Source organism: Camelus dromedarius, chromosome 11 (assembly GCF_036321535.1).
Source record: "Camelus dromedarius isolate mCamDro1 chromosome 11, mCamDro1.pat, whole genome shotgun sequence".
Classification (NCBI taxonomy): Eukaryota; Metazoa; Chordata; class Mammalia; order Artiodactyla; family Camelidae; genus Camelus; species Camelus dromedarius.
Genome location: NC_087446.1, coordinates 72,369,165 through 72,441,253, shown reverse-complemented (window position 1 = coordinate 72,441,253; position 72,089 = coordinate 72,369,165). Strand labels below are relative to the sequence as shown.

Here is a 72,089-nt window from a genome sequence, read left to right as displayed (position 1 = left end):
CCAGATGTGACCATGCTTCTTATTTTCTTCCATCGATTGATTGATCTTTGTGTAATCGTTTTGGCAGGAAGGCCAGTACCGCCCTCTTGAGGCCTCCCCAAGCCGCCTATGTCTATAACTGTCCTAGCACCCCAGGGGATTGGGTCTGAAGCCTGTCACTCAGACCTGATGGCACCTGGAGTGAAAGGAATCCACTCCTGCTGTGGCTCGATGTGGCCATACAAACGGATCCCACAGGCCCTGACGTCACTTGACTCGCTGCAGGGATGCTCCCACACTGCCCCGTTACCCCCAGAGACAGAGGGCTTTCTGCTTGTTCCCGAAGGCCCCAGCTCCGTGGGCGCTCCGGGTCCAGTGGAGCGTCCAGCCTGGTTCCCCGCCAGCCCTTAGGGCCTTGGTGGGGCCTGGAACATCAACTGCCCTCCCCTTAGGGGCCCGTTTGTCCTTTCCAGCCAACAGACCTAGGTCATAAGCACTTTAACTCACCTGAGGGTGTTTTCCTCACTTCAGGGGCAGTGAGGACGGGGCTTCTTCACACTCCAAGTGCCCCAGGTCTGGGTGCAGACAGCCTGGCTCTCCCCCCAGTACTGCAGTTCCCGGCCACACCGGCTGCTGGTCACAGTCTGTGCTGTGTTCTCTTCTAGGACAAGGGGTGCACTCTGCCCCCCACCCCACCCCCACCAGCGGTGGCAGGGGTGGCAGACAGGCAGGTGAGCTGGGGCCTGAGACCATCCCCGGAAATCAGTGCCCCAGAGGCCGCTGGTGACTAGAGGGACCACAGGGCAGAAGGCAGCATCGGATGGGAGGAGGAGGAAGGTTCAGGACAAGGAGATGAAAGGGGGAACAGATAGCACTGTGAGGACCTCGGCAATGAAAGGGAAGAGAAAAGACAGTGACAGCTGAAGCGGTGTTGGTGTTAAAAGCTGCGGGCTTTTTCATTTAATTTTATTAAATACCATTTCATATAGTGGCATATTTTTATTTGATTAAAGATTAGGTGCCATGTCATATAACAGGATATAGTATGTTATTATTTATTAAATAATACATAATAGTATATATACTAGCATATTCTGTTCTGTTTATTTATTATCAGATAGTATATAATACATATGTAGGTATTTATATACATTATATATAATTCATGCATCTATATAATATATAACACATAACAATGTAGGATTATGATTAATATAATTTATAACAAGATTACATAACAATAATGATGTAATATTGCCCATTGTATGTCTTGGTTCATGACATATTCTCACCTTAGGTGCGTGTCAGAAATATTAATGTATTAAACTTAATATTATAAGAAACAGTTGTGAACCTATCACCCAACATCATAACAGGACTATTGACAGTGACATACTGTGTCCTATCCTGCTCTTGGCCTCTTCTCACAGGAAGTAACCAGCATCCCGATTCCTGGCTTCCCCTTGCCTTGTGTTACTTTCACATACACAACATTTAAGATCAGTTAAAACAAGTGAACTGCAGGTACATGCAACGAAGTGGATGAATCACACACTCCATGTTAAATTGAAAAAGTAAGCCCTAGAATGTAGCCAATAGTGTGCTATGCTTTTAACTGTGTATATATGTCAACTAAACTCACTGAATTAAGAACAACTACAGCTAGAGTCCAGGTGGGAGAGGGACAGATAAAACGTGAGGTGAGCAGTTTTGCTGCAGGTGAGAGAGTTCCTTTTCAGTGACATGTCATTCTCTCTGAAGCAGGAGGGAAGACCATCTGCTGGGAGTCAGGGAAGAGACAGAGGGAAGGTTAGAGGTGTGCAGAGAGCAGAGAATGTTGACACCACTGAGTGGTAAGTGAGGAAATGTGCTCACTAGGGAAATCCTGGAGGATTGCCTGGCAGCGGCAACATGGTGGGCATTGATTTGTAGTCTTGGAAATCTGTGCTGGGAGAGCCTGCTGCCTGCAGTCTCAGAAAAAGTAGAGCTGGGTGAACCGAGATGGAAGTCGGCCTGGTGAGGAACTGAAAAGGTCAAGGCTCAAGGGGGTTTTGTCTGTCATAAAGAGAGTGCTGACTGTGGATGCAGAGCTGGAAGGTGGGGAAGTGGAAGTAAGAGGAACGTGGACAGGCAGGAAAGCAGAGGAGTCAGAGCATGATGCCCCAGTGAGGGTGAAGGAGGGCCAAGGAGGCTTGTGGAGAAGCAGCTGGATGGCTAGAGTTGGGCACTTAAAGGAGAGAGGCTGGACCTGGGGTGGAGACAAGCCCGGGTATGAGCCCGGGGGTAGGGTGAATGGGGGATGGCTGGCTCAGGCTGACGTTGAAGAAGACCCTAAAATGAACATGCTGGTGGAGGGAGAATGAACTTTGACGTCTTGATGGTAGGAGGCGAGGCAATACAGAGCTGGTGGTCCAGGTGCTCCTGACTGAGGCAGATGAGCAGGGAGGCCAGGGGGGCAGGCACTGCTAGGAATGGATCTGGGTTTTCCAGGTGCTCCCACGAGGGTAGGAGCAATCATCTGAAGGGGGAAAGTGAGCACAAGGAGGCCAACCCAGGCTCCTGATCAAACGGGGGTTGTGAGGGGGAAAAGTGTAAACTACAGAGATGGTGGCCCAGGAAACAAGGACCACAGGTGAAGTGAGGGGACACTCAGAGAATAGAGGGAGAAGAGTCTTCTGGGTGTAGGGGGAAGAGAGGCCCCAGGACAAAGGAGCACAGGTACACAGTGATGAGGATGGACCGGCTCTATGGTGACACTGCAGGGATGGCTGGATCTTTGTCCTGAGGGCTTAGTTTTGGGGGGCTACTGGCCTCATGAGGACCCCCCTTTCAGCAGCCTTGACAGACGCTCCTGTTCCTGAGAGCTGTGTGGCCAACCCTGTTCTCGGAGGGGCTCTGCCTCCATCTTCTATCATACTTCCCTGCCCAGCCCCCGACCGCCAGCGAGGGAGCCTGGGCCTCGCAGCTGCTTCCCGTGGAGGGAGAAAGGCTCCTTGGAGAAGCAGGCTGATCTTACTTTTCTCCATAACCCAGGTCCTAGCAAAGCGCCAGCGTGGCCCATTCAGAGGCTCAGATACTTACTAAATTAACTTAAAACAGTAGAATAGCAGAGCTGGAGGAAGTGACCACTGAGCTCACAGAGTTCACTGCCCAAACCCCCATTCTACAGATGAGGAAACAGAGACCAAGCAGTGAAGCAGCCTTGGCCAAGGTCACGCTGCTCCTTAATGCTGGCCTGTGTCGGGCATGCCAAGTGATGAGCTGCAGTGAAGGGCCTGAGAGGGGGCTCTGGGGCCAGACAGCTTGGGTTCAAGTCCCAGCTCTGCCACTTACTAGCTGTGTGATTAATGACTGTCCTTCCTGTAAAGTGCCACCTCATTGGGTTGTCGTGAACACAGAGTTCCTGGAACAGCACGAAAGAGTTCTGTAAGGGTTTGCTTTTGCTTTGGTTACTATTATTATCACCAAGTGAACCCTGAAATGAAGAACAAAGACAGCAAGAATTTTTATTTTAAAGGATTTTAAAATCCGATGATGAATGTTTGATTTAGTCTATTCAAGTCTGCATTTGACCCTTATTAACAACTACACAATGGATGACTTTTGAGGAAATGTTGCTTCATGACTTTAATTCTCACTAACGACACAGGCTATTCAAAAGGAAGCAGCTTTTTTCCAGGAAGAGGGACAAAAAGTTAACAATATCTCGGTACCTCTCAGTCCCCAGTGAATTGGTTGTGACCTGTCAACCCAACTCTGGGGAACTGCCCACTCCTTCTGGGCTTGCTGCACTGCCCCGCGGCCTCCAGGGGGCGCTGTACCCCCACACGAATCCAGTCTCTTGGTTCATATCTTTGCTTCAGATCCCTCAAGGACTGCCCATGTCCCAGGGCCCCATCTGCCCCGCCAGCCTCGCCTGCTGGACTCCAGGACACCATCCTGGGTCTCAACCATCCTCTCCTCCTATGCCCGCCCCACTACTCTTCACTTTGTCCTTCAAATGTGGGCTCCTGTGGCTCTCCACCCAGCAGGGGTCTCCCCGTCCTCCACCTCGGGTAACTGCATCATCCTGCACCGTGCCTAGCAAACCCATGTGGAGTCAGGAAGAATACAGAACAACAGGTGCTCAGAGGGGCTGCCTTTCCCACTGCAGGGGCCCTGGAGAACTTTCTCCCGGCTGGTTATTCACAGGCGCTGAAGCTGTAGAATCTCGATCTCACCAATTTAAAGGGCATCATCACTAATTACAAAAGCAATCATTTTTTCAGTAGCAAAAGGACAAAAGACATTGTGCCCTGCATCTCCAACTTTCTTCCTCCGCCTTCAGAGGTGATTCTCACTCTCTGGGCAAGGGTAGAAAGCAACACATAGAATATTATTTTTCAAAGTTTTCTTTCCCACTCTGAAGTTTGCTTTCCCAGAACCAATGAAGGCAAGGATGGTTTGGCTTCCCTGGACTGAGGATTCAGAGACGCAGGGGGGGAGGGGGGTGGGGAGATAATTCAGCATTATTGAACCAAACAGAGACATTAAAAGGTTCTACTCTAAACAGAAAGGAAGCAGGATGCTATACAAACGGGAAACCATAGTTGGAAATGCAATAACGAGTTACAAGACAATAAACATGAAGATGTAAAAAAGAAAAAGTACATCAAAGTACAAAAAGGTGGTAATGGGAGACGGTAGCATGAAAAGATAGATTTTTTTCTCTTTCTTTCTTTTTTTTTCTCATTATTCTTAGGATGTGTTGGAGCCTACGTGATTATCAGTCTAAAGGAAATAGATATAGTAATGGGTTGATATACCTGAAAAAAAAGGTAACCACAAATCGAAAGCATACAATAGAGTCGCAAAAAAAAAAAAAAGAAACAAACTCAAAATGGCTTAAAGACTTAAACATTAGACAAGAGGCTATAAACCTCTCAGAAGAAAACATAGGCAAAATATTATTTGATATATATCTCAGCAATGTTTTCCTAGGGCAATCCACCCAAGCAACAGAAATAAAATACAAAATAAACAAATGGTACCTGATTACACTTATCAGCTTTTTCACAGCAACAGAAACCATAAGCAAAACAAAAAGACAACTTATGGAATGGAAGAAAACTTTTGCAAAAGATGAGACTGAACATGGCTTAAATTCTAGACTATATAAATAGTTTATACAACTTAATAAGAAAAAAAAACTAAACAACCCAATCCAAAAATGGGCAGAACAACTAAACAAGCAATTCTCCAATGAAGATATACAAATGACCAATAGGAATATGAAAAAAAGGTTCAATATTGCTAATTATCAGAGAAATGCAAATCAAAACTACAATAAGTTATCATCTCACACTAGTCAGAATGGCCACCATTCAAACATCCACAAACCACAAATGCTGGAGAGGCTGTGGAGAAAAGGGAACCCTCCTACATTGTTGGTGGGAATGTAGTTTGGTGCAGCCACTGTGGAAAACAGTATGGAGAGTCCTCAAAAGACTAAAAAAAGACTTATCATTTGATCCAGCAATCCCATTCCTGGGAATATATCCAGAGGGAACCTTAATTCCAAAAGATACCTGCACCCCAATGTTCACAGCAGCAATGTTTACAATGGCCAAGACATAGAAGCAAACTAAACACCCACTGACAATGACTGGATAAAGATGTAGTATTTAGATATAGAAGAATATTACTCAGTCATAACAAAGAAGGAAATAATGCCATTTACATCAACATGGATGGACCTGGAGATTATCACACTAAAGTGAAATAACTCAGACAGAGAAAGACAAGTATCATATGATATCACTTGTATGTGGAATTTTTAAAAATGATACAAATGAACTTATTTACAAAACAAAAACACACTCACAGACTTAGCTAACTTAGGAGTTTGGGATTAACAATTACAAACTACTATATGTAAAATAGATAAACAACAAAGATTCACTGCAGAACACAGGGGAATATATTCAGTATCTTGCAACCTATAATGGAAAAGAACCTGAAAAAGAATAGACTATGTATATGTACAACTGAATCACTATGCTGTATACCTGAAACTAACAAAACAGCTGTATATCTGAAACTAACAAAACATTGTAAATCAACCACATTTCAATTAAAAAAAAGATAAGCTCTAAATACCTTTATTCAAAGAAAATCTTCAACTCTTACCTCTTACAGAAAGTAAAATGGGAAGCTTGAGCAGGACCAAATTTTACTGAATGAGAGGTTACATACCTTCTCCAGCACGTGGCCCATGCTACACACTCACATAGTGTTTTCCTTCAGGTAAGAATGGCCCTTACTGCCCAGGGAGCGAGTCCTCCTGGGACAAGGCCTGTGTGGCAGTGGCCTTCTTGTCACCGCTTCATCTCACCAGGAGGCCAGGATTTTCAGAGGGGAGGGAACACAGAGCTCATACACTTCAGATCTATTTCCTGAGAAAAACTATGGAAAGACCAAATTCACCTGCAGTGTGGGAAACATGAGCAGGACCCCTTAGCAGACTGACAAGCCTGAAGCAAGACGGCCCGATGTTCACATCGGAACCAGAACAACAACCGTCTGGCCCCAGTTAAATGATCACCATCTCACCTGCAATGAACTGTTCGTACTCAGTGTCAGGGATGTTTCTGTTGAGACTTGAGAGATCAAAAATGTCAGACCAGGGGATCCGGACCTGGTGGATGTCCAGGCTCTGCCAATGGTAGAGGGGGCCCCAAGGGGTTATCACCAGCACCGACTCCTCCATTTTCAGCAGGGTCTTCAGGAGGAAGGCGATGTGGATACAGACGCTCCTACAGAGGCTGAAGCCCTCTGGAGGGTTGACGTCACACAGAAGGTAACTGGCAGGGAGCAAAGGAGAGCGGGTCTTCAGGGCCAGGCCTCTGCACATGAATCCCGGCTTAGATAGAACAGATACAATGGGAATCCCTGCACAGCACATGGCCTAGACTCAAGACACGTTCACCAACTTCTGGTTTGTATAGTGGAGGCACTGCCCACCCGTCTCCATGTGGCCAATTACTTCGAGTCCGGAAGCACATGCAGAAGACATCTTGGCATCTGTCTAACAACGCTAAGCACCTGACTAGTACCTGAGCACCTGTTCTCCAGGGGCTCTCAAGCTTCTTGGCCTACAGACCCCGGTACCCTCTTAATTACTGAGGACTCCCAAAGGCTTCTGTTTATGTGGGTTAAATCTATCAATAGTTCCTGTGTTAGAACTTAAATAAGAACTTTAAAAAATGCTTATGAGTTCACTTAAAAATAATAACAACCTACTACATGTTACCATTAATACTCTTAAGCAAAAAATAAGTATATTTTTCTAAACAAAAATCATTAATGAGAAGAATAGCAGTGATTTTAATTTCTGCAAATCTCTTTTGGACTGGTGAGAGCTGAATTCTATCTGCCTCTACATTCCCTGTTTTGTGATATCACAGACCAGGTTTTCCCTGGAAATCCCCACAGGAAACTCGGGAGTGCAAGAGTGTGCAAAAGGCAGGTGACATACCGGCGTTTCTACGAAAATAGTCTTGCATCTCAGGGGCCTCAGACACACTTTGATAACTGCTGCCCTACCCTAGGCGAGACTCTCCTACACAAGAGCCAGGCAAGGGTCCTGGCTTCTTTAATGAGTTACCGCAGCCACACTCCTCCCTTTTCTGTGTTAATGTTTCCCACAACCTCCATTACCGCAGATGAGGATGTAATCCTCAACTGGGGCCTCTAATCCCAGAAGACTGCCAACTTTGAGAGGGAAGGCCCATCTACCATCCCTACACCCCGCACAGTCTATTTTGAGTCAAGCCCTAGATAACTGCTAATCGGCACTGACCCTTGTCTTATTCCTTAGGTTTACTGAAGGAGCCAACATCTGGATGGAACTGAAATTTCCCTGCAGATAAACAAGGCTGATAAACCACCGCATTCCAACATCTGATTCTGGGGCTCTTCAAAACCCGGATAAGGCCCCGCTTCATAAAAGACAGGTCCTCCGCCTGCCCTTCCTTGGGGTTCATGGAGGCCGCGGCCAAGCAGGGCTACCCGGACTCGCGGTCCCAGCCCCAGTGCCCGAGGGGGAGGAAAGCCCTAGGCTGTACCCCAGCCCTGTCCTCCCCGCCCCAACCCGCTCCCCGGCACCACAGCTCCTCCCCGGCAGCCACACCAACCCGGATCCCACCCCGGTCCATGTCCACTGGCCCCGCCAACGGCGCGGCCGTACGTTTACCGTCTGTGGGACGCCGCCCCAGACAGGATGTCGGCCGCCGACTGACCAGGCCAGAACTAGTCGCCCAGGCGAGCAAGCCGCCAGCCCCAGCAGCAAGCACCGCCATGGTCCTGGGTAGCTGCACACTTCCGGAGCCCGCTGCCCGCCCCAGAAGCGCACACCGGCCCGCGCAGAGCGCGGCGCATGTAGCCATGGCAACGCTGCGGGGCCCTCCCCTAGCGCTTGCGTCTGTGTCCTCCCGAGGCTAGACGCGAGAGGGCAGAATTTGCGGAGCCAATGGGAGCCAGGGCTCGGCCAGGACACAGGTGGGGGGAGGCTTATGGGGCAGCTGGGCGGGGCCGGGGCGGGCGGTGCCGAGCAGACGTCCTCACCTGCAGATGGCGCCGAACGGAGGCTGGGGCGTTGCTGCCACCAGTGGGCGGGGCGGCGGGGCGGCGGGGCAGCGGGGCGGGGGCACCCTCACCTGTCCGTGTGTGGCTCAGCCTGGGATCCGCGGCCTCCCCTTGCACCGGACGTGGACCCAGGCTGCCGTTGGGCAAGATAGAGGACTGAGCCAAGGCACAAACGGCTGGCCAGTTACGGCACCTGAAGTGCAGATCCGCCAGGCCCGCTGCTGGCCTTGAATTCGAGCTGCTGGGCAGTTTCCAAGGAGACGGGATCTGTCCCAAGAAGGGAGCTAGGGCAGGGGTGCCAGATGCCGGGTTAGGTGCGGTCTTACAGATGAGCCACGGTGAGAGGGTTCAGAGAAGCCCCTGTGTTGGCGGGGCTAGGAATTTGGCGTATGGGGTGGGGATGGTGTGTGCCATGCTCTGTGGCCTCCCCAAGAACTCTCACCCCCAAGCAAGGGACCCTGCTCCCTCCACCATTCACTGCATCCCCTGCCTTCCCCAGCACCACTGCCCCTGCCCCCGGAGTGTCCCATGACCTCTCTCCACACAGGGCACTGTCCCTGTTACAGGTACTGAGGTCCTGGTGGTTCCAGCCATAGGGTGGGGGCTGTATCTGACCAGTTAGGATGCCTGGAGCCTTGTATGAAACCTCAGAGCATAATGTAGACATGCACAGAGGCCCCTCAAACAGGATTCCCTGCATGGCCCTCCCACCACGGACCCACAGCGCAGCTGCCACACTAGGCCAAGCCTGCTGGAAGACCGCTGGTCCCTCTCATCCTGTTCCTGATCAAGAGTGCACCGCCCACACTGCTGGGTATTTAGGGGGCCTTAGAAGAGCAGCTGGTATTTTCATGGGCAAGTATTTGCTCTTTTGGGAAGATTTCAGTGCAAAGGGACGTAGGATATGCTTTTTCTGTTGCCCTGAAACTGGTGACTAGGATGCAAACTTAAGTCAAAACAGGTTTTAGAGAGAGCTGCAAAATATATAACCCAAAGATCACTGTTCCCCAGCAAAGGCAACACCACCTGGCCGGTGGGGTCCTGGTCCCTCTTTCTGGAGGTTGGGGTTTGCACCCTCCAGCTGGGACAGAGCCCAAAACAGCTCTGAACACGCTCCAACAGGCTTTCCCAGCACAAAATGCCTTTATTTTTAATCTGGGTGAAGGAACCAGCTGAGAAATCTGAGTAAATCTTCCTGGGTGTAACCATGCCTTTTATGCTGAATGAAAGAGCGGCTCTCCACATGCTAACATCTTAGAACTGAATGTTTGTCGAAGCCTTCATGCATGTAGCATGTTGGGAACAGCGTTTCATGGTGAGGGGGACTATATAACTTACATGTGTATGGGGAAGCCCTCACTCCAACAGGCTTTTCCCATGCAAACTGCCTTTATTTCGAAATTGGCTGTTGCTGAGAAATCTTGGTAAGCGTTCCTAGGTATAACCATGCCCATTATGCTGAATGAAAGAGCGGCTCTACACTTGTTCACATCTCAGAAATGAATGTGTGTTGAAGCCGTCATTCACGTAGCGTGTTGAGAACACAGAGTTTTGTGATGAGAAGAACTATGTAAATTACATATCTGTGATGAAGCAATTGCTCGAAATGGGTATTCCAGTGCATACTGCCTTTATTTTGAAACTGGCTTCTCAGAAGACCTGTGGTCTCCACTGCAGGTCTGTCTCCAAGCCCTGGGCCAGCATGGTGACTCTGCTCCCCCTGTCTATTCTGGGAGGTCTAGGTGTCCTCCATGGCCCTTCCACCATTGTTTCTTTTGGAAACACCCCGCAGATGAAATGGGCCTGAGAACAGGAGAGCTGGATGCCAGCAGCCACTGCCCAGTTTGTGGCTCCTGGGAGGGGCATCTCCTCTCTGTGGGCTCTGATCTCCCCTACCCTCTCCCCTACCCCCACCCCTCTCCTCCTGCATTTCCCGATTGATCCCTGGATAATGGTCCATACCAGGAATGACCTGGGAGAGGTTTTATGAGTCTTTAAGGGAAAAAAAAAAAAGAAATCTTTAAACAAATTACTGAAAGTAACTTCCAGCTTTCCCGGGAAAGCCCTCTTTCCAATGTTTAAGGCTAGTTGACAAGGTGTCAAATTGCCTAACCACTCACATCTGAGCAACTGCTAACTCTCTCCAGTTCCCCGCAGCATCCACCTCTGGCAACTTGGCCACAAAAGGGCAAGAAAGCTCTTTCCCCACGCCAGCGCCAGCGTGGCTTTGGAGGCAGTGGAGGCTGAGAGAAAGGGCCCCGCCCTGAAGTTTGGGGGGCCTCCAGCCACAGCCAGAGGAGCGGGCGTTTTCAGAGTGCCCCAGCAGGGAAACCAGGCAAGGCTGCCTGGCCCAAGTCTTCCCTGCCCAGAGAGCCCCATGAACTGCTTTGGGCCCCACTCCCCATTTGGGCCCCCTGCAAAAAGGTACCACGGGATCCACACCTGAGAAGGCAGAAGGACGGCCATTTGGCCTGGGGTCCCAGCAGGTGTGTCCTGTGAGACCTGTGGTCACATATCTTCCTTGTCTCTACAGGTCAGTGAAGGGTCTGTGCTGGGCACCTTGGTGCTCAGGAACATGGGAACAACTCTAAACTCAGAAGAAGGACAGAGAGACTCTGCCTGGAAGCAAGGATTCCAGGGAGACGCCTTGCCCAGAACTGGGGGACTGTGTGCTGAGTAGACCCCTGGGAGGCAATGTGGGGCTGTGGGGTCCTCTTCAGAGAAGGGAGCAGGTGTGCTTTCCGGGGGTGGGGCCCTGCTTTGTCCAGTCATGTCCTTGTGTAAGACTCATTTACAAACACCTTCCAGTCCACCTAGGGGTGGCCTCAGGGTTGGGGGTAGAGGAGGAGAGTGAAGGGTGCAGACTTAGGGCCCCCTGACCCACCCAGGGAGCCAAGGGTCAGTGGGAACATCATGGGAGTCTAGTGCAGGGGTGGAGGACGAGCACTAAGAACATGCCAAGTCATGCAATAAAGTGACCCGTGATCACGAGACACAGGTGGCTGTACACCAAAGGAGGGAGATAAAAATTTAGACCCAATCTCTGAGAACCTTGAGAGGGGCTGGAGGGTCCCAGGAGCCCTGAGGAACAGCTCTTCTAGGGGCACAGATATCCCAATACACACATATCTCATGGATGCTTTTTGGGGTGCAGAGTGAGTTACCAGGATCCTGAACTTAGTATGCAATCCCACCCCCTTGTTCATCACAATTCCTGGCAATAAATTGCTGTCATTTGTCCCTGGACATGCACAGGGGAGGTGACTGCTGTGGGGGTCACTGCAGGACTAGAATCTTCTGGTGTGGGCTCTGTGACCACAGAAACCCAGGGGGATTTCTTAATGGGAGCACATGGAGACCATGCCTGCAAGGACCACCCTCATGGGATGGCCAATGAGCCCGTGGTACCCAGGTCACTAGGTGACGAATTTGTGAGGTTGCCTGGGGTAACCTGGGGGCATGTAGGTTTCTGTGGTCAGCATGTGGGCCCAGCACTGCGGGATGGTCTGCACAAAGAGGGGCCTGCCATCCTGATGATGGCTTCTAACACCTGCAGGGAAACTGCTCCCTGGGCTCCTGGAGGTCCCTATTGAGAACGTCCTGCCAGTCATGTGGGATCACCTTCCCCTGATGCAGAGGCAGACCTCTCCCCCTTGAGGCCCAGGGGACACCTGGTTCAGGTCCCAACTGTGTGCCCTGGACACGCAGAGCCCCAGATCTCTGGCACAGCCTGGGGTGTGGTTGTGTCAGGGCAGGAAAGGCCCAGGGAAGGGGCTCATTCAGGGACAGAGGCCACTCTGAAGGGATGCTGGACCAGGCAGCGAAACACTGCTTCAGAACTTACCTTGGCTGGGTTTTCAAACTGTGGGATGGAAGGGCCTCTCTTTCCTGCGGTGCAGTGGGGGGAACTAGATCCATCGTCAATGTCAGCCCTGAAAATGGAGGCTATGCTACATCCATTCCTGGAAAGAAAAATCAGGCCCCTCCAGCCCAGGTGACTCAGAAATTCATTCAGCAATGTTCGGGGCCCCCAGTTTAGGTTTTGAATTAGAGCTGAGCGGCTCAGGAGGCCAGATCCCTGTCCGTGGCTCCAGGAGTAGGCTTTCTGCTGGGGGCAGGATTCTCACAAACACCTGTCTTTGTGGGACAATCCTCTCTGACCAGCTGGGAGGCAGGCTGCAGTTGTGGGAAATCGTGTTTCCATGAGCAGAGGGCCACCAAGTGGTGGGGGCATAGGAGACTGTGAGAATGAGTCCCGCAAAATTTCTGGAATCAAAAAACTGGCAAATGTGAAGAAGTGCATAATTTGTTTTATTGAACAGGCTGCTTATGTACGTTTGGAGGGCCAGGTTCAAGGACTCTGCATCCATCCAGGACAATAGCATCAAGAGAAGAACAGACAGAGCAGGAGGAGATCTGGGGTTTACCCCAGGAATGAGGTGGAACAGGGATTTCTGCAGATTTGCAAGGAGTCCCCTACCACTGAGCATGGGTTTACAAACCCACGTGACCACCGTCGTGTTTGGCTTGGGCTCTGGGTCTGGGCTGCTCATGTATTCTTCCAGCTGAGATCCAGAAACTCAGAGGGTAGAGTTAGAGGGACTGTGTTTGGAACCTGGTGAGGAACTGGATGGTCCTTTATATTGAGTCCCTTCAGCCTAATCACCGTAGCTGAATCCCAAAACCCCCAGGCACCCAGGGTGGCTGTGGAGGGAGAGAAAGCCTGGCAGGCGACCTAGGGGTCCCACTGCTGTGTCCCTCCCTTGTCTTCATTCCCTTTCACCACAGAAGGTGTGATTGTCTCGTGTCATGGTGGCCACCGTAGTGTCCCTCCCAGCAATCTCTCTTCTCCATCAGGTGGGGTTCCCACCCCCGCTCAGCCTTCTCTCTGCATGGATGCTGAAGGACCAGGCCTACCTGAATTTCTGAGCTTGAGCAGTAAGGTGGAAACAAGAAACCAATGGAAACAAAGAAGCAAGTCATTGTGGCAAAACTGCCCACCACAGAGAAGCTGCCCTGAGTGGAAGGGAGGGTGTGGGCATGCCCATTTGTTTCCTGTCTCCCAGTGCTCTTAGCTTTCTTATTGCAGACCTGCAGGGTTACAACAAAATGATCTGCAAAACTGAAAATATTTACTCTCTCGCTTTTACAGAAAAGGCTGGCCAGCCTCTGGTCCAATACCAGGCAAGTGATTGGAGTCCCTTTCCAGTTTGGAAACATCTGGGCAGGCCCAGGTTTGCAAAAGTCTTTAAGAGTAGTTACGGAGTTTTGCTTCTAAAATTCTTTGCGGCTGTATATACTTCTGAGATGCGGTTGTGCTGTGTAATTCTGAGCCGGGATTTTCTCAAACTGTTTCTCACTTCTTATACCAGACATTCCTAAATTCCAAGGGGAACTGCATATTAAGGAAGCCATGGAATTTAGGAAAAGGATACCGATCTCATTTCCTTTTAAGCATCAGTGTACCTCCATCATGGCAGTATTGGTTATGAGTTATTGATAGAGGAATTAAATAGTAACCAGGTTAATAGAAAATAGTGGATTTTAGGTACACAGGTTCATCTTTTCAACATTTTTTTCTAATACTTGCAGTTTAAGATGGCCATTCCTGAGAAACAGGTAGCCTCTTAGAATGAAATAGCATTTCCACTGAACCATACTTAGTTTTTATTTTGTAGACAGCAGGATTTTTTGTAGACGTCCCCACATCACACATTTGGGGACGTCAAAGAGAAAATGTAACTTTCTGGGAGCACACTGCCCCGTCTCCCCCTGCTCTGTTCACTGTCCCATTCTCCTTGGAAGGCTCTTTCTTATCTTCTTCTCATGGCTCCAGTAACTCTTTCTTCCTCCTCGTCCCTCAGCTGGTAAGGTTACTTTTCTACTTTGAACAAGCAAACAAGCCAACAGAAGAGAAGTTTCACAAGCAACTCCTAGCACATCCGCTCACCTACTGTTGTCTGTGACCTCACTCTCGGTGCCCCACCTCTTATTACAGGTGACATCGAAAGCCAATTCCTCGAAAAGTCCCCAGGGCCCCATCCCTCCCATCTTCTCTGGGTTGTCACTCCCAAAACCATCCTCTCTTTCACTACCTCATCTATTTTGTTCTCCTGCTAGTTGGCTCCCATCAGTATATAAACGTCCATCTTCTTAAAAGAAACAAACAGCACTCCTTGACCCTAATTCGCCCCCACCAATTGCCACCCTGTGTCTTTGCAGCAAATCTTTAAGGAGTTGTTTAAACTCACTGTCTGCATCTTCTCTTGAGCCATCCCCTTTTACACCCACTCTGGCTCTTCCCCTGATCCCTCGCTCTATGGAAACTGCCCTGTCAAGGCCATCAGTGACCACACATTGCTAAATATAGCGGTCAATTTTCAGTCCTCATCATGCGTAGCCCCTCATCAGCATTTGACCCAGCTCTTCCATCCCTCCTCCCCCGTGTTCCTGCTTCACTCAAACTCCAGCCCATCACTCTGTCTGCTTTCTGCTTTTCGTCTACTGGCTGGTCCTTTGCCAATGTCTCCTCTTTTTCCCAAACATACACTGTGGGTGTGCCCCAGGGTTGGCTCCTGGGCCTCTCAACTCTCTCTCTGCTATTCCTTTGGTGGAAGCAACCCAGCCTTGGAAATTGGCATGCCATCAATTTCTCGATTTCTCCAAAACTCCCTGATTTGCCCTTTCCATCTAGACCTTTATCCCTGAGACTCACATTCTTTTTCTTTCATTAATCTTGCTTTCACATTCATACATATGTTCTACTATGTAATTACTTTTCCAAATTTTGTATCAGTAAATATATATATCATGTAAAATGCTCAAATCTGTATTATTTCCACTAAGATGCTTATTCTACCTTAGAACCTTTCTGCATTTCTGTATTTATGTGAAAAAAGCGAATAGTATTTCTACAAGCCTCATAGTTACACAGTGTGTTTGGGGCTATTATGTAACATGAAATAATGATACATCAACATAATCCTTTTTCATTTATTTTTATGTAACACCAAGATGAGGTTTTTGCACTGAAGATTGGTTTTATTGAAATTTTACCTACGTTATGGACAGTCAGTTTATGTGAAAGCCCTCGTTTCTCCCCTTTTCTGATATATTTTCCATTTGGCTATATATAACATATACCTTGGCATGAAACAAACTTCCCAAATCATTCACATAATACAATTAATACACTTAAATTATATTTTTTAAATGTTAAAAAGAAAAAGAAAACAGACTCCTCTACCTATTAGGCATTTCTGTCGCAATATGTAATACACCCCTTAACCATGACATTGAAGAACTGAGCTGATACTAGCCCCTTTCCACCTGCTCAGCCCCACCTTGTCCCATCCCTTGTGGATGGAGAGGACATCCCTCCCATTGTCCAGGTCCAGATGTTGGAACAATGTTCTTTCTCTCTTTCTCTTACACACACAGACAGCAAATCCAGCTTGTTAGAAAATTCTGGTTACTCTGTCTTCATTAACCACCTGCTCCCTGCTCCCCGCCCTCCTAAGAGCCACTTTCAGCCCTTCCTGGACACCAATAGCCTCCTGTTTCCATCTTTGCTTTCCTACAATCTCTCATCCACACAGGGTCAGAGGGAGCCTGCAAAAGCATACATTGAGGGGGTGGGTGTAGTTCAGTGGTAAGGTGCATGCTTAGCATGCAAGAGATCCTGGGTTCAAAAATGATTATAAATCAATAAAAAATGTTAAAAAAAAAAAGAGATCCTGGGTTCAATCCCCAGCACCTTCATTAAAATAAATAAATTACCTCCCACAAAAAAACACAAACACAAAAGCTTAAGTTGGACTATATCACCCCTCCCCTCAAAACTCACTAAACGGGTCATCATTTCATTAGGAGCCAAAGTCCTCACAAAGGCCTCAGGACCCAGCATGCTCTGCCTCTCCGCCCACACTCTCCCCCTCACTCTGGGGGTCTCTGGCTCCAGCTCTTCCTTCTTCCTCCGGATCTATTCTGCTTCAAGTTCATTACTCCGTGAGATCTGCCAAGATTGCCTTATTCCCTCCTGCCTGCCTCCCACCCCACCGCCATCACCAGAGTTTGCTCATATCACTCTTTTTTTTTTAATTTTTCCAAGCTCTTACTACCCCCAACATGCTGCCTGTTTCCTCTACTAAAACTCTGAGCCCCCAGTGATGGGGAGTCATGTCTATTTTGTTGACTGATAAAGCCCGAGAACTTTGTGAATGGGTCTAGTTAGGAGATTCCTGTACATAGTAGGAGCTTATACACATTTGCTGAATGACTGTAGATGCCCTGGTCCAATCTGATGGAGCATTTCTGTGTCCTGCTCAAAGAATAACTGTCCTTTCCACCTGAGAGGGGGTGACAACTTCCTTGGTGATCAAAGGCAAGATCTTTTTGCTTTATGCTGTTAACCTTAGGCGGGGAGACTGGGGGATCTTCATATATATTTTTAAATTTGGTTCACTCTGCAGTTTGTCTTTGGTCTCTGTATAATTTTGAGAAACTCTTTATGAGTGATCATTCTTCCATCAGATTGAACAGGGTACAGGGGGAAGGACCAATCCTGTGCCATTGGCCATCCTATGTGTCATGTCCTGGGACCCAGTGGATGCTCAGCACGTAAGTGAACAGACAGGAGTGAGTGAAGAGATGGGAGCATCTCCTTATTGTGATGGCTGCTCTCTGTCCGATGCCTTGAGATTTGAGGAGGGGTTTACAAGTGCGGAGAGGGGAGATCAGGTACTCTGTGCTCTTCCTGAGTGCCCTGGCTTTACCCATTCCCCCAGCCCACTCTGGGCAGCCAAGCCGAGGAGCTGGGCCACCGGGGGTTGTGTTGATCAATAATCCACCTTCACCCCAAGTCCGGGGGGTAGGTACCCTTGGTTGTAGTCTCTGGAGTCAGGTCCTTGGAGGAATTCCTCACCTAACTATGTTTTGGACCTTTTATTTTTCTCTATAACCTCCAGCTGAAGAAGAAGTTTGTCTTAGACACATGGAAGCTGAGGACGCCTACTGTCCCTTCGGAACCCAGGTGGGGCTGGGAGTCTGCTGTTTGTATAGCCGGTGGGCTAGTGTTTCTTTGGGCATCCCTGTGCCTGAATTCCTGCAGTACACTCGGTGGTAAGGAAGGGGTGTCTGGCAGGGAGGGAAGTGGGTCGGGAGACTGCACAGCTGGGAAGATGTTAACCTGGGGTGTGCAGGAGCCTGCTGATGCATGGCATCTCGGTTCAGGGAACTCTTCACGCTCAGAGGGGTTCCCACTCCCGCAGGGGCCATTTGACCAGGGTGCTGGGCTGTCAGGGGACCGCAGGGGTCCCAGTGAGGATTACAGTGCCTTCAGGCAATGGGAAATGAGGGGTCCAGCGGCACTTGAATTAACTGTGCACCCAAACCCAGCCCCCACCTCTTTCAGCCTGTTTCCTAATCTGCGAAACTGGAATGATATTAACCATCCCGCGGGGTCGTTGATGGGCTGGGACAGACTAGACAGTCAGGAGCTGTAATTCCTCTGTCCCCTGATTGTTTTCCTTCTTTCTGACTATTTGCTCTCACAAGCTCAGTCTCTCTGTCTCTCTTTCTTTCACTTCTAACTTTCTCTCATGCTCTGGTTTCATTTGATTTCCAACCACCGACCCTTACCCTCGCCAATCCCCAGATGAGTGAACTTGATTTCTGTGTGTCAGTTCCAAATTCCCAGGAAAGATGCTCTGTCTCTCTCTGGATCTGTTGTCCAACCCATCAGTTGTGGCCAGAGGAGCGAGTCCCTCTGGGACCAGCAGAGGGTCTCCGCCCAGCCCCCCAGCCACCACTTTGGGAGCACATAACTCTTCAAGGAGGAGGTAGTGGCTGTGACCTTGTGTCAGTCAGTATGGATTTATGTCTCCTCTTGCCCATCCTTCATCCTCCTAAACAAAGATGAAAATTAAACACTCCCGGGATTTGTGTCATGGAACACTCAGAGTGGGGGCTAAGGGGTCTGGAATCTCTGCTGCATTTAAGGGGCTACAGTGAATCCCCAACGAGAGCCTGCAAAGTGAACACCACCAGCCCCACCCGGCACTTAGGGTGCTGAATCTGCGTGATGTTGAGCTAGGCTTCTGACCACAGCTCAGGGGTCTGGTCTGACCAGTTAGCCTTTGAAACCAACCAGCTTTGGATTCCTCAATCCCTCCCTGAGGTTTTACCTGAACCACCAGCATCTGTATCTCTGAAGACAGATGATGAGGACCCTTCACGTAAGCCGTTCGCACAGACCTGTGCAGGCCTTTGTGCTGCACGGTCTGCCCGGCGAGAAAACTGAGGTTGGTATTTTACTGATGTTAGAAATAGTCTGGTTTCCCTATGTACTGTTTCACTGAACAAGCAACAGAAGCCATTTCTCGCTGATAAAAGCAAAAAAGGGACTTAATGAAAAGATGCTGGGAGGGTGTGTGAATTGGCCAGGACCGGAGCCAACCCAGGAGCTGTAGGAGGTGTTAGGGAGCCCCAGGCACCAGGCCGGGCTGGGTGCTACCGGGCCCCCTGCCACCCCAGAAGGGACCCCTCTCCACCCGACCCTCCACCTCACTCACTGCAGGTTCACATCCCGGCAGGGCCAGGTCACACTGAAGCCAACAGCACACACCTCAATGGGGGAGTTGACACCGTCTCAGCTGAGGGCGTGCCCGGTGTGGGGAGATGCCCAGTTAGAGGAAGGCGGTTCCCCTACTGTTCCAAGTTAAGGTGCAAGTCAGTGCCCATCACTCAGGAGAGCCAGGCTGGACGGACCTCATTGCGGTGACTAGGCCGTCTGAGTTCACTTAATACTTTCTATGTTTGAAGGCCCTGGAGGGAGAAATAGTGAAGGCTCTAGTACTTATTTTGTGTTTCCCACGTACCAGGTGCGGTAAGCAAGCCACTTCAGACAAGGCCCAGAGCAACCACGTTAGTAGGTCACGGAGCAAATCGTGCAGTCAGGCCTCTGTGGTCCCGAAACCCATGTCCCCATAGGCTCCGTAGTTACCAGTGGAAACTGGGGGGATTTATGGGACTGTGTGCTCCTGTAGGGGCTGGGATGTGTGTGTTTAAATCCACATCTTCAGAAACTCGGCTAGAACCACAGCCACTTATTGCATGGAGGCAGAGGAGGGGAGGCTTCCAGCCTCTGGTCCAGCTCGTGTGGAGCTCAGAAATTGCTCCTTCTGTCCTGAAAACAACACCGGAGCTGAGGGAGCTGCAATCCCACTGCACTTCTTAGATCCCAGAAAAATGAGGGGAAGCGCTGCTCCCAACCCAGAGAGGCAGCTTGGCAGGCTTGGAGAGTCACAGCTCCCAGGGCATAACCTGCTTTTTTAAGAACCCCCGGGGCAGGCAGATTTAACCGGTCCCTGAGGCCAGTGGGAGTCTCAGCGTGGGGAAGTCTGAGTGTGACAACTCCAGGGGGCCAGTCAGAGGGGCCCCCTGCTCTTTTTCATGCATTTTACCTCCAGGACCGTGTCCTGTTCTCAGAATTAAAGCCAGAGGATAACTCCTCATGCTTCCTGCCTGGAAAGGAGAAAATAACTCTATTGAAATACACCCAGAACATTCTGTTTCATTGGGGGAAGTTGTTTTTGTTTGTTTTTTTTTTAATGAGAAATTATTTTACCAGAACCTAACCAACCTGGGAGAGGGAAATCCCTTCTGTCTCACCCAAATTGGGGTGAGGGGAAAGAGACACACTTGTGGAGGTCACAGCTCAGGGCACAGGCTCAATGAGAAATAATCACAGGACTACAGATGCCCTGCTCTGTCCTGCTTCCCCAACACCTTACCTCCATGACAGTAGGGCCCGTGTGTAATAACAGGAATAAAACTAAAAGAAGTAAATATCTCAGGAGTGTCAAGGGAAAACCCAAAGACAGTGGGGAGATGAAAACAAGGACACACAGGCAGTTTTAGCCTCTCACATCAATAGCTATAGCAAACTACACACAGCCCATCCCAGTAGATAAACAGAAAACCTCACAGAAGAAATTATTTATTTTGGCTCTCTTACCCAGTGCATTCCATGGTGCATCCTCGCCTACAATTGAGTGGAAGCAAGTCCATCTCAGAAGGGACATAACTGAAGAGGGATGGCTTTCCAGACTCTGATGGGCAGAGAGAGCAGCAGCCTGGGTGAGAGCATGGTGAGGGGTGGGGTAGGGGGTGGGCTGCCTTCTTCTCCAAATAAGGAAACTTCCTGAGGCCAGCACAGGAGGGAGGGCCATGGGGTGGAAGCAGCCAGACTTCTTCCTGAGAACTGATGGGATGCCTCAAAGGGACCATTCAGGTACCCAAATTGGGCCGTGAGGGTGGGAGCCAGTCGGTCTGACTCAGAGCCCAGGACTGAGGTGGGCGTACAGCAGGCCGGTCTTACTTGGCCGGATCCATTTTACTTCTCCGAAGCCCTGTGTAAAACATGAAGCGTGGACGGCCTGGTGAGCACAGCTCTGCCCTCAAGACCTGTTTCAACTCCTCTCTTCCCGGAAAACAGCATCTCTGAGCCCGTCCTTGGTGACCTCAGAGAGATCACCCTAGTGGCCCAGGCTAGTGACCGGGAACATGTACCTTCCTGCATCCAACCCCAGACGCCCACTGATGCATCATATACTGGCAAAGATGTGAGTTCCTGTGCGTTGGTCTAACAGCAGAGACTCTGCCACAGGCCCAAGAGGTGGTGTGTGGGACATGCAGGGGTGCAGGAGTGTAGGCAGTGCAAAAGTGTAACTGGTGACAGGGGTGCAGGGGCTGTGGAGGGCGCAGGCAGTTCAGGGGATGCGGGGGTGCAGGGGTGCAGAAGTGCAGGCAGTGCAGAAGTGCAGATAGTGGCAGGGATGCAGAGGTGCAGGGAGTGTAGGGATGCAGGGAGGTGCTCAGGCACGTGGCCAGGATTAGAAGGCAAGTGCACATCCTTGCAGTCAGCCTGACCCCGGGAGGCTAGTGCAATGGTTTGGGGCGGCGGAGGCGGCGGCGGCGGCAGCGGGTGGGAGGCTGCCCGGGCAAGCCTGTCGATTTCTTCTCTTCCCTGCAGCCTGGCCTGGGGGGACCTTGGCCGACGGAGATTCGCCAGATGTTGGACTCCAGGTAAGCTTGCTCCTAGGAGGTGGGGCGGTTAGGTCAGGGGGCGGTGGCAGCGGCAAGGGGGCGGAGCGGGGCTGCCCCTGGCTAACTGGTGGAATAGCTGCCTTCTCCCGGCTGCCGGGCCTGGGAGCGGCCTCTGCTGCCCCAGGTCGCCGGACACGCCTGTCCCACTCAGCTTGCTGAGTGGGGAGTTGGGACGGTGCCATTAAGGTGCGGGGCCCACGGGGGTAGGTGGGCTGCGGCGCGGAAGCTGGCCAATTCGCTCCGCTCTCCCACTCGGCGGAGCCTGGGGGCGGCTTCTGCTGCCTTAGAGGCGGGACGCCGGTCTCCAGGTGAGCTTGATTCTGGGAGGCGGCGGCGGCGGCTGCAGGGGGAGGGGGTCCGTTCCAGGGAGTTGCTCCATTTCTTCTCTCCCGCGCGGCCTGGCCTTGCGGGCGACCTCTGCCGCCGGAGATTTGCCTGCGGTCCGACTCCAGGTGAGCTTGCACCTGGGAGATGGGTGCGGTGCAGTCAGGGGTCTGGTAAGGTGGTGGCTGCGGGGATAGGGAGGCTGCCCCGGGGTAGCTTGTGAATTAGCTTCCATGTCTGTGCCACGTGGCCGACAGGAGGCCTCTGCTGAGCCAGGTCCCAGGACATCCCTGTCCCACTTTGCCTGCTGGGGGCGGGGGGCAGGGTAGTCAGGGTGCAGGGGTGGCGGGAGTCGGGGGCCTGCAGCGGGGGAGCGGGCCCATTTGCTCCCATCTTCCCCGCTGCTTGTCCTGGGGGCGGTCTGTTGCCCTGGGTTACGAGATATGTGTATCCTAGTTGGCCTGACCCCGGGAGGCGGGCGTGGTACGTTGGGGGTGGTGGCAGCAACGGCAGGTTTTCCCATGGAGCCGGTCCATTTGCTCCCATTTCCCCTCATGGTTTGCCCTGGGGGCGGTCCCTGTTGTCCCAAGTTCGCCGGACGTCCATCTCCAGGTCAGCCTCCTCCCTAGAGGAGGCCACCGTGAGTTCAGGGGGCAAGAGTGGTGGCTGCTGAGGGGGTAGGGGGCTGCCTTGGGGAGCTGGTGGTTTGGCTCCCGTCTCCCCGATGGCCTGGTGTGGGAGTGGCCTCTCCTGCCCCAGATCACCAGACACGCCTGTCCCATTCAGCCTGCTGGGGGAGGGGTGCCCTGGGTGGTGCCTTTAAGGTGCGGGGGTGGCGACGGCTGGGGTAGAAGACCTGCAGCGCGGAGCCTGTCAATTTGCTCTCCTCTTCCCCGCTGCCAATCCTGGGGGCGTCCTCTGCTGCCCAAGAAGCTGGATGCCCGTCTCCAGGTCAGCTTGCTCCTGGAACGCTGGCGCGATACAGTCGAGGGCAGAGGCAGCTGCGACGGCCGGCTGCCCCGCCTAATGGTTCCACATCTTCTCCTCTCCACTGACATGGCCTGGGGATGGTCTCTCCCGCTCAAGATTCGCCTGACACCCCACACCCTGTCAGGTTGCTCCTTGGAGGTGGGCTCAGTGAGATCAGGTGGTGGAGAGGAGAGAGGGGCTGCCCCTGGCGAGCTGGAGGATAAGCTCCCATCTCTCTGGAGGCCTGACGTGGCTGCCCCTCGTTCCCAGGTCACGCTTCTCCGGGTCATATTGCCCCGGGGTTGCGGTAGGTTGCGGGGGCGGCGGGGTGTTGGCGGGTTTATGGAGCCTGCCGCTTGGGAGCTGGTAGTTTAGCTCCCATCTCTTCCGCAGCTTGCCCTGGGGGCAGCCTCTTTTGCCCCTGGTCACAAAGCACAGTTTCCCTGACAGCTTACCCACCGGAGGTGGGCAGGATATGCTGAGGGGGCGGAGGCAGCTGCCAAGGCAGCGACGAAGGGGGCTGTCCCTGGCCAGCTGGTCAATTTGTTCCCATCTCAACCTTTGCTGCCCCAGTTTCTCAGAAAGCCCTTCTCCAGTTTATTCTTCTCCTGGGAGGTGGGCGCAGTGCATGCAGCCCAAGGTCTGGGCTCTCCCCTGGGGAGGGGCAGAACTCTTTTTCTCCTTTGTGTTTATTCTTCAGCGAAGTGGTTACTGGACGCAATTCTTAATTCTGAGGAAGTGTAGCCTGTGTTACGGAAGAGCTGCTGGACAGTGAGGTTTCTGGGTGGGTTTTCACATCAGCTGATGCCCCAGGCAGGCAGGAAAGCTATTACTCAGAGCTTCTTAGTCTGGAGTTGGGGATGGCCCCGCCATCCTCACCATGCTTTTTAAAAATGTGTTACTCCTCTCTTTTTCCTAGGTGACATTTTAGGTTATTGGGTCACAGATTGCTTACACACTCATCCCTGTTCTCAAATATCTTTTAAACTTGAGTGAAGTGATAAGTAGGGGAAGATGATTTACCGAAAGGTAAGAATACTTAAATTTGCATTAAAGCTACATTCTGTCAATCTTTCTCAAATGATTTTTCTCTGATTCTAAATCCACGACCTAGTGAATGTTGTACTCCTGTGTAAATCATTGATCTTCACATCACATTTGTTGAGTGGTCAACGAGATTTGTTAATTAGATTATTCCTGAAAGGAAAAGCTCAGGGTTTTGAGAATTCCTTGTCGGATGTCACCCAGGCAGTCACAGTAGAAGACAGAGCTGATATAAAAATCCCTCAGCTGCCTGAACTGCAAAGCTTCTGGAATTACTGATCCCTGAAATGCAGGTGACTCTTGATGATAATCTGGGGGATGGTTTATATGATCAGATTCTTCCAGTCCTGTAAATGGGTTCCGTGGCCACAGCCCCGGGAGAGCTGGTCATAAGGGCCATATCGTGAGGGGTGGGATGGGAAGGCAAGGTGTAAGAGCTGAAATCACTGAGATTCCACACTCGCTAAACACAGACTCCAGAGCCTAATTGTTGTCAGGTTCTGTTCTGGATTTGAGACTGTGTTCAGACATGATTCTTGCCCTTCAGGAATCACTGCCTGGGTGGAAGTAACCTTTACATAGATCTGGGGAGGATGGCAATTAAGTAGATGGGCTGTTATGGTTCTCAGTGTGCCCAGGCTCACTCTTCCAGGCACTCGTGGGACTAACGAGAGTCATCTTATTAACTCATTCACTAATTTATTATCCTTGAATTGATCATTCGTCCCACAGTAAGTGAAAGAAGGTATCAGGAAGCTGAGTTTTGTCCCCTCTCCTATCACTGATTGTATCTGTCAGTTGGGCGCCTTGCATATGCATTGTGAAATGGTGGTATTTCTTGCCCAATGGGGCTGCACTGTGAGTTCTGAGAATCAGGGGAGTCACGTGGGTAGGACAGCACCCTGACACACATGGCCCCCCCCCACCCCGTGAGACAGCATTGTCGATGCTCAGGTGACCCGATGTAGACCGCGGTGCTAAACCTGAGCGTGTTCAGTGATCTTGGTGGCTATGAAAATACAGACTACCTGTCCCTACCTCTGGAGACTCTGAGGGTGTGCACACCAGAATTCTGCATTTTAAGAAGCATTTTAACTAATTCTGATGAAGATGATCTGAGTGTCCCACTGAGAATCACTGGTGTGCGAGGCACCAATATTGAGGATTCTCAGGGAGTGATGTCTTTTCAGGGTTGTCCAAGGGCCCTCACTTGAGACTTTTTCCTTGGGTTTAATTGTATGTGTTCAGAAGTGAAGTCTTTCACTTCCAGTGCTTGTCAGCATGCTCTGTGCAGGGATTTGCTCTCAGTAGATGGCAAAAACTATGATTCTTCAGGTCACCGAGCTAGAGTGTGAGCGATATTTTATTTTGGTTTTCTTTATAGCAATGCAGAGTCTCCCGAGAACAGATTCAGACTGAACAGATTTGTGTCAGTCTTTGGAAGACCGCTGGTGCCCAAGGGGTTCTCTGACAGGGCAATGACGAATCTAGGTCCCACTTTCACTGCTACATCAATGAAGTGGACCGCTTGGACAAGGCCAAAGCTGGTATCCCAACCATAGCCCTTTACAGTGATATTCGGCTCCAGGAAGCCATCAGATGCAGCAGGTGGCCAGAGGAGGAGCTGAACAGGCTCATGAAATGTGACATCCCCAGCTTCATCAACACGGACCAGAACTCTTCCTTTGGGGAAGATGATCTCCTGATTTTCGAACCACCAATTGTTCTAGAAAATAAGCCAGTTGCCCAGACCTCACACAAAGACTTGAATTGAGAAACGTGCTTTGTCAGGTGTCTTTCTGAAGATATGAATTCTGTCTTTGTATTGCAGGAAGTCCTCTTTCACAAAATTGTATGTGTTTGTGTTTGAGAGAAAGAAATGGAGACAGACAGAAAGACGAAGAAGAAGACAGCCCCCTCAGAAGAGACCTAGTTAAGGTGAGTTTTGTGCCATTAAAAAAATATTTGAGGTTTTGGGAGGAACAAAGTGTTTACACTGTCTCATTCTCCTCTTTGGAAACCTTCCCCACATACTCAGTGTCAGCGTCCTTGAACAGGGGTTGGCATGGTGCATTTTATCTGGTGCTGCCACTTCCACGCTCTGCCTTTAGCACGTTGCTTTGCCTCTCAGGGCTGCCACAATTTTAACTGTAAGGTGAGGAGTCTGGAGTAGATGATCCATCCCAGCTCTGCTGTTTTGCAAATTTCTGATTTCATATTTGGATGAGGCTGGGATACACCCAGAGCAGTATAAACCAGGCCCTACCTCCTGTCTCTTGCTGGGGCATCCCTCAGGTCTGTGCCTTCTACTCAACCCTTTACTGAGCCCAGCTTTTGTCAGGAGCCCAAGTGCCTACCGGGATGGCAGGAGACTTGTCTCTCGTGGTCACGGTGGCCGACAATTCTATTGGTTGTGCTGAAACAGCTCTTCTGAGATCCTCCGGCCACCCTTGCTCAAACCTGAGGACAGCCCTACCGTTCCTTTCCTAGGAGGAGGATCAATCCATGGTGCATTTTATGACAATCCTGTCCCCAGGAATGCACGGAAGGTTATCAGCTGAGTGAGGGGAGGTGCCTCTGTGTCTCTGTGTCCCTGTATATCTGTCTGCTCACAGTGCCCTGCCACCGGCTACTGAACAAGAAAAGTGCTATTCACCATGCTGTGTGTTTTGCAGATGTGTAGGTGATGGTCTTGTGGCTCGTGTGTGGGCTTTGAGCTGGGATGGTGAAGGGCTTATAAATACCTCATCAACATGTATTCAAGGTGGCCTGGTGCCACTCAGATTTGATTCATGAAGGCATCAAGCCTGCACACTGGTTTGGAAACAACTTGGTTTTGATCAGTCACACTGCATGCATGACTCGCTGCTAATCTCTGGGTGGTTTTTTTCATTTTAGATTTATTCACCCAGTGTCTTGCTTAAGCTGAAAAATACTTTTATTTCACCAGAATATTCTTTGATTCTTTGTTTTCACACATCCAGTTTTTTAATTCCTTTAAAAATTGTTCTGTGTTTATAATGCCTCCTTATTTCTATCATCTCTAGGTTCCCAGTGGCCTGAGCCATGCACCAGATTTTATGTAGGAACTGTACCACCAAAAGAAATCCCCTCACCATAATATCTTTTGAGGAAAATATTATTCTTTAAGGCTCTAACACTAAATCATAGAAGAAAGCATGGAACATTTCTTGTAGTTAATACATGTTCATGCAAAAAGAAATTTGATATTTTCATTGAAAAATGTTGATTTTAATAACTTTTACTAATGTGAATATTATTATTCATAATTTAAGTAACCAAATAAAACCACAGTTATTTATTATTAAGATTGAAAACTATTTACACAGTCTCTCAATTAGAAGACTGAAGTGTATTTAAAAGATGGAAAAATACCCATGATGACACCATCTTTTTTATTAACTAAATATCAAGAACTGTGCAGGGTTAAGATTTGACCCCCTGCAAGCTGCCAGGTTAGCATGAGGTAGTCTGTGGATGCTACCAGAAGACAGGACACTCCCCCAGGGTCAGAGACAAAGGACTTCCTGCCAGCACAGCAGGCAGCCTGGGGTTCATGTTCATGTTGGTTCCTGAGCTCTTTTCCTATTGCCGTTGTAACAAAGGACCACAGACTCAGTGGCTTAAAGTAACACACATCCATTGTCTCACTGTTCTAGGGTGCAGAAATGCAAAGTCAATGTCAGTGGGCTAAAACCAACGTGTGGCCAAGGCTACGTTCCACACTGAGGCTCTTGGGGGGGATTCATCTTACTATCTTTCCAAGCTTGCAGAGGTGCTCACACTCCTTGGCCCAGGGCCCTGTGTCACTGTGACTTCTGCTGCCACATCACATCTCTGTCTCTGACCAATCTGCCTCTCTCCTCTAAGGACCTCCGTGATGATGTTTGCTTTCCCACAGTGATCTGCCATCCCAAGGTCCTTGACAGTCACACCTGCAGAGTCCCTTTTGCCATGCACATTGACATTCCTAGGTTCTAGGGATCAGACCGTGGACATATTGGGGGCCATTATTCTACCGAGTTCTTCCCTTTGGCCCCACTGGTTCTTGTCCATCCCACATGCAAAATGCATCCACCTCATCCCAACACCCTCCAGAGTCTCATTTACTACAACATCAACTCAAAGTCCAACATGTTGTCTAACTATTATCAGCTCAAAAGCCTAAATATTTTCATCCTCATCACCTAAGTCAGGCATGATTGAGACCCTGGGTGTCATCTTCTCTGCTCAAAATCCTGCAATGGCTTCTCATTTCACTCAGTGAAGAAGCGAGAGTCCTTATGGTGACCTTACAGCTTTCCTCCCCCTCCCCAAGCTGAGCTCATCTCCGGTTTTCTCCCTGGCTCACTCCGCTCCAGGCACACTGGCCTCCCTGCTGTCCCTTGGGGATATCAGACATGCACCCACAGGCCTGTTGCCCTGGCCGGTCTCTGTCCAACTCATATGCTGAAGTCCTAAACCCTAGGACTACAGAACATGACCCCATTTGGAAATAGGGTTGTTGCAGATGTCATTGGTTAAGAAGAGGTCATTAGGGTGGGCCCTAATCCAGTATGACTTGTTTCCTGATAAAAAGGGGCAATGTGGACAGAGAGACACGTGTACATGGGAGATGACGTGATGAGATGTGGAGAGAAGACGGTCGTCTCCAAGCCAAGGAGAGAGGCCTGGACCAGCCTCTCCCTCCCAGCCCTCAGGAGGAGCCTGCCCTGCTGACACCCTGCCTGCAGACTCCCCGCACTCAGGGCTGTGAGACAGTGAGCCTCTGTGGTTCACATCACCCAGTGTGCGGTGCTGTGTTAGATGGAGCTCAGCAACTAGCACCCCGTTCTCAAGGTCCTCAGTGAGGCCAGCTCTGGCCATCTCATTTTAACCTGGAAACTGCCTTCCCCTTGTCTCTGCCCCAGAAACCCCCTCTCCCTGATCATATTATTTCTATCATCTTCTAGAATACCATATATTTCACATGACTGTCACGACTGTAGTTTATGTTCTGCTCCTCCTCAGTCCTACAGGGACAAGGATCCTTATTTGTTCACTGAAGGACCTCAGGTGGCTTGACCTGTACCCGTGGCACAGCAGTCAATACAAATTGGCCGGATGGAAGGAGGGATCGTTCCTTTCATTCACAGGTGAGTGAACGAAGATTCTGGTGGACTGAGAGTTTCGCTCAGGCACAGAGCTGGTAAGTGTCAGGCCAAGGTGGGTTTCAGGTACCTATGAACCTGAGGGAGGCTTGAGTGATTCCCTTTCCATTGATTAGTATTTCTCAGGTGTCTCTTTTTCTGGCTGTAACTTTTGACTTCTTTCTGTTATTCTTCTAAGCTTTCAACCAGTTTTAAGTTTTAATTCTGCTTTGTCTCAGGTAAACAAATGAAATCTGTAAACCTTTTAACTCATTATTTATTTCACCTAAATACATTGTGATTAGTGATGATGTTTTATTTCTGGCATTTTGTTTTGTGAATTCTATTTGCTTTGCTCTGCTTTTCTCCTGCCTGTTATATACCTTGCAGTCATGGTTAAGAGCATGGCATCTAGAGACAGCCTATCCGGGCTTGGTTCCCTCCCTCGCTAACCATGTAACCAGTATATGTAATCCCTTTGAGACTCACTTTCTTCATGTACAAAAAGTGGTACTATCCGCCTCAAAGACTGTGAGCATTAAGTGATAAAATAGATGAAGAACTTAGAATAGTGACCGGCCTATTTTGCGTTCTTCATTTTGACTTCTTTATTTTTATTCTCTTTTTAAACAATTACTTTAGAGATTACTGTTGAATTTTAATGAACACCCTAGATATTGAAGATTAAAATGTTACTTAACCCATTCATTGAATTTTATATACCAAATGATATCTGTATTTTGTTTCCATAAATTCTGTTTGGTTCTTTAAAAATTGATCTGTTTTCTTTTTCATGATGTCCTGATTGTTCATTATGTTATATAAGATTCATTTTATCTTTTAATGATTCATTCATACTTCTTTTATGCTCTCTCTTAGATTGTTTCATAATTTTAGGCTCTGGAATATTAATCATCTTGTGTTTTATGGTTAGATCTTTCTTCCCAGTGGCACTGATTTCCTTCTGTTTTTAGTTGTGTGTCTGTGTGTGTGTAGAGTTGTGGGAGCTTCTCTATAGTGAGTACATTTTTTTTCCTATGATTGTCCCTTACATCTTGGTTTTTAAAGTTTCCCTAGAGAACAATTTTGTGTTGCTTATCCTAAGGCTCCAGGTGATATGATCAACCTTGAATTATTATATTTTTTGGTTTGGGAATTCCGGAATCTTCAGTGGAGTATCAATTTGGATTCCACATTCATATAAAGCAGGGGCGTGGAGATTAGATTTTTTTAAGGGAGACTTTGTTTTTCCCTAGAGAACCGGTTGTTTCACCCCTTTCCTGTGTGCACATGAGGAGAACTTTGAGTCTCCCTTTCAGTGAAGAGGCAAGTCTTCCAATACGTCTTATGCAGAGGTTTCTATAAAGGAAGACTCTTCTACATCTGGTATGGACTCTGTTTCCTAAATGGACATTGTATCCCTATTTATGTGCAGATGAAAACCCCTTCCCTCCAGGGTGCAGTGGCATCAGCTCACAAGATTACCATTTTGGCGTTAAGTGTCCTCTTTGTATTGTCACCTGGGAACTTCTCTCTCCATAGTTAGCTCTGTGTTACTTTTGTTGTATTTTATCCGGCATTACTGAAAGTTTTACTTAAAAGGGATTCTAATTAGCTCTGTTTACCTGTTTCCAGAGCTGAAAGCTTCAGTTCTAGAGTATCTGTTTGATTTTTCTTAAAAATACATTCCAGTATATTTCTCTGGTGAAAGTCTTGACCCTGTTATATATTCTCCCATCATTTCCTTATTTTCTTGAATGTATTAAAAGTATTTTATAGCCTTTATTGGTAACTCTGATGCCTACATCACCTGGGGTTTGCATCCTTTGTCTAATATTTATTATTCTCATTTTATCCATCATATAGTCTTGACATGTTGCATGTCTAGAAATTCTTTATTACATGGCAGACATTGCAAATGAAAAATCCATATCTTATCTTCCGTAAGAGGTTTTCTACCTTCCCGTTAGGCAGACAGGGTGAGGGACTGATCATCTCACTCCAATCAGGCCCTGAGTTGTGTCAGGACAGAAGTGCCTTTTTTCTTAAGACAGCTTTGAGGTATACTTGGCAAAATAATTTTCACACATTTAAAATGTACAACTTAATACATTTTGACATAAGTATATCCCCAAAAAACCATGACCACATTCAAGACAGTGAATATACCCATCACCACAAAACTCTTCTCCTGCATTTTGTTGTCCCTCCCTCCCTCCCCATCTATTCCCCTGGAAACCATTGATCTGCTTTCTATCACAACATACTGGTTTGCATTTTCAAGATCATTGTATGAATGGATTCATGCAGTATCTACTCTATGTTGTCTGACTTCTTTCATTCAGTGTAATTATTTTCAGAGTCATCTGTGTTCCTGTATTAATAGCTTATTTTTCTTATAGCAGAGTATTGCTTAGTGCTGAGTTTTTCCTGAATAGTTTATTGTGAGCAGTGTTTGGATAGACCATCCTTTGTTTCTTCATTTACTTCTTGATGGATGCATGGGTTGTTTACAACTTGAGCTATTATAAATAATATTGCAGTGAATATTTGGTTACAAATCCTTGTATGGACATATGCTTTTATTTTCTAAAGCTTCAGATGAGGAATGTCTGGCTTATATGGCAGATTGGTGTTTACCATTTTTAAAGAAACTGTTAAACAGTTTTCCAAAATGATTGTGCTATTGTAAATTCCTCGTGGTGTGTATCAGTTCTGGTTGCTCTATTTCCTTGCCAGCACTTTGTAAGTTCGGTCTTTCTAATCGTATACATTCTAGTATGTGTGTGTACTACTATCTCACTGTGGTTTTTAAAAGCATTTCTCTAATGACTAATGGCATCTTTAATCAGCATATTTTCATATGCTTATTATCCATCTGGATATCTTTACTGAAGTGTGTTTTCTGGCCTCATTCATTCATTCAGGTGTTTGCATTATTATTGAGTTTTGAAAACATTTTATTCTGGATCAGACACAAAGAAAGACCTTTACCAGATATATGATTTGCAAATAGCTTCTGTCTATGGCTTGTCTTTTCATTTGCTTTGCAGTGTTTAGAAGAGCTTTGAAGAGTCTTCATTTTTGTAAAGTTCACTCTATCAGTTACTTTTTTTAAAATAGATTATACTTTTGGTGTCATAGCAAAGAAATATTTGCCAAACCCAAGATCATAAAGCTTAAGCCTATGCTTTTTCTCCTAGCTGTTTTATAGTTTTAGATTTCCTATTAAGATCTATGATCCACTTAGAGTTAATTTTTGTATAATTTGTGAGGTGTGGATCAAAGTTAATTTTTTTTTTTTGCATATCACTATCTAACAATTCCAGCACTACTTGTAGGAAAGATCCTTTTCTCCACTGCATCCTTTTGAGAATCAATTGTCTATATAAGTGTTTGTTTAGTTCTGAACTTTCTATTCGGTTCCATTATTCTATTTCCCTGTTTTACACCAACACCATACTTTCTGATTACTGTAGCTTTATAAAAAAAAGTCTGAAAATCAGATAGTGTAAGTCTTCCAAATTTGTTTTTCTTGTTCAAAGTTGTTTTGGATATTTGGGATCCTTTGCATTTTTATATGAATTTTAGACTCAGTTTTTAAATTCCTTACATCCTCTTCTGCCAAAATTCCACCCATGTCTTTGGCCATCTCCAAAGCCACATTTTCTGAAGAGGTCTCTCTAGATCCCAGGTGAAAGTAATTACTCTTTCATCTGTGCTCCATTCACATTTCATAATATTTGATTACACTTATTCATATTTGGCTTTATGCACTTCTCTGATCTTTCCTGCCATATAGTAAACCTCTCAAGATTAGGAATCTTGACTTGGTTCCTTCTGTCTGCTGAGAAAACTAGTTCTATGCTTTGCCAGGAGTGAGCCCTGCAGTAAGAGGTATCTGCAGCACACATCTATCTCATTGCTTGCATATTGTCAAAGAATCCTGCAGATTTAGAATTGTTTATTGATTGTTGTCTCCAAGACGGCTCAGTCTTTTTTATTTCTATTACTACTGCTGCAGTTTCAAAGAACAATGGGCTAATTATTTTCCAAATATGAAAACATACTGTAATTGAGTTGTGATGCAAATTATGTGCTGCTGTGTCTTAAAAGCCTGCTTAGTGTTCACAGGCTCCTTCACTCATGGAACTTTTGGGAGAATGACATATCCTTAAAGATAGCACTGCTGACTTTGGTGACCTGAGCAGCAGTATCTGAACTCACTCCTGCTGTTTTTCTAGTGTCCCCTCTAGCCTTCCTCCAGCCCTCCATGCCCGAACCTGCAGTTCTGCCTTCGAAAAGCCTATTACTTCCCAGGAAGACTTCCCTATGAAACATAATCATGTCCTTCTTGTGGGGACATTCAGTCCAGTGACCTGACAGCAGGGGAAAATGTTTAGTCTGCTCTTGGTAGAGCCTAAACTCTTCCATACTTATTAGAAGCAAATCCAATGAGGAAACTGTGTTGGCATCTAACAAATCAGCATAAATGTCTGATGAGGAAGATCAGCTTCCCCATCCCACTCAGGCGTCATGTTGGTGTGACACTCACAGTGGCTAACATTTTCTCCTGTGTGCAATGTAAGTTTCAAGACATTATGAATGGCTTTTTGTTTTTCTTCCTTGGTCTTTCCACATTCACTGTGTCTGGTGAGATTATATGAATCCTGCTTATTTTCAGCCCAGCACTTACCCTTTTTAAAGGATCACGTGTTTAAAAGTCTAGTGGACAATTTGTTAGAAGATAGAAGTCCTTAGATTTTGGTCCTAGAGTTGAATCTTGGTTAGGGGTGAATGAAAATTCCCATTAAAATTTTAAATTCATTGTTACAAAGTTTTAAAAATAGTTAAATATTAGCCAATTCCATTAAACACTTTAGCTGTTATTTACTTTTAAGCCTGTTTCTGGGGCAATTTTGCAATGATTCCCTCCCTTTGTTGATTCCCTCTTTGTCAGAATCCTTGAGAGGCCCCTGTCATCACTGTCAGTATCATCATCATCATCATCATCATCATGGAACTGATTCCTCTGGAAGATTCTAGGAAAATAAACAGATGGGTGGGGTTATGTGTAGGTCAGTGTGTGCATATACAATAAGAACATTTATCAGACATTAGATGCAAGATATCCATTTTATTTAGAGGAGAATGTGGTCATGAAATCCTGATGTGGTTAATGAAGGAAGCAGTGCGAACAGGATAGTCAGTGGAAAGGAGGAGGAAGTGAGTGAAGAGGGGAGCATAGATCCTTGGTTAGCCGATCATCAAATTGGTGTGAATGAGGGGAGTGTGGTGGCAGAATCATGTTCCTCCCCCGCCACAGGTTAGCCAACAGTGACATGTTTCTGTACATGGCAAAAGGGATGACAGATATATTAGGAGAAATATCTTAGAGGATTTCGGTATTCTAAATTCTCTATTAGCCTTTTAAACCCATGATATATTATTAAAGTTTAGTGGAGGGCCACAAATAAAAAGGATTCATATAATCTCACCACACATACTGAAGGTAGAATGACTAAGGAAGAAAAACAAAAAGTCATTCATAAGTGCCTTGAACCTTAAATTGCTCATAGGAGGAAATGTCACACAAGGTGAGTGTCACAGCCACATACATAATGCCTGAATGGGAGGGGAGAAGGGGATCCTGAGATGAGACAATAGGGTGAGTAGCCTGGATTGTCCAGGTGGGCCCAATGTAATCACAGGGGTCTTTAAAATGGAGGACATAGCCCAGCTGAGTTTAAAATCAGAGGGAGGTGTAGCTATGGAGCAGTGTTCAGAAAGGCTGCTGGCCATGAAAATGGAGGAAGTCATGGGACACAAGCTAAGGAAGGTGGGTGACCTCTGGAAACTGGAAAAAAAATGAGGAGACATTCTCTTCTAGATCCTCTAGAAGGAAGGAACCCTGCTGGCAACTTGAATTTAGCTCAATGAGAACTGTGTTGGATCTCTGACCTCCACAGCCATAAGGTGATAAATCTGTGCTTGTTTAAGCTGTTAAGCTTATGGAAGTTTGTTACAGTGGTAATAGAAAAATAACATAGTGAGCGGTAGTGTAAGGGATTAAAGTTCTAGGCTGGGGTGTGGAGAGGATTCTGACATTTACACCTAAAAAACAACCAGGTGCAGTGGGAAGGTGTTTTAAGGAGGAAGACCTACCTGGCAGGGCTGTTAATAGGACTGTTTGGTGTGAGGAGAGCATTGGAGTAGAGGAATCAATTAAATCTCTACCAGAAAAATAAGGAATAAAATATAACAGTGCTTCAGTGTTAGTGGATGCAGGAATGGAAATGGGCAGAGAGATATAATCATTACTTTGAAATTAGCTACAGATTTGATGATTGCATGTTGGGGAGAGTTAGCCGATGTGTGGACTGAATGTTTGCATCCCCTCAAAATCCGTATGTCAAAACCCCATCTCCCAGGGTGATGGTATTGGGAGGCTGGGCCTTTGGGTATTGATTACTAGGATAAAATAAGGTCATGAGAGTAGAGCCCTCATGAATGGGATTAGTGCCATTATAAAGGACCCCAGATTGCTTGCTTCTCTCTGGCCCATGAAGATAGTGGGAAGACAGCCATCTTCGAGACATGAAGGCTATCATCTCCCAGATGCATTGACCTCAGCCTCCAAAACTTAAGGAACATGCTGGTTGTTTAAGCCACCCGGCCCATGGTAATTTGTTACAGCATCCCAGACTGACGAAGACAGTGGAGAATGCCTCTGAGTTTTACACTGATTGCCTGGAGAATGCTGAAACCCAGGGAAGTGGGCAGCACAGACGTTTACTCATTTAATCCTGGCAACACGGTACGAGATAGAGTCTACATATTCCTCGCTATTTAAAAGGGAAGGAAAAAGAGGCACAAATAACAACAACAACAACAACAACAACAACAACAACAACAACAACAATAATTTTTCCAAGATTCACACAGAATCCCCTGGAGGCAGAGTGAGAATTTATACTCAGGCAGGCTGACCCCAGAGCCCCTGCTCATAACTACTAAGTCAGATCACCTTGCTTATGTGGATCAATTTTTTTTCAAGTGTGATATGAGGGTACTGTGTCCAGTAACTTATAATTTCAAAATAACTCACTGTAAGGGAAACATTAGTCGCAGGCATTGCAAACCACAGAAAGCTAGACATACAAAAATAACTCGTTAGGGCAAGATAACCAATAATGTTTTTAAATATTATACTTGCTGTACCTTTGCAATAAAATGTGTATTTATAGTTCTGTCTGGCTACAGAATAACTTCATAATCCTGAATGTGGATGGTGGCTCCCATGGTGGACAGCACAGGCCTAGAGAATTTAAGTGACTTGTCCAGCCTCGCCCAGGAAGCTAGTGGTGGGATCAGAGCTATAGGTTGGGACTTTTCCTTCCTATCCAACAAGTCCCTCATGGAGGCTTAGAAGCTTCTCCTTTGGTGCCAGCTGTCTATCCGTACTTATGACACCTTGTCAGGTGTCCCAGCCTGCTCCTGAACATAAGCCAGTAACAACATCTGCTCTTTTCTGGCCAGGTAATACATTCTAGCAACTTCCGTTGACTTCTTGGCAGCAGTTTTTACCTGGAAGGGCAGTGGCTAGAGATGCAAATGTGTCCACATGACACGGTTTTCATAAACATAGCAGGAGTTGTCAAGAGAAGAAAACGTCAGGAAGACGAGTGGAAGCAGGTCATTTAATATACCAAATGGGTACTTTCAATGTATGTTTGTGTTTCCAAGTCCAGACTTGTTCTGCTCGTGCATTACAGGCCAATAAATCGGGAGACCAGGTTTTGGGGCAAGAATTAGTGACTTTAATTTGGAAACCCAGCTAAGAAGTTGGAAGTCTAATGTCCTGGAAAACCATTCCCCAAAGTCAGAATTCAGGCTCTTTTTATATTAAAAAGGGGAAGCAGGAATGCTTGGTTGTTGCAAACTTGGTTTATGAATTCTTTGTTGTTAGAGTCTTTTGTTCTTGAAGCTCTTCGCCTGGGTCAGATCCGTGTAAACCTTCAACAAACAAATGTTATTTTCTATTCTGTAACATGTTATCTTTATATGAATGGAAAAGTGTTAATATCATTCAAAGTCAGAGCCTTGAGAATAGGGTCTCCTGTATATTTCAGGTTCTAGGCAACATTGTTTTACAAAAGGTGCAGAACCAACAAGACTAAACCTAGTAAACAGGGCACAGGGTTAAACTCAAAAGAACAGATCTAACATGGAGTCAGATTTGTTCTTTCCTATTTCAGTAGTGGCATGGAGAAGGCACTTTGGGCAGCTTGTTGTAGGGTCCTGGAGGCTTTCTCTCTCAGCTTCTGGGCACCTCTATTGCAAACCCTTCATAGCTGTCTGGCCTGCTGGAAAACCAATCCGACTGTTTTGCCCGGAAGATGCGTTCTGTTTATAACTCATTTCTACTCCTTGGAAAACAACTCAAGAAAAACTCGGTTTTCCACCAGCATTGGGCAGGGGTGAGGGATAGTTTGTCATTATTTTATAAAATAAAAATAAAAATTAAAATTAAAATAATAATAAAAATAATAAAAGAAGTATTAATACAGCACTGGGCACATAGGAGAGAGTCAATAAATATATCCTGGCTTAAATTAAAAGTGATGGCTCAGTGAGTCTATGGCTGCTCTATTTGCTGAGCTTGTTACTCCTTCGCTCCATTACAATTTTTTTAACTGAAAAAGAAATACACGCATATGGTTAAAAATATTCAAACAGAGCACAAAAATACACAAGTGAAAGAAGTTTTCCCTCACCCTCTGTTCTTTCAGCCCTCCCTGGAGATGCCACTGTTTATTATCCTTCGTGTGCTTTTCCAGATAGGCTATGCACATTCCCACCTATGTATGTAAATTCCTTTAAACTTTTACTTATTTTTAACTTAAAGGGTTTAAATCCTCATGTGCCTTCTGCCCGGGTAATAGAAAAGAACAAAACTGACTCCATACTAGATCTGTTCCTTTGACTTTAACCATATCTCTGTCTGCCATAGGCTTCATCTTGCTTGTGAAACAGTGTTGCCTAGAGCCTGAAATATACAGGAGAACCAATTCTGAAGGCTCTGACCTTTAAGGATATTTATCACTTTTCCATTCATATAAAGATAACAAGTTGCAGAAAAGAAAATAACGTTTGTTTTGCTGGAGGTTTACAGAGATTTGACTCAGGCAGATAGCTGCAAGAACAAAGGTTTCTAACAAAAAAGAATTCCTACACCAAGAAGTTTGCTACAACCAAGCACGTAGGAAAGGAGCCTGAATTCTGACTTGGGGAGATGGTTTTCCAGGACATTTGTTTGCCATCAAGGTCTACAGAAACTTGCTATTCCATGCCCCAACACCTGGTCTCTGAACTTATTGGCCTGTCCTGCACTGAGGAGAATGAATTTGGACTCGGTAACACTCCTATCTACCTAGCAAGCTGGGCACTGGATCTGAGGACAGCTCTCCCACACCAAGAGAACTACTGTGAGCCCTTGATGGTTCCACTAGGGTGGGGTATGGTTTACTCAGGAGGGATGGGGACTATGAACCAACACTCAGGCAGTCTGCTCTGTCTGGGGCTCTGATCTTGTACCTCACGCTCCCCACCAGCCCAACACCTGGAACAGTGGAGCTAAGACAGAGATCTTGCCTGCCTGTTTCCCAGCGTGTAAGAGGGGAATATGTACTCTTCCCAAGGTAGTTCTGAGCGACAACACCTTCGAGTGCTTGGTTCCCAGAGCAACAGGAAACCCAGCTCTGCGTGGGGGCAACGGGTGTGATCCCGTAGGGGTTCTGCAGAGGCTTCGGCTGGAGGGCTGGGCCAGGGAGGGAAAATTTGAGCTGCAGGCCTTGAAGTGTTAGAGAAGGGTACAGAGGCAGGACTGACTTCTGTTTCAGGATGCCCCCAGAGGTAAACCTTTTTCTCTCCATCTCTGCTACTCCCCTCCCCTCTCCAGATCCCTCCCTTCTCTCTGCACTTCCTGTCCATCTGTCTCCCTCCACTTTTCCCCTCCTCCTCTCCTCCTCCCAACTTCTCCCTCCCTCACTTCCGCAGCTTCTCTCACAGAACCTAGAGGATCGCTGGCCCTCCTGCGCATGCGCAGTCAGTGCCAGGTGGACCGCGGGTTGGAAGCTCCAGCTCCGAGCCGGGGATCGGCCCCAAAGTCTTCTCAGCTTTGTCGCCCGGTAAGCCTTTAGCTCCTGCCCCGGGGCCGGGGCCTCCGGCTGTGGAAGTGCAAGGTGGGGGTTTCACGGGAAAGCTTCAGGCGGCTGCGGGAGGGCGGTCCATGTGTCACAGCCCGTGAGGGCACGAGTCAGCATGTGTTCAGCTTTATTGCTCGGGCCAGGCCCCTCTGCCCGCGACACCTGCCCGGCGCCCCGGCCACACCTGTCAAGGGCCAGGTGTGCACCTGCCACCTCTTCCCCCCGCCAGTCTCCCCTCAGTCTGTGGCTGGTGTCCCCTTCCCCTCTCCCGCCCGTGAGTCCTCTCCTCCCCGGCTTCCTCTCCTCAGCCGCCGGCCCATCCCAGTCCCTGGGTGGGCTGTGTCCCGGGACGGCGGGGTCTGCGGACCCGGACGGGGCAGCTGGGGCTGGGGCTGGCCTCCGAGCGGGGCTGCAGCCTGCGTCCCCAATCCCCCGCTTTCCCTGCCCCGTGACCCCTGGGCTGCCCTCCTCTCCCTTTCCGGCTCCCTCAGGACCAGCTCAGTGGTGTGGGCACTGCTCCCCGGGCTGACAGCCTCCGGCCATAAAGCCCAGCTTCTTCTGGTGAAGTCTGCAAAAGGGAGCGTCAGTGCTGAGGGAGCTTCTGTCACCTCCCTCAGTGTTTCTGCCCCAGGTAATTTCCTTGAACACTTTCAGGTGTCATGATGGCGGTGCTTGATGATGTCACGTGTTTTTATAGTGAGAGGGATTACAGTGTTGAAAGCAGGGCTTGGTTCAGTTAAAAACGAGCTGAAGGCATGAGTATGTGACATCCTCCAGGCTTCCCTCTCCCAGGGTGAAACATGTGACCGTCGATTTTAGAAAGATAGTTACAGTCCCTAACTAGCCCAGCCCAGCTTGTGTGTGTTAACAAGGAACAGCACCACCAGAGGCGTTGGAGACCTAGGGACATTGCAGTCCTAAAGAGCTCCTGGCACAGTTTGGTTTGTTTTGGTTTTTTCTTTTTCTTAAATTGTGCAGCGGACTAGTTGCATAGAGGGGAAAATAATTGTCAAGAAATTATTTTTCATATAACAGCTTTATTGTGATATTGTTCACACACCTTGAAGTCCATCCATTTAAATGGTACAATTCAGCAGCTTTTAGCATATTCACAGTGCTGCAACCATTATTATTCCAGAACGTTTTCGTCACTTCAGAAAGAACAGTGGAAATCAATGACCTATCCACCCTTACCCAGTGGTGGTTCTAAAGAAGTTTCTTGGTTGTTCCTGACCATAAATTAACTTGCTACATTCCATGAAATATCTGGTAGGAATTCTAATCAGAATTGCATTAAATATGTCTATCAAAACAGGAAGAATTAATGTCTTTATGGCATAAACTTCTTCTAACCATGAATATATCTGAGACCCTATCTTTTCATCTGTCCAGAGCCTGGCCCATGGGAAGTCCTCACTAATTTTTGGGCTTGTGAATGATGAGATTCTATACATCATTAGTTGCTACTGTTGCCTTTCACAGGAGAGAAAAGTAACCTCAGTGAAGCCAAGTGACCCTCTGATGGTCATAAAGGGTGACAGTCAGTGCTGGAGTGATACAGTGGACTTGCTGCTTGCAGCCAGAATTCTCCACCACTTACAGCTACGGGGATTACAGTGTTCTTTTATTTTTTTAAAGACTTGCTTTTATTTTTCTAATTATTTTTTATTGAAGTGTAGTTAACTTACAATGTTAGTTTCAGTTGTACAGCAGAGATTCAGTTATAAACATATGCATATGTATATAAATACGTTTTAGATTGTTTTTAGTACAACTCATTACAAGAACTTGAATATAGTTCCCTGTGCTATATAGCAGGTCCTTGTCATTTATTTTATATTTATTAATGTGTATCTGTTAATCCCCCTTTTCCTGCCTGCTAACCACAGTTTGTTTCTATGCCAATGAGTCCATTTCTAGCAGCACCATTTTTCCTAGTTAATATATGCTGCTTGGCTGCTTTCAGTTTCAGTAATTCCATCTTATCTGTGGGAGTTTTTCTTCTGGTGGACCTGTTTGTGGTTTGCACACGTGGTAATAGAGATCTGTATTTCGGAGAACTCCAGGCCTCGTGTAGTCCTTGGTAGAGAGTGCCCACTGAGCTGATGCTTGAACTGGGAAAAAAGCATAGTAAATGTTGGAATTTCCACTATGGTTGAGACTTCCAGGTTTCTATAACCTCTCTAGCCAACCTTAATGTTGGCTGCACCCATACTGGGTAATTTGGTGGAACTCCATGGTATGGTGACGTAGAGACAGGGCTTTGTATGCTTCTTCTCTTTCCTTTTTCTAACACTCATTCTCCTGGGCCTCCCAGATCCTCCCCCAGCAGTGCCCAGGGCTGGCTTGGTGCTGCACTCAGGCAATATTTGTTAATAAGGCCCTTTCCTCATCTCATCTGAGCCTCCGTTTCCTTCTCTGCACAATGAGGGCTTAGACTAGATAAGTGATTTTCAGTTTCTTTTAAATCCATGTTTCCTTTGAGAAACAGAAAATGCAAATCTCTCCTCCCATTCCAACCCTTTAGATTTTGATATGTCCTCCAAGGAGTGACATAGCTCTTTGTGGAAAACTGATGTGATTGTGATTCCAGGTGGCACAGAGAAGACTCTTCAGAGATTTATTGCAGGGAAAGGGCAGGAAAGGGGCAATATGTCACACTTTCTAGTGTGAGCAATGGAGCATGGGATTGGGTTTAAATACGGTGTCTGATGTGGCCTTTCTCTAATCTTGCACAATGTGATAAACCTCTCTCCCTCAGTTTCTTCATGTATGAAGTTGGGGTGATAGTATTTTAGGGTTTTTGTGAAACATTATACACATAATCCATTTGTGTCTCGGTAGAAACAAGAGCTGCTTGGGAGTCAGTGATTTCTTTAAAGAAATAAATCTTGTCCATAGCACTCTGTCTGTGTGTATTTTGAAGTTCCTGAGGGTGAGTGTTGAAACTAAAGTCCATCGTGGGACAGGTGGCCCATGGTCTTCTGTGACCCAGATTGCCCCCTCCTCCCCAGTCCTCTTCCTCTCAGTCCGGGATGAAGTTCCCTAGTAGATTTATACAGAGTTCTTTTGGAAATGGCTTATTTTATTGTTTCACCAAGAAGGACTGCCATCATGATCTCTGTGGTCAGGTTTTGCTGACCTGAAGGCTATGCAATTGGGGGTTTCTATTTAATAAAAAGAAAAAAAATTACAAATACAAACTTAGACCTAGGGTTGTGACAGGGGCTCTTGGAAGTGGGGGCCATTAGCTTTGTTAGCTTCAGGTGCAGTGTCCTCTGGCCACGAGGACCCATCCTCGTGCTCTGAATTTGGAGGGACCAGTGGGTTCAGTGGGAAATTTAACTGAGTGTATCTCATGGTCTAGGGATTGTCCTATTTGTGCTGTGTGTTCCTTATTTGAGACAGTGATCTCATTTAACCTCAATAGTCTCTTTAAAAATTAGACTTTTAATTTTGTGATGTAACTTAGATTCCCATGTAGTTGTAAGAGATAATATGGAGAGGGCCTATGGACAATTTGCCCAATTTTCCTTTACGGTTCAATCTTGCAAAATTCAGGTACAATTCATTACTGACTCACTAACCCTTTGAGGTTTGTGTCATTGCCCTCATTTCTATTCATGATTGACCTGGGTCTTAGAGAAGCACACAGGCCTGCCCAGGTCACCCACATGTTTAGTGTAGAGTCGGGTGAACGTGGGCTTGGGATTTCCAGGCAGTACCATTATGATGGTCTGTGGCAGGAAGCAGCATTCACTTTGCTTGTTTATTCATTCATTCAACAAACATTTATTGAGTAACATCTGTGTGTCAGATGCTTTAATACGGTTATCAGATTCTTCAGCAGTACTGAAAATCAGGTAATGTTTTCTGTTTTTTAATCAGAGAAAATTAGCTCTGAGAGGTTATAACCCCCCGAAAGGTAATATAGCTGATAAAGGAGGGATAGTAAATTTGTACACTCCCCCCTTTTTATGCAGGTTGTAACCTAGGCATTTAACATTTGCAAACTTCCATAATCCAGATAATTTCTTGTAAGGCAAGGATTTCTTTTTTTAATTGAAGTATAGTCAAGTTTACAATGTTGCGTCAATTGCAAGCTGTTTTTTGAATTTTGAATTAAATAATATTTTTTGAGGAGGGTAATTAGGTTTTTTTATTTGTTTCATTTTTTAAAATGAGGTACTGGGGATTAAACACAGGACCTCATACTTGATAAGCACGTGCTCTACCACTGAACTGTACCCTCCTCCCCAAGGCAAGTTTTCTTATCCATTATTCTGCAGCTTAGGAGTTCAAATAAATTGGAGTTGAAATCCAGATGTTTTGACCCCACTGTGGTTCTTTTCTTTATATTCTGCTTAAAGGGGTGTGGAAAGCAGTTCCTTTGTTCATTTCTTTATTCAGCAGTTTTAAGCACTGTCTTTGCATCAGGGTTTGGCTAGGTGCTTGGAACAGAAAACAAGAAATGACCCTGCTCTGCAGGGGCAGGAAGCCTAGACCAAAAGCTGGGTAATGTGATCCGACCTACAGTAGCCATGTGCAGACACTGAGGACAAACTGTACCCCCGTCTTTGCTTGGGCTTCCCTTGCCTTCTGGCTGGTACACACCAGGTCACCACAACCCAGAGGGGCCCACAGCCCACAGCAGAGTAAGTATATCGATCTCCTCTCCCCTCTCGGCAGGGGCTGCAACATGAGCATCCCTGACTATGTGCAGTGCGCTGAGAACGACCAGATTCTCCCCGTGGTGATCCAAGCCATTGGGATCATCTCAGAGGAGAATATCTTTTGCAACTATAAGCGAATCTCCTTGGTGAGCCAGATCAGCCCCTGCGGCTCCCATTGGGCACTCTGTATCCACTACATGCACCACTATGCACCCGAGAATGGGTGGGGAATCTTCCAGGCCCACAGCAAGGTAGTGGGCCTTGTCACCATTGCTGACTGCCTCTCGGCCAAGGCCTTCGAGAAGCTCCATGTGCAGAGGAGCTGTATGGCACCACGCTTAATGACTCTCAGCTCTTTGTCTTTGTGCTGCATGGGGAGGTAGCCGAGCAGAAGCGCACCGACATGGCCTTCAATCTACGAGGACTGCAGGCTGGTGGAGAAGAGGATCGAGGACTTCACTGTGTCACTCTTCATCATGCTCAAGTCCAAGTGGCTGGATAGGGTCCCCAACAAGTCTGGGGATAAGATCCCCCTCCTCTGCACCTTGTTTGAGAAGGAGGACTTCATGGGATTGGACACAGACAGCAGGTAAGTCTACCTGGAGGACCGGCCGCCCTCACTGTGTGCCAGATTGCTTCCCTATATCCAGGAAGGGATCATCAAGGAAGAGGGCTGTCTTGTAGCCAAGAGTGGATGGAGGTGCAGCCCGCTGGTTTACAGACGTTTAAAAGTGAATCTGCCTTTGTTTCAGAGAGATCCTTTTAGGGATATTGTGGACACTTACTCCAGCTTTTCAGCCAAGACCCCTGGTGGGACCCCTGGAGTTGCTGTCCAATAGAGTAGCCACAGCCTCTGATGCTAGGAGCACTGGGGAGGAGGCTGGTCTGAGCTGACATGTGCTGTAGGTCAAATGTACATCAGATGCTGAGACATCTAATAAAAGGAATGTAATCTAACTTGCTACTTTCTATATTGATTACATGTCAAATTGATAGTATTTTACATACAGTAGAATAAGTAAGATCTGTTCTTAAAATCACTTTCTAGCATTTGTTTTTTGTTTGTTTCTTTGTTTACTTTTTAAATGTGGCAACTGGGAAACTTTCTTTACATGGATCTCATTTCATTTCTGTTGGGAAGCCTGTCCTGGGACAGTCTCATCCCTTTGCTTAGATAAGAGATGCTGAATCCCGAGATGCAGAACGAGGCTCTGGTTGAGCTGGGGGTGGAGCCGGTGTCTCCTGACTCCCAGGCCCAGCACCTGCACGGCTCAGGCCCTCTCTTCATGCCAGACAGCCACCATGCCAGGTTAGGTCATCAGAAACACTGCCAGGGACTTCCGAATGAACTCCTTACGCAGAAAAAGGCGTGTCACGGAGTATGGGACAGAGCAGAGAAAGGTTCATCCTCACTTTGTCCCTGTGATAAGGTCAAAGGCCTCACTTTGCCTCGAAATTGCAGACGAGCTCTTCTGGGCTGCCTACCCCACTCCCCACTTTCTGCTCTGTTTCCCCGTGTGTCCATTGTGCCGTCCCTCAGGCAGAAGAGGTTGAGATGCCTTTGCCGAGAGGTGGTCCCCCTTTGCTGGGGAGAGTGAGGGAAGTTGTGTACCCCCGGCCTACGGCCTCGGGCATTGAGTCTGGAGAGTGCTCATGGCGGTCTCACAGGTGACGGTCAGAGAACCTAGCACGTGCAGCTGGGGCCGCTGTGGAGGCGGTGCTCTGTGATTCTTGAACTTACACAAGATCAGATCCTACTTTCTGGTTGTTGGTCAGTTGGAGGAGAAGGTGCCAGAGAATTGAAAAAAAGAAAGTCCAGACCAGCCCTGTGAGTGAGAGGCACAGGGGACCCGAGTCCCACCTGCGTGTGGATACCTGGCGAACTCTGCATGAATTTTCAGTTCCTCCCCGGATATTCCTCTATGGCTTAAGGAAGGGGCAAGGCACGTCGTGGCAATGATCTGTACTTGTCCTCACAGGGTCCTGCCATCTACATGTCCGCACTCCCCTTCTGCTCCTTGGAGATGAGGTGGCATGTTTAGGAGCCTGGGCACTGCTGAAGGCACAGCTGCCACCACCGGGGTTCTCCCAGACTGGCTCTGTTCATCTCACCTGTCACCTCCTGCTGAGCCCCCAGGCGTTAGTCCAGGTAGGTGCATCGGTACAACGTAAGCAGGGACCAACTTCTCCCCCTGGACAGACTGCTGCATGAGCAGTGGAAGCCTGGAGCCATGCCCCAGCCCCGTGGCCAGTGCTTCCTCTTTTGTCATAGGAGGCACTGGTGACATTTTTGCTCAGCAACTGCTTGGCTCTGAGTCTGTAGACCCACCAGAGAATGCCAGCTTGTTTTTGCCTTTTCAAGTCTGTCCTTGGGATTTGGCAGAGTAGCTTTATGTGTGCTTAGCCCATAGCGGTTGACACTGTCACCATTGTTTACCCAGAATCTCGTGTACCAGGCATGGTTCTCGGCATCAAAATACAGCAGCGCATTAAACCTCCCTCCTGGTGGGTCTGTCTGTTTTGGTACAAAAAGCACCCAGCCAGCATTTGAATGTCAGTGAGATAATGCGGCCAGTGAGCTCGGGTCAAGCAAGTTCTTCTCCAGTCACTTTTACTCCATTGTTCCTTTTACTATTACACAGTCATTAATTTATAAAACAATGCTTTGGTGCAGGAGCAGAAACTAATTCTCTCCTGCTATTCTTGGTGGAAGTAAGTAAAACTGTTCAGCCTGAAATGCGACCACATTTTGTAGCTCAAAAGCTATCTAGACGCATGTAGGTGGGGTTTTGGTTTGGGGCTCTGACCATGTTGGTGTCCCCCGGCAGCGCCGCTCCACACAGGCCCCTGCCTTCCCTGGAGCAGGAGGTGAGGGAGGGTCTCACCATCCCCACATCCCTGTCCTCATCACACTCACGTAAGTTCTTGTACAGGCTGTAAAAGTCATTTTTGTTCTCGTGTGTTTCTAATTTTCGCTTGTTCCTCTTTTCCTTTTTCTTTTTTCCTTTTTCTCTTGTACTGCCCTTTGAGTATGTTGTTGCATCTGAAAAGGTGGGCTGTGCACACCCTGCATTGGAAATAGCTGGATCGCCCTCCGTGCTGTCTCCATCGCTTTAAAAAGCAAAAACTTAACAGCTGCCTTGATCCATGTATTATCCTAGACATCTTTTAATTTTCTAATTTTTTGGAATATTTGCTTTGTTAGCTCATCACCCACTGGTGTTTGATACCTGTTAAAATCCTTGCTTTGAGGAACCTGTTTGGTCCTCCTCATGTTTGGTGACAATGCGCCCTTATTAAATTTGTTTGTTTTGAAGAAGTGAGATGGAAATTGATTTAGGCGGCTGCTGAAGGATTCTTTTCATGGAGTATTTAAACTTCTAAAGTCAAAGTCTGCAGCACCTTGCTCGATATCTGCTTTTACACAAAAGTGCTCAGCACGAGGTTCCTGGCTGTCACTGTGTGACGTGCGTGATAGCCCTTCCTGGCCGATGGTCACTGGTGAGGAAGTGGCAGGCTCGGGGGTGAGCAGCTGCAGGGTACGCTTTTAGAGGAAGCAGTCACTTTCTTTTTTTTGCATTCAACTTCCCCTATGCCATTTACTTTACTTTGCCTTCATAAAGGGGCAGTGTCAGGTCCAAAATCCATGCCACTCTTTTGTTCCCTGTACGAGGCTGGTTTTTCTGAGTATCAGGACATGGCCTTCTCCGAAGATGCTGGCTCACCTGGATCTGGTGGACACAGGGACCGCTAAAGGGGACCTTATGTTCCACTCTGCTTTATCCAGTGGGCATTCAGAGTCGGGTCTGTGGTTTGCCTCAGCAGCCTTGCAGGCCTCCCTGCACTGGCCTTTACTTTTAACCCACGTTGGCAGTAAATGGCTGACTCCGTGTCTGTTGCAGCTGACGTCCACCACTGACGGCCATGTCGTTACTTTTCGGTAGTGAGACCCCAATACCCTAGTCAGCCGTGAAGGAAGATGCTTTTCTCACCCCTACCATGGTTCATCTCACCCGGGGGAAGTGTTTGGCCACCACCATCATGCTGACCATGAGGCTCTGTTTCTCCTTTCATGCTCTGGTCCAAATGTCAACACTGCGTTTTTCACTGACATGGTCTCGCTTGAGACAGGCCAGACTTTCTGAAAGAGTACAACACATTCTGGGTGGGGAACAGAACAGAAGTAAGTGTCGCAAATTGAAGGAGTCTAGTCTGTCCGGGTTGGCAAATGCAGGCTGGGATCTGTGATGGCTGGGCTGTGCCCTGGACACAGGCCTTTCCCGTGGCTCCTGAGAGCACAGGGGTCGGAGTGAGAACAGCCTTGCCTGGGTTCCTCCATTCTCTTCTGCTCACTGGCAGGTGTGTCTTCTAATTAGGAGCTCCCCCAGACCTCGGGTCCTTCAAAGCTCAGACCATGGATGAACCTTAAGTCCCTTCTCCTGGGCCTCCTGTGTGAGAATCCAGTGCCTTCTGAGGTGACCAGTGGCAGGAGATGCCTCCTCCTCCAGGGAGCACCATTCGGAGGACTGTGACTCAATGCACCATGCTGTGAGCTTGTGGGGTGACGGCCATGGTCCCTGCAGAACCAGACTTGAGATGGGCTTAGCGATGGAAATAACAGGACTGATTCCAGGGCAGGGCTGGTGGGAGGGAACAGGGGATATTGAATGTGACCTCAAACACCTAGGTGGGTGATGGTTCTGTTAGTTAAATGGTGAGCCTGGGAGGTACCTGCCAGGAATCGAATTCCAGAGTAAATGGTGGACATGAGGCATTTTTAAGATGCCATTTGTCATCCAAGTTAGGACTTCAAAGAGGCACTCTGGTCTATGAGCCTGGGGCTCAAGTGAAGGTGCCGGACTAGAGATACACATTGGGATTTGTCCTTCTTAGCTGGAGTTCACAGCCTTACATGTGGGTTAGCTCTTCTCAAGAGGTGCAGACTGAGGCTGAGGGAGGGCAGGGCTGTGCCTCGGTTGGAGGGAAGCCCAGACAATGCAGCTTTGGTGTGTCAGTCAGTGGCATTTGGGATTTTCAGAGCAATGCCATTTATCCTTAAAGGGCCGGGTGGTGGGCAGGGCCAGCCAGGATGAAATCTAAAGGGAGGTTCATGGCCACGTTTGCGTCTTGGGAAGATGCAGAGGTTGCAGGGTCCGGGAGGGGAGACTCCTCAGAAGCTGGAGTTGGAGTGGGGAGAAGGTAGTCACACTTACCTGTGACGGTGGGAAGGAGTCCTAGGGAGACCCCACCCTACCGGACTCTCTTTCCCATGAACAGAAGGCAATCAGACAGAGGATCTGAGATGAAAAGGGATGGGTGCTCTGAGGGGAGCCAACCTGGAGAATGGTGCTTGGACAGTTCTGGAATAGTCTTCCTGCAAAATAGAGTTAAAAAAAAAAAACACAGACTCTAAAGAATATTGACAGTAACTGAGGAGGAGGCAGTTTTTCTGGCCTCCTAAGGGTAAGTCATGTATACGGGGATACACAGAAGTATCGGGCAGTCTCTTGCGGGGGCTTGATCCTTACCAGAGTCAACAGTGCAAGTTTAAAGGGGCAGAAAGGCAGCGGAGGGAAACTAGCCAGGCCTCGTGTCAGGTACCAGTCGGCCGCCCTAATTGCGTGTTCCATTCACATCCATCCCTCCCATGTGGGCAGTGGCAGCCCCTTTTGCGAATTGGCAAGACTTCTCAGAGGGGTTAAGGTATCGGTCAATTTAGCGGCTAGTAAATGCTGTAGCAGGATTCAAGCTGGGCCTTGTCAGACTTAAAGGGCATGTTTTATCTACTAATTCCGGTACCTCCTTGTTGTACCTGGAATGGTGAAGTGGGTCAGTTTTGGAGCCTTTCAGAAAAAGTGCAATTTAAGTGCCTCAGGACTGTTTCACAAACCTCAGTGTTCTTTGATTGTTCGGAAGCAACACAGTGCTTTAAGCCCCACAGATGTAAGGTCTTCCTCCTTTGACGAAGACGTGGTTGCAAATGACATACAGGTGCAAAACCAGACTTAGCAGCTTCTGAAGGGAAACTCTCCATTTCTTCCTTGATCCGCTGTCTTCTGCGGGATGTAACTCTGCTGCAGCGTAAGCCTGAGTTTTCCGTATGGATTGAGGGTTTGATAACCAATGTTAACATAAAACAATCAGATGGAGAAAATCGAAATTGGCAATTTATTTTTGGGTTTCATTAGACAAGATGCACTATCGGTTAATGGCCCATATAACGTATGAAATTGAGTACAGAACATTGCATTTCTTACTTTCTACTTAGAACTGTGTTCCATTGTAAGGTTGTCTGCTTTGAAAATTCAGCTCAGCCACTAGGGCGCCTGTCAGTGTCTTGGTGTGATTGCATTTACACAGTGCATGTAATCTGGGCTTCCTCAACCCCAAACACTCCAGTGCAGAATCATGGGCTGTAGCAATCACTTAGTTATACAAATACTTCTGAAACTATATGATTCCAAAAAAAAAAAAAAAAAAAAAGAGAGAGAGAGAGAGAGAGAGAGATTGCCTTTATCAAAGTTCTTTGGAATTAAACTGCAAACTGTTGTTGAGCAGTTCTGGCTTGCTTTATATATGAATATATACATTTCTTTGCATGTAACTTGGTTTTTGGACTAGAACACCAAGCTCTTGTTTTCCATGAGCCACAAAAATCGTAGCCAAATGACACATGTATGAAACATTTTATTCTTCTTTTCTGAGAAAGGATCCTTAAATTTGGAACTTGGGCTCTGATTTTGCTTTTAGCTCTTCCCTACCCTCTTGTCATCTCACTCCTATTTCCCATGTGGCCTCCAAGATGTCATGGTCTCAAAGGAGTGGGTAGACAAACACCATTTGGTCACCATGCAGTGCTGCTCTAGAGGAAACCCAGCCAAGAACTAAAGGACATTATCAAAGAGGACTTCCTGGAAGAAATGGGCTCTACATTCAGTTCTGAGAACAGAGTAAGAGTCAGCCAGGAGAAGGAGTCAAGAAGGTGGCTCAGGTGGCAGGTGAAGCCCGGGCAGAGACATGGAGGCTTGCGGGGTGGGGACACGGGGAAAGTGCCCTCTGTGGTCCAGGGTGAATGGTGCCCCTACTGGGGAGGACACTGGAGAGGACCTGGGAGGAGGGCTTTGGAGGAGCTTGGGTTTTACTAAAACTGACCCAGGAGGCAGTGAAGGGTGTCAGCAGGAAGTGACTCTCAGGAAAGGTACTTCTGGTTTTGCTTTTCATATTCTACAGAAAGAAGGGTCGGGATGGGCGAGAGCAGGTAAGTCTCTCACTTTGAGACCCATCCCGTCATTCATTTATTCATAACATGCGAACTTCTGAGTGTCTAGGGGAGAGTGGACCCACATTAATAAGAAAAATTTATTAGCTTCTTGGGAGCTTAGCAGTGTCAGAAGTTGACTTAGCCTAGAATGTTCTAGGAACAGAGGAACAAAGTGCGGAGGTTGGAGGGAGGGAAGGCTTCCTTGAGAAACAGTCAAGATGAGCCTGGAGGCAAGTGGGAAGTAGGAGCAATTCAGGGGTCCCCTGAGGTCACTGGGGACCACGGTACTGAGGTGAGGCTTGGCGAGTAGGGTCAGGGTCAGGGTCAGGGGTGGGGCTAGAACTCTACCAGGGAGCCTCTGAAGGGTTTGAAGTGGGGGTTGATGTAATCAAATTTGTGCTTTGGGAAGGCTGCCCTGGCTATGTGTGTGTGTGTGTGTGTGTAGCGGGGAAGAGGGTGAGGGTGCCACCAACTGGGGGGCATTAGAAGACCACTCACAGGCTGGGAGGTGACCAGTGGGAGAGGGACGTCGGGGTTGCTTGGGGACGGCAGGGGCAGTGTGGATGCCGGATTTCCTTTTGGGGAGGGCTTGTTAGTGGGGCCGCCCTAGCGGCACCTTGTGGCTGGAAGAAAACAGATGGAGGTCGCCAGGTGGACTTTCCTCTTCTCTCCTTCCCTGCCTTGCCTGATGATCTTAGCTCAGCCAACATCTGGAACAGAAGAGGTAAGTTCTAGGGTAGCCCAGTACTTTGTTGCGCTCGTTCGAGTGAGATCTGATAGGACATAAGTTTGTGTTCAGATCTGCATGTTCACTTAGCTAGAAACGTCCCATCTTTTGGATTTCCATAGGGGTTTTATTCTTGATAAAGATTGCTTTCTTGGTGAGAGGAAATTTAATACAGCTGTTATCTTTCTCAAAAAAAAATCATATCTTTTAAGAAATTTAATATTCAAAAGAATCGGAATATTTAAAAATGATAAAGTAAGGTTTTGGTGTAGTTTCTTCGGTTTCTGAGTTAATGTGGAGTTAGAGCCTTTGCATTACTTAATAGCTCATCCTTGTCAGTATTTAAAGAGCAGTTAGTGAGCTCCACAGGCCCCACCTCTCAAAGCATCGTTAAAGTTTGCTCTGAAATGGTGAAGTCATACAGTTCTTGTTTGCAGAAGCCAAACAGTTGGTTTATAATATGCAGCATAGCTCCCTTTATAAAATAAAAATAGGATCAACATTAAGAAAGTGGAAGATAATTGAGTTTTTTTAAAGCTGAAACATAAACTTTCTTGTTCTAATGTTGCAACTGGAAATTTTGAAAAGAAAAATCCTTCTGTAACATCATCTACGTGGAATACATATATACCTTTCACGTTTGAAAAATAACTGCACAGTGGTTTTTGAAGTCAGGAGTATTCCACATCAGAGACTGGCAGTGATGGTTGCTGGTTTTCAATGGAAGAGCCCAAATTTGCCTTCTTAGCTTTTTTTTTTTTTTTTTGTAGTGAGCGGGTTGAGTAGTGATTTGCCAGCATGATTTTGGGGCAATTTGGGGGCAGATGTCATGCACCAGCAGTAAGATATTTCCATGCATTTCACTTTCTTGACATCAACAGGGCACATGTTGGGTTTATACCTGCAGGCTGGGATGCTGAAGTACTCCCTGATCCATCACCGTTATGTCCTGGAGCTGCTCCAGTCAGTGAATGATTTTCTGTGGCTTGGATGTAAGGTGGTCTGATGCAGATGATCAACTGTATAGTTAAAGTGCTATTACTTGAAATAAGAGAAACCAAGAAACATGGCTCTAACAATAAAGGATGAGGGAAGAGAATTGTCTGAGCTGCTTGCAGTGGAGAGTCTTCTCAGGTGACTCCCTCACCGTGATTCCTGCCAATATCCACCCCAGCCCTGCACGGTAATCCTGCCGAAGCAAGCATGCACTTTGCTCAGAAACGCAGTGAATTTCCTTGTGCCTCCATTGGTTGGCTTTTTTTTTAAGGCTCATCTTGCCCTTTGTTTAAATGCCATCCCTGTTAGTCACCTTTTTCACTCATTCTTCTGGACCTCGTCCATACATAGCTGCTGAATGGATGAACAGAATGTAGTATCTCCATGTAGTGGAACATTATTCAGATGTAAGAGTAAAAAAAAAGGAAAAGTAAAAATAAAAGGGAAGATGAAAAAGGCCTCCTTCTCTGGGAAGTCCACCCTGACTGCTCAACCTGCACTTTTCCCTTTGAAACCCAATACCTTATGCTCCACTCTACTCTTTTTGACAGTATTTACCACCTTCTAATAAATTTTAACGTTTTAAAAAAAAAAAAAAAGAGGGAGATGCTGATACCACTTCAACATCTATGAGCCTTGATAACAGCATGTTAAGTGAAAGGAACCAGACACAAACGGCCACATATTGTTGATTTCAGTGATCTGAAATGCCCAGAAAATGCACATGCAGAGGCAGAGAGCAGGTGATGGTTGCAAATGGCTGGGTGGAGGGGGGATGGTGTGTGACTACTAGTGGACAGGGGGTTTCTTTTGGGATGATGGAGTGTTCTGGAGATAGATGGTAGTGAGGGCTGCCCAGTCGTGAGTGTGCAGAAGAATGCTGAGTGCTGTCTCTGGGAGTGCCTGTTGTTGGGGCCGCTTTATTTTGGCCTCATCCTGCAATGTGAAGAGTCATCTTTTGCTGTGGCCTTTCTACTCCTGTGAGTGGTGAGGGTCAGAGACTTTGTAGAGTCATGTTTCTTTTTTCCCCCTTGCTAAGTGTAGGCAAAAAAGGTTTAAGCCTGAGAAAGTGCTCCATCTGCAGAAATGTCTTTCAGTTTTGCATGGTGTAAAAATCTTGAGAGCTTTTTAATCGTTGAGGACAGTCTGTGGGGGGAAATAGCCCGTGAAGCCTGGGTGAGACTGGGAAGAGCCGCGCTTCCCTCCCAGACACGGGTGGGGACTTCACCCCCGTTCAGGCAGTGAAGGGCCCAGACCCGTGAGCGGAGTTGACACTCGTGAATATTTACGTGTATCCGCTGCTTCATCTTGGATATTAATTTCAAGCTGAGTCAGTTTGTGGCGGCAGCCTCATCCTACATCAGGAATTTATAGTATCTGCTCTTTGAGGTGAAGACCAGTCAGACTTGATTATTTAACAGTCTCTCTTGAATTGATATCTCAGATTCCTTTATCAAAAGCAAAACAGCAGAAATACAGATGTCCTTTAATGCTGATGTGACCTGGAACGGGTTTAGTCTCAGTGCCTCAGTGGCCTTATCTACGGGTGGAGAACATGATAACAATGCTTCCTTCAGAGGGGCTGGGGAGGGGGGAGTGAGAAGCACAAATGTAGGACTTACACGTGATGCTCATGAATGACCGAATTTAGTGCTCTCAGACTGGTGAGGCCTCAGGGGCAGAGATGTCAGAACAGAGCAGTCCTAGCCAGAACTCGATCCGTGTTGGCAGCTGTTACGATCACTATCGCCACTGTGGGTTATCAGGTAGTTTTAAGACTTGGTAATATGAATTTTTGAATAATGTTAAAAGACTAGACATCTCAGACCCAGTTTACATAGTTCTCAAGAATTCCTCTGAGAAATGGATTTTTTTCCCCCATCTTAAATCTGAGTTGAGTCTCTAAAAAAATTCTGTATTCCTCCATCATTTTGCTTTAATTTTCCATTTCTTAAAAAAAAAATTTTTTAAGTGTAGTTACTGGGGACTGAACTGAGGGCCTCATGCATGCTAAGCACATACTCTCCCAAATGAGGTATAATCCCCCCCTGTTTTTTTTTAAACTTTACTTTCTTAATATTCAGAGGTTACAGGCCTCTAATTCTTTTTCTGGAGACTTGTCCATGAACCTGTAAATCTATAATTAATGGACAAAACTTGGTTTATTAAAAAAATCAATAGAATATTCTGCAATCCATCCAAAAGGAAATGCTCATTGATTTAAAATGTTTCTCCTTTAAGGTGATTTCTACTTTTTGGTCCAGCTTAATTTATTAACAGCCATCCTCATCATCATAATGAACAAACTCGCTGTGAGTGGACACTTACCTAAGGCTAAAATGCTTTCCTCATGTTTTACTTCATAGCAGGTGTTTGAGGGTAGGTATCAGTGTCTCCTTTTTTGCAGCTGAGGGATTGAGAGATGGGCCAGCTTGTCCCAAATCACACGCAGCTGGTGGTGTCTAGCTCGGTGCTGGAATCCAGGCTGCACAGGATGCAATCTCAATTGCTCCTCTAATCAGCCTCCCATTGAGTGGTTTCCCGAGCTCCTGTGAGTCCATAAATGACCGATTTTAGCGATCTCAGCCTGATGAGGTCTTCAAAGGAGAGACACCAGTGAGAATGTGAGACAGCGTGGCATAAATTAAAATTGTACATTTTCACAAATGTTTTATTCTCAGGTAATGACTTAAAAAAGTATTTTTTTTTTTAATTTTAGTGCTTTGTAAGCACTAAAGACAAAACATTTAAAATAATTATTGTGCAAAACAGAAGTGGGCTTTGAAAATCCAACCGTTGCTAATGATGTTATTGTTTTTCTCTAGGGGTGCTTATTGACTGAAAAATTTACAAAGACTGAATTGGTTTTATGTAGTCTTATTATGGAAGAAAAGATTGTCAGTGAGTATTGTAAGTAAAATCCTTACTCTTTTGTTTCCTGATGATGAATATGTTAGTTGTTTTCATGGCTTAAATACATTTCGTTTTTTGTGAAATTTGAGTAATATCGTTTACCTTGTCTGACTGTGAGAGTTAGACGTCTTGTATACAAAGCACCGTAGAGGTGCTTAATAAAAATGTGCTGTCACAATGACTGATACTTTAGAAGTAGCAACTCTGAATACTAAAACGTGTAGCTTATTTCTGATGCATATTCAGTATGTATATATATGATATATATGAATATGGCTTAAAATAACAAGGATTCAGTTTTTTTTTTCCTTAGTGCAGTATGAAGTTTTAATGAAATCTGTATCATTCTTGTGAGACAGGGAATACTTAAATTGCCTTAAGCAGACGACCTTGAAGATTATTTACACAGAATGTGTAGTGTTAAAGCTCAGAATTCATGTTGCCGTGTAAACATCCACTCAGACATTTAAATTCGTGGGATTCTGACCAGAACCATTAAGTTTAGAAAAATCCGCATTGATCATTTTCAGGGAATAAGCTTCTCTCATATGTGATTAAAGAAAATTTTGATATTTTTTCTGCATTCTTAACAGGATTTAAAATATCAACATTTTGATTTGACATGTCACATTTTAAATAGAGAGAATAAAGCTCAGGCTGTTTTAATATGTAAATAAATGTTTTTGTATTTCAACAAACTTGTATGATTTCCTGGCTCTTTGAGAAGTATTTTGCAAGATACTTTGATTACCTGCTTTTGGAAAAATACAGACGTGACTTTTATGAATATAGGCCTAGTACAGATCTGTTGGTTTTTGCTACAGTGCAAGACATGTGGCCTAGGAGAGCTTTGCTGCAGATTGCCAGGACATATCCAAGGTTTCAGTCTCCCCTCCTGTAAAATGAAGTGGCTGGACTGGATTCTTTCCTCTTCTAAGATGAGTTTCCATGAGCCTGTGTCTTTTGTTTATATTCAGGAGTATTAGCAATATCAGATTAAATACTGAATACCCCTCCCTTCCCCCAAAGCAAAGTTCAGTATGTGGTACACAAGTTTTTAGTTACCTGATTCTCCTTTCTGATCCTACAGGCAATTTTTGTGTTGCATATTTCCCGGGAACCTGGAAGGTATTTTTAGCCGTAGGTGGCGCTGTTGCACATTCTTAGAGTCTTAATTTTCCTGTTTATAAAAGAAGGCTTAAAAAACATGATTTTATTTTGATTTCTTTGCTTAATGCTTCAGAATACCACAATGTCCATTGTGTCTGTCTACCTGGAAAAATTATTCTGCTTATATCTTAGTTTTATTCTGTCATCTCGCTGTGAACATTTCAGACTTGCTGTGCAAACAATGGCAAAATCGGACTTTTCTTCCAGTGTTAGAAATCAGTGGGCCGGGATTTTATAAAAGAGCAAGAAGTGGCCTCTGGAGCAACTTAAAGCTAAAAAGTGTGTTGAGTTCGCTGAGAATTGACCCCGCCGATGTGTGTTAATTGGTGGGAGATGATTTGGTACATATACAAAGGAGTGTAGTGTTTTGACTTGGGTTTGCGTGCACGTGCTGCCACTGAGCCACGTGAGCCTAAGTCAGTTCGTTCTGAGATTTCCCTCGTCTGTGAGATGGGGACGCTCATATCTGCTTTGTAGAATTGTGAGAATTAGAAGTTATGTAAAGTGTTTACCACAGTGGGTATGTCAAGAGGGCTTATAAACTTTAGCTGCTGTTTTGTGTGAAGACATCATTTGATGGTCTTTGGCAATTACTAAGAAACAGGAAAATAAGAAAAGCTGATTTTATGATGAAAGATATTTGAGGAGGTTCCATAATTCCTATACCCATAATTTAGCATCATCAGAGTCAGAACTGTTACACAGTCGCCCTGAAACAATGTTAACCCACAGAATTCTTTGTTACTTCATATATGTTGGGGCCTAAGAGGATCCAATACTTATACACATGTTGTCTCCAGCAGCCAACTGAGAGATGACGTAAAAGACTAGGCAGGCAATAAATGTCTTCTTTGTTACTGATGAAGCCACGTTCTCCATGAACTTCAGGGCTGTGGGTAAATGAGTGTCGTGATACTGTGTCCCAGAAGTAGAGACTTACCCTGTCCCATGTATCTCTGGGCCACAGCGAGCCTTCCCTTGAAAGGATCTGCCCCATCATGCAAAGGGCTGTCCTGCCATGGAGCTGAGCACCCCAGGTGCTTCCAAAGTGTGGGCAACACTGCATGCAAAGGAAGGGTTTCACATGTCCTGCTTGTCTCCCTGGAAACACACCTCACTCTGTTATTGTGAGGAGGGCTAGCTGTGGACCAGGGGTCAGTGGTGTGAAGGGAGAAGCACTCTCCATGGCCCAGAGGAGTTGGGAGGAGGCATCCCCTCCTTCAGTTTAAACAGGTGGTGGGATGGAACAGAAGGGTACACCCCAAGAGTTTATAAAAGGAGAAATAAGGATTTCCTTTGGGAATTAGTCTAGCCAGGAAACACAGGAGATGATTAGAAAGGAGACTTGTAAACCACTGTAATATTAAGTTGACATTTGTTGAGCACCAAAAATGTGCTACATTCTTTTCTGAGCGTTTTACACAAATGCATCCTTCAATCTTCTCAACAAGCGAGTAAGAAAAGTTTGATTGTTATCCCAGTTTTACAGTGTGGAAACTGAGGCACACAGAGGTTAAGTTGGCCAAGGTCACAGAACTAGTAAGTGGCAGAGCTGGTACTTAAACACTGGCTGTCTGACTTTGAGGCTCCGAAAATGGGCTTTGGGTGTTTAGATGTATCTGCATCCCTGGATTTCTGTACATCTCTGCATCAGTTAGCCCAGAAACGACAGGGAAAGGAGAGTTACACGGGTGCTCACAGTCGTGTCTCGGCCACTGTCCATGAAGAGTGCACCGTGATTAGCGTTAATTGTTTTCCAGGAGGTAGATCTGTTGGTATAACAGAAATTTAGTCCATTGAATTAATCTAGAAACCCTTCCTGCTCTGCTTCTGTCCACGCTTGCCATGTGACTGCCTGCTCGTGATTGGGCCGTTGAGGAGAACATGTACTCATGGTTGAACTCTGATATTGCAGTCTGGTTCATAGTTTCACGTCTTCTGTTACATTAATAAGTTAAATTTCTAGTTTTCTTGCATCAGTGTCTCATGAGTTTGGTTAATGTGAAACCAGTCCATGGGAGCCCAGGGGTAATGACGGTATAATTTCTTAGCACTTTGTGGCACTTCTAGCTGTGCAGACCTGCCTGGAGGATGTACGCCTTCCGCACTGATTTACCCCAACAGCAGGGCCCTCTCCCACCCCCGGATGTGAGACTGGGAGCTCTCTGAGTAGGCCAGTCAGAGGCCAAGACCACCAATCAGAAAATGATGAAGTACCTGGAAGTGGGTTTAATAGAATTAAAGGGCTTCCAGGTAGTCCGATGGGCTGTTTGAGTAATTTAGTGAAAAGCTGTCCACTGTCTGTGGTTGAGCTGCTTCTTTGCTGTTGAAAATTCTGGATTAGATGAAGGGATTTTAAAAAGCAGAAAGGAGTGATTTCAGGTGGTACGTCCACACCGGGGAGAAGTGATGGATGACCGCCTGTGTGAGGCATAGACAGAGTCTTACAAACTTAATAAAACAGCTTTAAAAGCTCTGCCATCTTAATGCACTTCATATTGGGTCCAGTTCATCACTGGTCACGCTGAGAGGGCAAATAATTTATGACGGCAGAAAGGACACGGAGGCAACAAAAAGGTCTCAATCACGTTCCCGTTTTAAAGAAGGTGGCACAGTGTAATATATTTGAGCTGGTTTTCCACTGAAAAATTTTTAGTGTTTTCTGGCTCTCCCCAGTTCCCCAAGGTTCCATGCAGCTGGGTGTCCCCTCAGTGCAGCTCTCTCAGCGCTTGCCCTGGGCTGACGCGTTGTCACGGGGAGCAGGACGGTCAGCATCCCCGACTCCTCCGAGCTCCGTCTCCTCATCCACAGTGCCGGGTTTCTCATCCGTGTCTACTTAGTAGGGTTGCTGAGAATCACACGTGATGGTTGTCAGGTGTGATTTGTGGTTGTCTCTGTGATTGGCATATAGTCAATATTTGATAGAAACACTCGTTTTTTTATTCCAATTGTGGCTCCTAGATTGCAGTGGTTTTTAGTCTGCATTATTTTATAACTTTACTCATTTTTAAATATGCACTTATTTTTATTTATTTGTTTGGAGGTACTGGGGACTGAAGCCAGGACATTTTGCATGCTAAGCAGGTGGTCTACAACTGAGTATCACCCACCCTCCTTGTCTGCACTTAAAAATAAATATTGCAATACACAAAAGAGCTCTTAATCACCATCATGGGACCTAGTCTCTGTATAGGCATTTGAACATGTATACTATATCAATAAGAGTAAATGTTGTTGGGACAAACCTTTCTGAATCTGTTAATGTGCTTAAAAACGATCATAGCTAGTGATAAACACGAGACTTGGATCCAGTACTTCTTAGGGTCTGTTTTGCCATCATGGGAAATTACATTCTACAGAGAAGTCTAATTGGGTCTCTTTGATAATTGGATGGTTTAGCAGATGATCAAGGCTTTCAAAAGCTGACAGTTTTGTATTTTAAATTAACTACAAATTTATATTCTAGAAGTTGGAAGTCCTAAGCTTGTGAAGTGTCCAGTAATCCAGGGGGAATATGTCTGTGTCTCTGTGAACGATTGTGTGTGTGTTTTCAGGAAGGTAGAAAGAAGTTCCATATAGACTTCTGATATATTTCTCCTCTAGTTTAAGCTGTAGGCTTATATTTACACAAATAAATTGATATTCTTTTGTCATTTGGCATATTGATGGGAATAAGTCGTTCTCATACTTGTTTCAGAAGGGTTGGGAAGCATGAGCTTAGAAAACGGGAGGAGAAAGAGGCAGGGAGGCCCTTCACATTTTGTGCAGGATGAGAAGCAGTAGCTTTTCTTTTCTCTTTTATTCTAAAGCAAACTGGCACTGAAACATAACATACTGTTACTCAGAATTGCTTTTCTGATCAGATACTAGTGCCTCAGATTTTTCAAGGCAACATGAATGATGAAATCTGTTTTAGAATTTATCTTTAAAAGTAGTTTTATTTTTCAAGGGAAAGGCTATAGCTTGTTCTTTCTTCCAGCGGTACATGAAGTTCTCATTGATCCAGGTACATGATCTATGTGCTTAGTTTCTTTGGGTTTTTTGTTTTTTTTAAGTGCGTGTTTCATTGTGGTGTGAATGAATGTTTAAAATTTCTGGATTTTGATCTTTAGAACATGCTGATTTATCAGAACTGTTAAAAACCTGATTGTTCTTTGGCCCTTGTTTGATGGTTCACCCTATTGATTACTGTTGTCTGTTAAAGACAGAAATTCTTCCTCTAGCCTGCAGATCATTAAGTGAATGGTTTGCAGTGTGCCTTTAAATTTCCTTGAATGCATTGAACATGATTGTCCAGTGAATTTTGGATTGACTCATAGTAATGACTTTGCTTTGTTTCTGTGGCTTTTGCTCCTCTCCACAAGAGTTTGAATTCTCTATTGCATTTTGTATAAGTGTTCTTAACAGGGGAAGATATTTTGAATTTTTTACAGAGGTGGGTTTTCCTAACCCCTCTGAATGCCTTCTGTAATTGATACAACAAAAATCTGTTATTGCAGTTCTTAATTATTTCATACACTAGTTTTTGGCTTAATCAGAAACAGTGAGAGAGTGATAATAAAATATAGGAAAACCTTCCTTCCTTTGAAGAATAGAAATCAGGTGGTCAGGCTCACCCATGCTTTACTCTCATGTCATTGTGTATCATGATTCGGAGATGGAGTTGTTTCAGTTTTATAGATTTTTCTTTAAACATTTGTGTTGAATTCTTTCTCCAGGCTGATGTATCCTTTTGGGTTTGTTGAAAGTGTAGAAGGGAAACAAATGCTTTTTTTTGTTTTCCGGAGGCCTGAGTTGCTGATGATAAAGAGTTGAGGGTGGGCTGAGGAACAAAGTGACACTCCCTCTACTCCCAGCTGAAACTGATGAACAATGAAATCAATTAAGTGTATTGGTATTTGACCAATAGAATTCAGCGAGACCAAACTGGCTAGTTATGCCAAAGAAAGTACTGAATTCACCTGCAGAATTAGTTGCTTTACCAAGAAGAAGCAGCTTAGAGCAATCAGAAAAATCAGTCCTGTGATGAGATATAAAATGAATATAATATCTTTTATTTCTGAAACTTTTCTATGTTAAGTTGTGTAGAGCTAAAATTAAGTTTCAAGCACCAGGAGTTAAGAGTGTGGGTGGTTCTGTAGGATCATTATTCAGGGATATGCCTAGACCCTGCTAGAGTGGCTGAAGCTGGCAGGAAAAGGCCCAGAGCCAGGATTTGTCACCCAAGGGTGTCCCCCATAATGGTTCCATGTGGGAGCCCATGATTGGGTTAAAAAATTTTAACAGACCCCAGCCGCCTGTCAACATTAAGGAGAAAAAAAAGCTTAGTGACTGCTTTGCAAGCAAGCGCCTGTGCATCCTCACTCCTGTCTCCTTGCCTTAAAAAGCAGAGACAATGCTTTGCTTGCGTAGTTGAGGTTTTAGATAGCACTCTGCTCATTGCAAAGCAATGACCCAGGCCCTCAGCTATAAACGCTGGGCTTGTGTGCAGTTAGATAGTCTATTATCCCCAAAACAAGGACTTAGCTGGTCTGGTGGTCTGCTTTGTAATTCACATATCTAAAGAATGTATCTTATTTCCTTCACCCCATGACTTCCCTAAAGATACACTAAGACTTTGTACTCATGGTGGATTCTACAATCTCTTTCTCATCCCTTCTTTCCCCAAGTTCCTGCTTACTATCACACAACTGTTAATGACTTTTTCCTTTGATTATACACAATAAATATGGGAGCATTTGAGAGGCTCGTGGAGTTGGCTCCCTACTCCCTATCAATTTCTGGGCTTTTTCCACAGGGTCTTGAGTAATCATTTACTGTAGGTAAGAATTCTGCAAACCAGAACCCACAGATCCAGGTGAGAAGGATGCAGGTTTATCTCTCCTACCCGAGGGAGAGAGAGTAGATAATTGAGATCTGCTTCCTTGTGGTCTCTTCCTGCCCCAGGGCAACTCCAGTTCACCTGCAGGCTTCTGGCCTCTGCTCACAGGGCCTCTGTCCCAGGACTGACCGCAGCCTTTTCTTCCCTTGTCAACATTTCCTGTGTCTTTTAGAAGTTGGTCTCTTCTCTGCAATACAACCCTTGAAGATGTGATGGTGGTCAGTGTGCTGGTGGGCAGTCACTTGGGGACTGCCAGGAACCATGCTGATTCTCCTGAGTCTCTCATTCGGGGTTACAGAACTGTCGAGCACCGGAGGAAGCCCATTCACGTGAGGCCAGCACAGCATTGCATCATTTTTATTTTATTTTTGAATTTTCATTGGAGAAATTATTTGTAGCAAACTGTTCCAGATTTTCGGCCGCCTGATTTCCTCACCACCATTTCCTTGTTATCTCTGGTGCTTGTTCTAAGAACAAGGTATCTTCTCTGGTCATTTCTAGCAGCTGGGCTTGCTAAATCCTTGATCTGCATTTGAAGCAGAATGTTTTTCATGATGTCGAGCTGATTTTCCTATTTCTGAATATTTCGTGTACACTCAGCAACTGTTTCAAGTGAAATGCTCTTGTCCAATTTCAGTTTACCCACACTTGATGATCTCCTGCTTTCATGCTGAGGGCAGTTTCTTCTTCCTGTAATAAAAGTTAGCAATTTGTATCTACTATTTGAAAGTACTGGCGCTAGGTGCTTTTGTCCTTAGCAGTTTTAATACAATTCACCCAATAAAATGTACAGCGGTTTTTACTCTATGCCCAGAATTGTGCATTGCAGTCAATTTAGAATATTTTCATCCCACTACAGGAAGCCCCGTATGCACAAGCAGTCATTCCCATCTTCCCCATCCTCCCCCAGCCCCAGGCAGCCACAGTTCTCTCTCTGTGGATTTGCCTGTGTTGGACATTTCATGTAAAACGAGACATTTCATGTAAATGGAACCGTCTCTTGTGACTGACTTCTTTCACACTGAGTAACGTTTTAAATGTTTGTCCACGTTGTTGCCTGGGTCAGTACTCTATGCTTTGCTATTGCTGAATAATATTCCACTGTATGGCTGGGCCCCACTGTTTACCCATTCATTAGGTGATAGTAATTTGTGTTGTTTCTGCTTTTTGGCTGTGATGAGTAATGGTGCCGTGAATATTCCTGTAGGAGTTTTTATGTGGACATTTGTTTTCAGTTCTCTTACGTGTGTACCCAGAGAGCAGAAAGGCTGGGTCATTCATAAACCAAATGTTCAAACCTCTGAGGACCTGTCAGGCTGTTTTCCAAAGTGGCCACACAGCGTTACGTCCTCACCAGCAAGGGCTGCGAGCTCTGCTTCCTCTGTGTCCTTATTAGTGCTTGTTACTCTTTTTTTTTATTATAACCTATTGTAGTGAGTGTGAAGCGGTTTCTCCTAGTGGTTTTGACTTGATTTCCATTACAGCTAATGATATTGAACATCGTTTGATTGTGCTTATTGGCCATTTGTATATTTTCTTTGAAAAATACATTTTCAGATCCTTTATTCACTTTTTAATTGAGTTCCCTTTTTATTGTTGAGTTATAGGAATTCTTTTTTTATTTGAAGACAAAAATTCTTAATCAGATAAATGATTTGAAAAAATTTTCTCCTGTCTGTTGTTTTTTCACTTTCTGGATGGTGTCCTTTGAAGAAAAGTTTTACATTTTGATGAATTCCAATTTATCACTGTTTTCTTTGTTCCTTGTGTTTTGGGTTAATATTTATAATCTGAGGTATTTTATTTAAACATTTATATATAAAATAACTTAATTCTTAGGACCGTTCTAGGAGACAGGTGCTGTTGTTGTCCCCAGTCTATGGATAGGAGACTGAGATGCAGAAAATTTCACTGACATATCAGTGTCACAGCTACCCAGTGCTGTGGGAGTTCAGACCCTCATGTTTGTCCCAAGCATCTGTGCTCTTCACCAACATGCTCCACTCCTTCCTGAATCGTTATGGAAAAAGTCTTTCCTTTTTTGATTTCTCGTTAGTTTGTTTTCTCATTGAGGAACTCAACTCCTCATTTTCCTTGCAGAGATCAGTGTAGGTTTAGTTTAGGTCTCATGTAGGAAGAAGAATTGCTATCAGTTTACTTCTTTATTATTCACTCTCCATTGATGATTGTTGCTAGTTGACCTAATCAAGTCATGCTTAACTCTTTCCTGCTCATGACACTAAAAACAGAGTTATTACTTAGAGAATACTCAAAGAAGAAAGTACTTGAGTGATTTTATTTTTCTAACCAATCAAACCAATCAAATAAAAACCCCGGTGTTAGAACAGATTATAAGCCCTCCAGAATAGGGTCACTGTCATCCTTGTGTTTCATTTGTTTGTCACAGTGTCTGGATAGTGCCTTGTTGTCCAGCAGTTATGTTAGGATACGGTGCTCGTGAATCATTGTAAGGACAGAATTTGGCAACAGATTTTGTTGTTCATTTCACGAGGGAAAAGATCATATAGAAATACTGCTCAGATGTATTTTAAAATTAAGCTTGGAATTTTGAGAAGAGTTCAGGGAACCATACAAAGATCTTTTTCACTAATTTTAGAACTATCTTACACATATTATGGTTACATAGCAGAGTAAATTATCAACTAGATTTGACAAGAGGAGTGTATTATTGATTATTTGTTTTAGTTGAAATATTCTACCTGGGATAAAGTAATCAGTGCCCATAAATGAACAAATATGTTTGTATATCTATGCAACATGGGAGCAGACTTCATATGTTTCTATATAATATATATGACTGTGTGTTTTAATCTGTCTGTCAGTGTTTTTATAGTTTTTCAGCAATGTTGTAACTTTAGAATTCTTCTAAGAAAATCACACCCAATTCTAGTGCAGTTTGTACTGTGTATCCTGTCTTATCCATGGGATTCCACTCTCCCCTCAGTGAGGAATTTCCTCTCCTATTAAGTTAGTAGCAGAGTTAAAGGAACTGTGATTTCTAGGCCTTTGCTCTCCATGTGTTTGCAGTTGGCTGTCAATCACGATTTTCCCTTTCTTGAGTTTTCATTGTTCAATTAGAATTTTTGAAAATAACTATTAATATGTTGCATCGGTCTCCCTAGAAACTTGATGTGTTTGTACTTTTCAGTTTTCAATTTATAAAAAATGTGAATGCACTCTTGTTTTAAGTAGTCCTTTTTCACTAGATATTTGTTTACCTCTTTATAGTTAAAATATTACTTTCCCAATGAATGAATCGGTGTGCATGTTTAAAAAAATAACTTACTTTTTATTTTTCTTATTGTAACAGTTATTTTCATTGTAGAGAATTTAGAAAATAAGGATAAACACAATAATAACTTAAAAATGGCCTCTAACCTCACCTGGAGATACAGTTGTAAGGTTTGAAATTGAGAATTACAATTCCTCTCATGTTGTTCTTTTACAAGCACATTTTTGTTAATGAGACCCTTGAATTCCCATATGAATTTTAGCAGCAGCTAGTTAGTTTCTGCAGTGGAGCCGGCTGGGATTGTGATCGAGACCACGTTGTATGTATGGATCGCTCTGGGGAGCACTGCCATTCCAAGAGGGCTGTCTTCTGATCCAGGAATGTGCGTGGTGTGTCTGTCCAGGTATTTAGGTCTTCTTTAATTTTTTTCAACAATGCTTTGAGTTTACAGAGCATTATTTTGCTTTTTTTTTTTTGCCTTTATACTGAGGACAAGTGTGCCAGGTACCGGGATCAGAAGTTTCTTTGAGCCCCGCCACTTGCTGCCACCATGGACGCTGCGCTCTTGCTTTGCCCTCTGTACAATCTTGCACAAAATAGGACCTCAGTAACTCTCTCTTGAATGAATGATAATATGATTGTTGAATGATGCTTGACAGTCCTTGTGATGATGTCTTTTTCCTAGCCTTTCCCCTATTCATAACGATGCCCTTTCCCTTCCTTTCCTCCAGCCTGGTTTTCAGCCTGCCTGTGGCATTGATTTTCCCTGTCTGTAGACTCTTCTTTTCACTGGTTCACGATAATGTTACATGTGGGCTGTGGAAACTTGCTAAATGACAAGAAAGAGCAAATCCATTGCATGCTAGTATTTATAGAGTGTGTTATTCTTTTATTGATTGAAATTAAATCAGGCTGACCCCCTGAGCCCTCCCATGAGCTTTTTCCGCCTTCCTACAGGTGATACTGCTCTGGTTGCTGCATGTCCCTGCCCCCAGCCTTGGTTTTGGAGTTGAGTATGTCACCATCAGTGGAGCAATCTCTTTAAAAGTTGAAGACAACATTTGCTCCTTCTCCCTCATTGGGGACTTGGATGAGATGAGGTACCAGATAAAGAATGGAGCCCCACCTCATTCTGGCCCCCGCTCTTTCCATTCCTTTCTCCAGGGGAAAAGAGTACAATTCAACAGTATAAAGATTGATTGTGAGCTAATGAGATAGACAAGACAACCGAACATTTATTAAATATCCTTTCATGCCAGAAACAAATGTATTATACACACAAAAAGCACACAGAGCACGTAATACCGTGGTTACAAACGTGGGTCCGTGTTCGAGTCCTGCTCTGGAGTGACCAGTTCTGTGAGATGGAGAAATGTTAGGTCAGCTTAGCCTCTCCCGGACTTGTTTCCTGTCCTGCAGAGACGGGGCTCGCTAGGCGTCCTCCGCTGTAGAGGTGCTGTGGGTGTAAATGGCGCGCGTGGGCAGCCCGAGCACAGCTGCTCGTTCCTCGTAAATGCAGGATAGAATGGATTTGCGGAGACAGCTTTATGGCCGCACCGTGTAGACTCTCAGTGCTCTAAAGGGAAGACTTGTGGTTTGGAGATGGGATTCTCACTTCTGTAAATACCCAAGGATTGTGTTATTGGGCTCTTCTGATTTGAATCTATTCTTTAGAAAGTACATATCATAGATATATTTTTTCAAGCATGCATGCTTTTTTTCTTTTATTATTTATAGTTCTACCCTCTCATCTCTTGGTGTGACTTTTCATGGAATACAGGAAACAGCCCTAAGCTACCTGCCTCTTCACACTACTCCGTGGTGGTTTTCTTCCCTGACTAGAAGAGGGTTTTGCATAGGAAATTTTCTTTGTTCCCCTTTTCTTGCAGTCTCTCTGTCTGTCTGCCCTTCTCTCACCTGTCCATCTGTCCATTTATCTACCCACTCATTCTTCTGACATGTTCCAAGAAGCACTTCAGGCAGCTTACAGAAGAACAGATACCAAATAAACAGGTGAGAACATGGGGCCAAGTTCAGACAGGGAGGCTAGGAAGTGAGCCTCTGTGACAGTTGCAGGCGTGAGACACACGCCTCTGCCCTGTGACTTATAAGATCGACAACAAGAGTGTGCCTGAGGCTCCCAGCAGACACAGGGAAACAGGGTTTGTGGGAGATGCGCACTGGCTGTGAAATAAAAAAGTGGTTTAGGAGAAGCCCAGCCTTTCCAGCTCCTAAGGCTTAGGAGAATATTTTGAGTATCTTCCAAAATCAGTGTATTTCATCTTTTATTTTGTCAGAGTTCTACATATTTTTGGTTACATTCTAAACCTGGAAATTTCTCCAAAACTCCTTCCCACATGAGTCCCATGGCTCAGGAATGGGGTGGTCCTGCTCATTGACGGTGTTTGGACAGAAACAGAAAATGACAGCCTCCAAGGAGCCTGGGATTTTTCAGTTATGTTTTGTCAGTGCTGTAGATTTCAGACAATGTTTTCACCGTTTCTTTCCATCTGAGGCAGCAGTGTGCTCTCTTAGCAGCATCAGGAGCTCAGTGCCACGGGATGGTGAGTGCTGACTGCACTGCCTTCAAGACATCTAAGGTAGTGACTGCAGGCGTGGTGCTTTTACATACGGCATTTCATGTTCTTTAATAGAAGGTTTCAACAGGGAGTTAATTGAGTTAATTAACATTTAATAAATATGATGCTTTGTTGAAAAGACAGTTATAAGCAGAATATAAGCTGTGAAGATTTTAAGAACGGTTTCATTACTGAAATTTCAGTAGGGAAGATTCACAGTTTACCTTATTTATGCCTCTCTTTTAAAGTAACAAAGAAACAAGACAGAAAAAGCATACGATGATTTCTGTTCTTCCTCTTGGCTTACAGGTGCCCTCACCTCCAGTGACATCCATCCAGACACCAGCACTGACACTGGCCGTGCTCAGAACTGCCTCAGCCCTGAAGACACAACTGACAAATAGAAGGGGGCCGTGCCCTGTTACAGCAGGTGCTCTCACTTAGTGGGTCCTTATGTAACTGTGCGGTGTTAATCAGGATCGCCCATTCTACATTGTGTGGCACTGCTGAGGTATCTCCTAGTTACTTGTTTCTATATGTACTCGTGTATTTTCTCCAATGTGAGGTACTACACATCTTAAAATGCTTTCTTTCAGATGAAAAATAATGTGTATTTAATATAATAAGTCTGAAAAAAGGGGCAAAAGAGGCTATCCTGATCCCACTACTCAGAGATAATAATTAACACTTTAACATCTATTTTCTGTTCTTTACATCAGTGTGTATCAACTCTCTCATAAAAACCAGTGAGCACTCTGTGCCTGTTTACTTTATGGAGACCTCCATTTTCCATTCGGCTTATTACATGTTTTTCTACAATATTCTAATTCCCCTGGCATGATTTTTAATGACCAGTATAGCATTCTGTCTTGTGGAGGCATCGTCCATTTTACTTCGGACTTAAATAAACTTTTAAATTCCAAGTATACTTAACTGAAATACTGAAAAGAGAACTGTGGTGGTACTTAAAGGCCCCTCCATCCCTTCCCCTTTTTTCCTGAGGGCAAAACTTTTGGCAATGTGGTGTATATATTTCATGACATTTATGCCTATGACATATATATATACCCATACATACATACACGTATATGAGAAATCTATGTATATGTGTGTGTATATATGCTTTATTGAAAAATAAGGCCATAATATAAGTTTTATGCAGCTCGCTTTATTCACTCAGGGGTATATCATAGACGTTCTCCCACTCCATACTCACCCGGTCCTTTCAGATAGAGTGGAGGGGTCCCCTGATGTGCAGTTGTGTTCTCTTGTGCAAGGACACCTTTGTTGGGAGAGTGCTGTGGACAAGGCCTTGGACCACGCCGAAACGCTGGCCCCATCAGAGCACACAGCTCGCCGTGTTTTACCGCTTCATCGTCTTGATGGTCGATACTTAAGTTTTCTCCATTTTCCATTGTCAGAAAGGATGTTTGACTGGCATCCTTCTTCTGTAAATATTCCTGTGATCTCGTATGAGTATTCCTTTAGTTAAGGCTTCTGGAAATTTAGTCCCTGGATGTGACATTTACATTCATCACAGGCTCTTTTCAAGTGACTCTAGAAATTGCTTCTCCAGTGGGGAATGAAAAGATGTAGAATTACTTATGTAACCATTTCTCTATCACTGGATTTGATTTCACTTCAGCTTTTCTTCCCACCATTGTAAACAGTGCTGTGAAAATATCCTGATGAGTACATCTTTTTGAACTGATTTTTTTCTAAATGAAACGATTCCTAGAAGTGGAGTTGAGTCTGTGTGTACACACGTTTTTCAGAGTTTACATATCCATTGACATGTCATCCTCCAAACACGTTGCTCACAGTTTGTTCTCTCACAGATGGACATTAGCTAGAATAACTTTTAAAAATATTTGCCAACATGATGAGCAAAAGTGCTTTTTCATTGTTTTAGTTTGCATTTGATGACCAGTGAGGTATTCAGCATTTTTCACTTATTAGCCATCTGACTTTTAAAAAGTGAATGATCCCTTTTGTCCTTTGCACACAGTTAAGTGAGGGAGCTTCTTGTTGCTTTGTGGCAGCTCTTTGTATGTTATGAACATTAACCCCTTGACTTCATCAACATGTATCACGCAGCTTTTTCTTGTCATTTCTTGCCTTTCATTTTGTTCAGTAGGTTTACTTTTGTTGTGGCCCAAAATATACTTAAGATAGTAAATGTCTTCTTTTTGGGTTTTATTTTTGGTATTATTTTAGAAATACTTTCTTATAATGGTACAAATCTCTTTTGTAGGTTTTTTAATCTCTAAGATGGAGATGATAGTAGTACTTGTTATAGTGAGAGGAAGTTGAATTAATATGAGCAAATAGTTGTATTTGCTGTTATTAGTACTTTTTAATATTTACATCAATATCTGTAATTTTTCTTGTGGTCATTATGACAGGAATATAATTTGTTCTTTCCAGGTGATTCTCTGATTGTCCCAGGACAATTATTGAATTCATACTTTGCTCTTTGATTTGAAATCCCACCTGTACAAAATACTTATGTACACCAGAGTCTCTTTTTGAGCTCATGCTTTATTTCTGTCAATCTTACTTTCTTACTCCAGTGCTATATCTTACATATTGTAAAATTTATTTAATATCTGACAGTGTGATTTTTTTTTGATTCTTTTCTTCCATCCCAATTTTTCTTGGCTAGTATTATGACTTTATTATTCCTGAAGAATTCTAAAATACTTTATTCAAGTTAAAAAAAAAACAGATAAGGGTTTTCATAGGATTTTTTAGTAAGTTTTGAATTATCTTTAGGAGAACTTACATCTTTACAAAACTGCTTTCCTCCATGCAATATGTTGATGTCTCTATATTCACATCTCTTACTTTACCCCTCAGTACAGTCCTGTAGTTTTCTCCATGTAGAACATGGGCATTATTTTTGAGTTTAGCCCAGATTACTGTTTATGTTTTAGTTAATTTTGTAAGTGAGAATTTTTTGCTATTATATTTTTTAACTCTTTAAACTGACACCTAGGAAGGCAGATTCGGTTTGTAAATACTCACTTTGTAACTTGTCATTTAAAATTGTAAGTATTAAATACTTGTTCCAGAATCCTTTCTTTTCTGTTTTTCAAAATTTGCTTCCAAGATTATCAAAATGGTCATAGCTAAGTAGTATATTTGGGGAGACTGATGGAGAGAGGTAGTGTGGCTCATGTACAAACTCTGAGCAGTTTCATGGCTGCCTTTAGGCTGGAGAGGCCTCT

General features: G+C 45.5%; 1 pseudogene; it reads left to right on the top strand.

Annotated features, from left to right (window-relative positions):
* The first annotated feature begins 43,976 nt into the window (after positions 1–43,976).
* On the top strand, positions 43,977–69,414 carry LOC135322442 (trafficking protein particle complex subunit 9-like; annotated as a pseudogene).
* Positions 69,415–72,089: the final 2,675 nt, after the last annotated feature.